Here is a 72,089-nt window from a genome sequence, read left to right as displayed (position 1 = left end):
CAGCTAACAAGCTCTGTGACCTGCACAGGAGCTTGCCACTTAATAACTAGCTATAGAACACTTAATGCAAAACTGCCGTTGTCGTGCCCCACGTTGGGCGCCAAAAAGGAACTGCGGTGGGTTGACCCTGGTTAGATGCCAGGTGCCCACCAAAGCCGCTTGATCACTCCCCCTCCTCAGCTGGACCAGGGGGAGAAAATATAACAAAAGGCTCATGGGTCAAGATAAGGACAGTTTAATACAGTGATAGCAAAGGTCACACATGCAAAAGCAAAGAAAAAACAAATGATGTTATTCTCTACTTCCCATCAGCAGGCGATGTCAATTTCAGAAAATCGGGCAGTGCTCTGAGGGTATGGTAAAAGAAAGCTCCTAGAGTGAAGTAGCTGCTGCTGTACAGCTTTCAGAACAAGAAGAATTTGCTACTTCTGTTTTTTTGGATTCTCAGAGCACAGTACACTGCTTTAGTCCTTGAATGTCAACAAGAGGAAAACCAAAATTATTATATAAAAGCCTGCAGAGTGGATACACACGATCATTAAAGTGTTTAGTTTTTCAAAGTGGGCCTTCTTAAAGATGCCAATTTAAGAAACCGAATTCTGCAGCCTGTTATTGCACAGAGCACTGAAATGGAACAGGGAGAAACTGCATGAACAGGGAGAGAGCTGAAGGTGACCTTAAGGAAAACTGGAAGGGACTGAATCGCTAGGCAGAGAACCTTGTTATCGGTGCATTGCTTTATGCTGTACCAGGCACGTTTTCAACAGCCTACTGAACAAGACCACCACAGGAAAATTATGGTAGAGAAACACACAATTACCTGGTAAATAACCACATTTTCTAAGTAATCATATGCCAGTGGCAATACTATGAACATAGCTGGCTCTTCCCAGTCTGTTGCAGGCAACTGACCTCTTTATTTCTTAAAGGGGAATAGGAGATACAAACACTTCAGCTTGATGCAGAGGCAAAGTCACTTTCTAAGACAAGGAAAAAAAGCAACAGAGACATTATGTAACAACATTATTTTCTGTGTTTGTTCTGCTTTTCTATGGTGTCATCTGACAGCACAAGTTGTCTGACAGCATTTGAGCAAAGCAGAAATCCAGAAAATGAAATGCAAATATTCTGAGGTGCATCAGACTAGTCAGTCTATGGATGTTACGCTGGGTGACAAAGCATCTCTCAGGTATCTGCAATAGTGCCCAGACTTCATCTCCTAATTTATTCCATCACTGACACTGGAATTTTCAAAGGAGCAAGCACGTCTTCTGTTGTACACTTTCAGTTTTTCTCTACTTAGGATTCTCACACGCAATAGGGATACTTTACAGGGCTGTAAAAGTATAAAGTTGTCTTGAGTCAAAAAAATATTATGTTACAGCATTTTAAATTTCCTTTTAATATCATAAAAAAGGAATAGTGTTACTTAGTATTTCCCCCATTAAAAACATTTCATCTATGAAAAATTCTCTCATTATCATTTAAAAAACTTTAAAACCATTTAAGGAGGAAGTGGGATGACAGTTATAAAAAAAAATCACAGAATTGAGCTCTTCAGGAGACAGGCTTTCTGGTTATTCCTTTAGTGACCAACTACATGGGACCTCAGTCATTGCCACATTACAAATTATAATGTCAAGTGCAGAAAGATAAAACAGTATTTATTCCCTTATTTATTCCCTGGTTTGAGTCCTATCTTACTATATATTGTTACAAATGCCTCTTTAACCAGGGATGTTTTAATGTTTACTTTTTCTCCTGTTATCTCTACATAAAAGTAGAGAGCTGAACCCACATCTAGTATGACCGGTATATGTGAACTTACTGACCATGATCTGTGGATGGATGGAATACATTCTCACCTTCATTTTAGCATAAATCTTGTGAGGTTATGAGAACTTACACGTAAGTTGCATGGGGAATGAGAAAACAGAAATCAGGATCCCTCTTATGACAACAATAACCATGATGAACTTGGTCTTATGACACTATTTGCATGTTCATTATGTGCTACTGATCTCTATTCATATGTACCTTTCTGTATTGTGAAAAGACTAACAGGAGATGTAAACTGAAAGTTTGCCTAATACATTGATGAATCCAGCTGGAAACCTTGATAGCTATTAAGCCATCCATAATGTGCTATCAAGGAAATCAGAGGGCTAATTTGTCTCTCCCTCATGCAACTGAGAAGAGGATTCTTGAAGATAAACTAGTTAAACTAGTAAACCAGACCCAAAAGAACTTCAAGTATGTATTTCTGTAAGGAGGATTGCTGTGGTACTGTTTCTATACAGTGTGATTTTCTTAATAGCAAACCTGATTCTGGAATATTCTTCAAATGCATAAAACCATGCAAACAAATGTGTATGATCTCCTCCTCTCAATCTCTCCTCCTCCTCATCTGTGAGTCTTGGGGAAAGAGGTGCAAAAGTGCTAAGTTTCCAGTCCAAGACTGATACGTGACAGACTCAGCCATTCACAGGCATCATGTTTCTTTTCTTCACGAGAACATACACAGGGCTACTGTTTTCAGATTAGCACAGCTATTTTGTTTCCATGACTTTGCAAAAGCTTGCTCATTTTCAACTGTGGGAACTGAAGCAGAGAGCTGTATTTGTCATTTGTTTGCAGATTTTTGCATAACAAGTGCTTTCTGCATTATTTCAGCTGTTACTTAAGATCAGTCATTGTTAAACCTGATGAACATTTAGGGATATTTCCCCTAGTCTAATGCAATGAAGATGGGCAAAAATTCGGGGTGGGGAGACAAAAAAAGTAGCAACTCCTTGATAGTCTCAAGAGACTGCTTTTCTGACTAAGCACTCAAATCGCAGTGCTTTTCTGACTAAGCACTCAAATCACAGTTAAGGAAACAAGTTACCATTAAAGCCAATAAACTACAAACTTGGAAAACAAAGTTTCTTCTGGTGAAAGACATTTGTTGTTATGCCAACAGCACCATCTTACTCATGCATTTAATTACTGTAACATTCAGCTGCATAGGAGCTACTGGAATAGTAAGTCTTAAGGCCCTAAGCAACCTAGAGACATCTAAACACCCAGCGTTATCCAGTTGCAATTGACAATGATGCAAGTTTTCGTTATGAGCAGCTGAGCTAGTGAAGTTTGCTTTCCTATACATTCATTTCTCACAACTGATGGAGAGCTTTAACTGAAGCTTTGGCAGAGATCTCACTCCCTGGTGGCTTCTCTGATGCCTAGTAATGTGCAAACTCAAGCTGTGGTGCTCCCCTCTGTAAGGGCACTTCACTGAGATTCTTTGCCCAAACACCATCTATTTTGAAGAAACTTGTTTGACCATAATTTTTACTGTTTCCTCAGACAAATCTGACTGAAATTAGCCAACAGGGAGACAAACAGATTGGTAGAGGTAATTTGAGAGACACAGGACAGACACTATCAAGGATAATGGGAATTCATTAGCCTTTTTTCCTTCAGAAGCCAGGCTAAAAAGAGCAGAAAGCAGGAAAATTCCTCTAGCATAATGGACAATATCCAACATGCACTATTTCATTTTCTCTTGATTTGCTCTCAGTAAAATACTGTCAGCTTGACTGCATCAGTCAGTTCTGCAACAAAATGAGCACCAACATCCAGATGTCAGTAGCTCTACACAAAGTCCCATGCTTTCCAAGATACCACTTGTAATGTTAATTAGTATTAACACACATTCTTTTCCAATTTTTTGTCAGATTAAAAGCCTGTCTGCCTCTGTTGAGACAGGAATATTCATGGCTTTATCATCACTTCCCTGTTTATCATCATCACTTCCCTGACATAACTGTTATTCAGGCCCATGAAAAGTACATTTATGTGGTTCACTATTTGTGTTGCTGAAACCAGTGCCTCTGTACACACCTAAGTAGAAAGATATTGCTTGAAGATAAATGCCTTTTTTTTAATCCAGCTGCTCAAGTGAGCCTTATGCTTTGATTGCACAGACACTTCCCTCTCTACCAGTGAACGAGGAAGACTTACAGAGGGGCACCTGCAACAAGAGTGTCCCAGGAGGAATGTCTCTGGCTAATGTATCAGCTGGCAAGTTTTGAAGGCAAGAAAATGAAACCATTTAAAGGTTTGATTTTTCTCCTTTCTGAGGTCACAACGTGCTTGCTATTTGTCAGCTGCAATGAAAAAAAAAACATCCTATGGAGGGAGCATACAGTTCATGGGCTACAAAGAAGTATTACTGTATCACTCCCCACTTACCTTGTTGTAAGCTGGGCCTAGTAACAGCACAGCCAGTTTTCAGAGTTCTTTAATATGCAGTTTAATGCTTAAACTCAATGTTAGTCATCAACCAATGGAGACCAGAGATCCCATCCTAGTCAAAGATCACATGAAATAAAGCAAAGTCTTAATCCTTACAGACACTTCTGCCTTAAATTCCTAACCCTTACTCAAAACTACCACCAGCCACTGATAAAGACATGCCACCAGTACTGAAGGAAAATGACCCCACTGACTCCAGCTGTTGCTCTTAATCCCTGAACCAAACAGAATTGAGCAAAAAGTAGCAAGAGTTTTCAGTCCTGTTCTGAAATTAACTTTCAAGCAGCCTTAGTTGGAAATAAAAGCACATAGACACCCCTTTCATCGAAGCTGAACTGTGTCGACACCAGCCCTCATCCTGGGTCTCCAAACCCATCTCAGACTGGGCTAATCGTTCCTTCATTTTTAACAACCAAACCCTAACCCAAACCCCATTCCCAGGCAGCCAATACTTACAGTGAAACTATGATGCAAGGCATAGGCTTAACACCCTGGCTTATTCCACATTAGAGGAACACAAAAGATTCAACTGCAACCTAGGAGATTCTACTTTTTTTTTTTTTTACTAAATCCTAACCCTTACAGTAGACTTAACTACCCAGGCAACAAATACCTCCCCAAAATTCTATGTAGACCAGACACCATCCTCTAAATTTAGGGCAGAGCATAATCCAGTAAAACTGAAGTTCTTAGAAATGCTTTTGCAGAAAAAAATCCCAGCCCTGACCAAACTCCAGACCTAAATCTAAATTTAAGGGAGGACCTATCATGACACCATCTACTCATCCTAGCACAAAACTCTGTACACAATCCAGCCAGAATCCTGTGTCATGTATCTTTATGCTGTGAAACTGCAACTACAACAATAAAAAGCCAGCTAATACCAGAGGTAAACTTAAGTATAAGTTATTGGTGCACACTGGTACAGACAAGTTAAAAGTCTTTGAGATACCGAGAATGCAGCACAGGCTGCAGATTTTCAGTCCTTTTCTGAAAGCCCATTCTAAGCTCCAGCTTTAAGCCTAAGCAAAGACATTATCCAGGATACATTTTCATGAATGAATGCACAAAAAAAAGAAACAGTCTGACATCTTCCCTGCAAATATGCTCTCTGCATGATACACTGTCATTCAAAGATATAACTCCCAGTCAGTTCAGGAGTTTTCAATCTGTACAGATGTATTTTTCTTGGCCAAGACAAATGCACAAGCTTTGTAAGTGAAAATGAATGTAGATAAATGAATGTAGATAATTCTCAAAAGTAAGATAGCTACAGTTAATTTAATGTAAAAGGAACTTGAAAATGGTGCCAAACTTCTCAATCACTGGAAATCCAGAGAATAAAAAATATATTATATTAGTTAGATAACATATGCCCTTAGTTTTAGCATAATCCTCTTTCCTCACCGTCCACTGCAGTACTGTCAAACAGAATAATTTAAGTAGCACCGTCTGTGTTATCAGTAGGGAAAAAGCCATTTGCAAGTTTTCACAGCCCCTTAATGGACCCACTGCGCTCTTGACCTTGACGCTTTAGTCTATGCCACCATCCTAAACTTGGCTCATGTCAATTTTGGAGTATGCTTCAAATTGCATTCAGTTGAATAAGATGTGAAGTGTGTTATCTTTCAATTTTAAGTAATTGTGCTTCAGTGCATCAAAATGTATCAGATCTTCCACAAGAATCTCTGCTTGGCACAAGCAAACACCTCCCAGAAAGCAAGGCTGCCTGAAGAAAGGACTAATTAAGAGACCAGAGAACAAACTCTCCACATAGCTCACTTTCAAAGGAACACTGCTTCCTTACAAATCTTTGCATAAGAAAACTACGCTGTACTGTATACCTTCACAAGACCGAACACCTACACACACATTAAAAAGGCTACAATGGAAAGATCTGTACCTGCACTAACTTGTTACGTTACCATAACAATTTTAACAGAGGTTCCTATTTTGTAATCAGGAGCCAGTCGGTGCCTACAGAGAACAGACAGTCTACAGACACTGGATCTCTTTGTAGTATCTACCTGTTAATACACATCAAGGGAGAGCTGAAAACTAGGTTAAATGCTTCTCCATGTAAGCAACTGCAATGGAACAGATGCACTGGGAGGTCCCAGCAGGACCATTTCTTACAATGCAAGCCACACTATTAAATAATTTGAAACTGCCTGCACTAGCACAATCTGAAGCTCTCATTCTAACTTGTTATAAATGACAAAGACAGCAGATAAATTTATCTTTAAGTACAACATGCATTATTATATTACATGGAGGCAGACTGTCATATCTGGCAAATACTACAGCACAAATTCTAAACAAAAGGTGTTAAGAGTACAAAGGGATTTGGTGCAAACACTACAGCTATTTCTGCCTTACACTGTCTTCCAAGCCTTACCAGGGAGATAGCTGGCAAAACAGAAAGCCAAGAGAACAGAAGAGACAAGTCTAATGTGCTTATAGGGCATTTTGTGAACTAATAGGAAAATGCCCTCCCTCCCCAAACATTAGTTGTTACATTTACCTGGTAAGATACCTATTAATATCCTGTCCCTGAATTAGGTTCTCTGTCCTTTGGCTTTTTTAAGACCATAATCAATACTTGCTTGCATTTTACAATAAAACATGCAGTTTACAAAATAAAATTCTTGTAGTTATCTCTGCAATGATTTCTGAACTTTTTTAAAGCATGTTTTATTTTCTGCATTTTCAAACTAGCTTCTTCTATACAGATTGCATTTGCAAATGAAAATTAAGACTAGCAATAAACTCCACAAGCCTATTTCTGAGTGACAGCAAACAAATGTAAGAATTGAGTTGCTAGAGTAAGTATTTTTACCCACTTACTTACTCGATTCTCAACTGGGAGGAAACAAAACAATTCCAAGTGCCACAAGCGTCTGAGCCTGACCTGGAAGATTGCTTTGTACTGTGCATGTCTGAATTTTATGTTAGCTGTCTTGAACAGTGTGAATTTTTGCCCTTAAGAATTAGCATGCATGGAAACAATCTAGGGATTGTGCTGGCCTTGCAGCTGGGAGACAGGCAGACAGATGGGACACAGTTATGTATTAAAATGAATGGAAGATAGTCATTCTTCATTACAAATTTAGATGCTTCTGTCAATTTAAATCACAATCAGAATGGGGAGTATGTTCACAGCAGCTTATCAGGGATACAGTTACATGAGTACTACTCACACTGACAGGAAATACCTTGTTATATTTGCAGCTACTTTTGAACAGTTACTGACCCAGATAATGGGTTCTAGCACAAGGACAGCATTGCTGAGCCATATGGTAGTACTGCTCAGAATATTATTTCATAAGTCACCATCCAGAAGGAAGCACCTGCTCAGGGAAACTGACACTAAAAGCTGTAATAGTGGTTAGAAGACAATGCCAGGCACTGTGTAGGTCACCAGAAGTGACACCATCTCATAGGCACATTTTTGCATCTTTATCCTGGCTTCTTGACTGTCCTCACTCTTCTTCCTAGAGCAAGTTGAGTATCTAAGCTGCAGCAGGCAAACGTTGGGACAGCAAGTACAACAGCTCTGACTTCAGAATGATTTTACCACAGCTCCTCTAAAAATTATTTTTAGACTTAAAGCCTTCTGAAGAGTGGTTAAATGGGCACTTACTACCTGCTGCATAGACTGTATAATATCCACTGTACAGAGACCTTTTGATTCATTCACTGGCTTGTTAGATATTGACATGACCACTGCAATGGAAAGGTTGTCATGGAGATGCAGAGGAAGATGGCAGTTAAACTCTGACAAGTTACCTGAAAAGACCCAAAAGAAATTTGCTTCTTTTTCATACACTAGAGTGCTGTCCTCTCTTTTCAGGTTACACTTTCAGCACTTTTAGTGAGTACATCTATCTACACACCCATGCTGATACAAGTGAAAGTGAAGATGTAGTTGTTTTACCAAGCCAAATTTCCCAATTGCTTAGCCCTACAAGTCAACTCAACTTCAACAAGCCTCATTAAGATCAGAACTCGCACAGAACCTCATAATGGCAGGAACTCAAGTGGAAGCAAGCGTATATGCAGGCATTCATCTATCCATCCCAACCAGATGGCCGTACTTAGATGCCTGCAGGACCATGGTTAAAGATAGCAACTATGCACATGGAAACTCAGCTAGCTCTGAAAGCAGCTAAACATTTTTACTACTTTGAGTATTTTCTATTGGTTTTCTCTATTACAAAGCCTGTGTAGTTCCAGCTGAGAAGATGCTCAGGATGTTGGATACAGAGACTTGAGAACAAGAGATCAAGACCCCAAGTCTGTGCCACACTGCCAGGAGGCTTTTATAACAATTTAGGATTGTACTCGGGCTACTCAATGGAAGTTCCTCTCCTGGGTGCTGTGATTGCTTTTGTAATGACCCTAAAGAGCCAGAATTCAACAGACATGGGCAAAGGCCATCTGAATCACCACCATGACACCATAGTTTTGAGGTCTGAGTAAGGCACAAAGAGCAGGTGGTGTGTATATATGGCCTTTAATGTTGCCCATGATATACATGGGCATGAAATTTCATATGAAAGTTAACTTACCATCTAAATGTCTGTAACTGGGGTTTTTTTTCCCTTTCATACAACAAACCCCAACAGAGCATCCACATTGGAGGCCAAGGACTCTTAGGAACATGATTTACAAATTCTACATAAGTGTGAGGTCAAACATATTGTGTAAATAAATTGTTTAGAAGCCAGAAAACAGAGGTAAATCCCAAACCCAGTGAAACCAACCAAAAAACCCTTACTCTTGCCTTCATTAGGATTCGGATTTAGCTCAATCTGATATTCCCTGCCACGGTTTAGACTGCCACTGGATCACTACAATGTGTGAAGTCAGCTGAGGCCTGAAGGCATCTCCTTGTCTACAGAAATTCAGCATTAAGTCACCTCTTTCACCCCCTATCCCTAATGAAATTCTAGCATTTAGCAGACTCACACATCCATTTGTTGAAATATATCTGCTAAATCCAAGCTTCTTATACATCTTTGCCAGCTTCTGCTTTCAAATTCTTTAACCACCACCACCAAAACCCCCAACTTTACTTCTCTTGGTTCCATTTTCCAGGATGGTTTTAAAGAAATTTATTTCCATAGCCTTTATTCCGCTAAATTTAACCAATAAGAACACAGCCATGAGAGATTTGAGGTATCTTGGGGTACACTAGTTTAATGCCTCAATTACTTCTCTGACTGACCAGTTACATGCACTAAAACTGTCAGAATCACTACAGAGACACAAGCAAAAGCTCTGCCAAAAATCTGATGAATTATTTACACATTTTTAGAAATGCCTCAGTTTGAAGATCTCAGAACTTGACTCTAAGCCCAAAAGGGACCTCCCTCCTGCTAGCTTTACTTCTCCACAAAAAAAAAAGCTTCATATTTGTGGAAGCAGCTCTATTTCAGTAAATTCAGGTTTGCTTTAGCTAAACAGTGGTATCACTTTCAAATGATAATTGCAAGCTCTCTCTGCACTAAGTGTATGTAAGAGATGACTACCTGTTTTGATGAAAACTGAAATTTCTCCCATCTTCCCCCAGGTGATCTGCCTTTGTTTACAACCATTGCACTGTTGTGCCCTGTTGTTGCTTAAATATTGCGCAAGAAGCCTGTAAACACATACACCTTACAAATGTATTCTTCTCACCTGTAATGTCCAGAGAGCCTATAAGCTTAACACAGGGGCTAGTCAGTATCTGGATGCAAGACTCAGAGGACAAATCCAGCGTATAGTGATAATTAAAGCTGGGAATCTGGTCAGCAAGGGTTTCTTGAATTCTTGCACAGAACAGCTTGGCTGGAAAGCTTCACCACAGTGCCTTGTGGGGTACCTATCAGTCATGGATCCCATCAAGATCTCAACGCAAGTGATTGCATGGGAATATATATGGCCAGGAAACCAAAGTCTCTAGTGCTATTTAATCCAACAAATATTCTGCCCATTTTGAAGGAAGCACAAGTTAGCCCTGAAACAGAAGGATAGTATTATTTACTAAATCAAAACACTAACATCCTGGGCTTTCCCACTCAGCCTCTGAACCAGACCAAAGCAAAATATGCTTTGTTTGCAAGAGCTGATGAAATCATAGCTCCAGATGAGATAGCTATGAGCTGCTGTAGCCAAAAAATAAACTTGTATTAAAAAAGTGCTTATTTTTGGATATTCAAACACGGAGACATAAATATTTTGTGTGAATTTACATTATGATCAAACTGAAGAATTACACAGGGGATCCTATCTGCACTCACATCAACAGCAAGTTTCCCACTGACTTAAATGACAGAATGCCAATCTTTGTTTAGTAACAGTATACAGAAAATCACACTGAGTTGGTGGGGCATGGTATTGTGGGTCGCTCTGTGTTACGTTTTTAAACTACCTGCTTTACCCTGATATCTGAACACCTTTGAACTGCACCTGAATTCCAGCGTGTTCTCCCTCTTGACACTTGTTTGAGTTATGAAAAGCCTTTTTACAGATGTTGGTCAAAGATAAAACTACTTGCCAGGAATCTTACAGGACCTGTAATGGTTTACAACAGCAGTGAACTCAAGGCAAATCTCTCAAATCTTTGGCAAGCAACCTAACCACCCTCTTATTTTGCATCACTGTATTCAAAGCCTTGCAGAGACAGGAGTCACACATTCATTTTGGTTTCTGGATTCTCGTATATTAGGTTTTTTAAATATATTTTGTTTGAAAAGTGTGATAAAACCCAATTAAATATGCATTTACTTCTAAATTCAGCAGCAAAGAGATGATATGCCATTTTTCCAAATTTGCTGATGAAGAGACGAACAAACATTTAGTTTCACAAAAGAAAATTTAGTGCAAATCAAACAACTCAAGCAGAAAAATAATTTATCAGCTTATCCTCCTAATGAGAAAAGAAAAAGAGATGGGAGCACACATTTTTGGCAGTGTTAGCAACATTAGCTAGAGAACATTAAATGAGTTGGCAGCAGTGAGCCTTTGATTCAACTTCTTTGCTATGAATGAGTTTTGCATTGCAAAGCAGGTTTGTAAAATTTAACAGTGTTTTTACACCATACATATTTTTTTCATATGCTAAGTATCTCAAAATTAGCTGGGCCTGCTGGACTTTAATGCTGTTGCACACTGGCAAAAAAAAAAAAGGAGATTTTCAAAGACAAATGGAAGTTAAACATCCAGCTCCTGACTTTCAGCATGATTTTCAATGGCAACCAAGTATTTAATTACTATTTATGTAGGAGAAAGAAAATGTAACATGTACAGTAAAACACAGCTAAAAGATACCCTTCTGCAAGTGTGGTAGCTCTTGCTGTGCACCTCAGGAGATGGCCAGCCTGTTCTGTCTGGACCACTGAAACACATTATTACTCCAAATCTCTTCAGCTGCTTGCCCCATCCCTTGCTTTTGCTGCAGCATGACACCACATATAACCATCGTCTAATGTTTTCCTGACAAAATGATCAATTTAAAAAACCCACTATAATAAAAACATAGTTCAGATTATTCTGAATTATTTGTGTTAGAAAGCAGCTTCATCTAGACACACATGCTAGCACACCTAAGAGGAAGATTGCCTCCAACAGGGAATGGTAACAAGCAGATGGACCATACTGGAAAATAATCTCTTCAAGCTGGCACAGGAAGAAGCACACCCAAATAGAGCTTTATTTCTGCACAGCTGCTTCCAGGCTAGGGGAACAGTCAGCTCCAGGAATATCTCTTCCAGAGCAGTCAGAGCTGTGTGCAGAATGGTCAAACACAGCCTCCAAGTCTGAAGACTAGAGGGATGAAGAACTTGAGACACTTGTGCAAGGGAAAAAAAAAATCCCTGTTCCCTTCAATTTACAGCTCATGACCCTTCATTACTGTGAAGGGCACAACCACCCTATGGCAAGACAATATTCAAATCTGAATTCACAACTGCCCTTCAGAACAGCATGCTTGATGCAACAAAATTTATGCTTTTTTTGTACTTGTTATCTGGGTCTACTTATATTTTTATTTCAGAACCATTTGATATTTGTGTGGTGATTTTAAAAAAAGCCTGCTTTTCATTTTACATTGTGGTGACAGTTCTTTACATTTTGACACAAGAAACCAAAAATCTTTCCAAAAGTTCTATTAATAAAAATCCTTACAATACAGCTGATCAGATAGCTTCACTAAGATTTAGGAAGAAAGCCAGGCTTCCAACTAAGATTTGGAAGCAAGCCTATAAATGGTTTAAATACTAATAAATTCAGCTGTTCCCCTTATCCCTGGAAGTCCATCCCATGAAGATGCCAAGTTGTCCTATCTCAAGACAAGGCATGAAGTCTTTCAAATATTTCTGATCACTTCTCACTCTCAAATACCTCAACCACAAACCAATTCATCTTCCTGCACAGAACATGTCCTTGAAATAGTGTCTGACCTAGAGAAACATAACAGGGAAGTGTGCTGAGAGCTGATGCCATGTATTGCTTGAGACAAAAGCCAACCCTACTCCAAGATGTACTGCCTTGAGAAAACAAAGATTATGATACATTTCCGTTGTACTCACTTATCACAGGCTCTGAAGCAATTCTTGGCGATATCAAAATATCCCTCTGTCTCAGAATAGGGGCAAAAATGCAAAAGGCTTTCACCTGCAAATTTTCAACTGAATTACAGAAAAGGAAAATCTTTACTGAAAGCAGTCCAGCACTAGCACCACAGAACCTGTCATTTATTTGGTTTTTGTACTCTTCCAATGATAAACTAACTTCATATCATGAACACAAAATAAACTCAAGAGTATGGCAATTAGTTTTGACAGTGAAAGTGTTCATAAACTGTTAAACATCAAATGATTCACCTCAGTTTCATAAGATTCCCCAAATCCCAAAGATAATCCAAACAAAATTCTAATAATAAAAAGGAAAATTAACTATGATTGGGCTCATTTAAGTCTATAATTTGACTGCTATGCATCTGTAATATTTTCCCCATTGGGTCATGATAGTTTAATGGTTTCACTTCTGCAAGACAGAAGAGATGCAAGTTATTTTGAGCACATCACTTGGAGATTTTGGAGATCATAACTGAATTTCTGCATCCTTTATGCCTATTCTGCTACTATTTTGTCAAAGGCAGCATATCCTCCCTAATAAAATGTTAAAAACTAGCATGAAAAATAAGGGAATAAGCAGCTTATATTGAAAAGGTTGAAGAGTGTCTAAAGCAGATCTAGAAAGTCAACTGTGTGATGAAAGGAGAGGAAGAGATAAGTTCTGGCCAAGCTCAAACCTCCCAGCTCAAGCCACTTGCTCAAAGTGTTCATGGTCGAGCCCCATGCTGCTCCCAAGCACCACAGCAAATCCCTTCAATACATCTTCTGTATAGTCCCCACCTGACACAGACAGTGGCAGGAGCAGCTACTGCATTTTCTATTTCCCTAAAAGGTGAGGCACATCAGCATTCCTCTTGGCCACTTGAAAGGATACCCATTGCTCAGCTCTCCATTTCATTCATAGCATATACAAGCAGGTGCGAGAGAGTGGTCCCAACCATTTTCTGTGGTGCAGCAGGGAGAAACCTCAGCAGAACATGTAGCCATTAGGAGTGTCAGTAAGGAGAACGCAGCCTCAATAAAGAGCTCAAGAACAATTAACTGCAGCGCCTTCACGTTTGCTTTCTTTCATCAGTGTTAGGTTTTACAGTTGGGCAAAAGTATCCTATGCCAGGGCACAAGACAATAGCCTGAGGGACAAAGGAAGCTGGCATGAGTTAAGTTATACTTAGGTGGCTCTAATTTAAAGGCTTTTTGAGCCCAAGACATATAATCCCTTTTGAATTTAACAAATTCTCATCTAGGTGAGTCCAGGAAACCAGTCTAAGCTTAGAAACAGAAGTACAGTGTCTACAGAAGGCCCTTCTGAAATTAGCAGAAAGCTATTCCTGTCAAAGGGAAGAGACACAGCTTTTTACACAATTCACTAAAATATATGCAAATATTTCTCTTCAGTATCAAGAACAGGGTGAATAAAGACAGACTGTGCATCTATTTTTTTTTTTTAAATAAGAATCAGTAACTTAACTCTCTACAGGAAGTGCTTTCTTCCCCCCCCTCAAAAAAGAGTCGTCTTCTATTCGCATTAACCTCAACAGTGCAGTCACCCGTTTTATGAATTATATAGTTCCCAGCAGCAAATAATGGGAAAGTGAAAGCTTTCTCAGAAAAAATAGGAGGAAAAAAGCTAGTTTTTTCAGTAACAATGATGAAATTTGTAATAAAGACCAGCTGCCACTGAACTCTTATTAACAGACAAATCAGTTGAATTCACCTTACATTACACACACATTGTTATTTATATCTGCTGTCTGTCAGTATATGGCTGATTTCTACAGAGATGACAACATGATTCACTAGGCACACTGATGTATGGGGCACAGCTGTGCAGTCAGGAATGGAAGTGCTGACTCTCTCATGACTTTTAAACAACTGAACCACTGAAGTACTTTGTAGTCTTGAAGGTCAGGCACACACTATGCAATAACATTAGCACAACAGTTTTCCCCAACATGACAGGAGCAGTTATAAGCATAGAGCAATGAGGAAGGAGAGCTAGAAAACACTGGGGTGTTTGGCACTCACTTCAGGATAGCCCTATACTGTGTCACTGAAAAAGCAGAGGATGATGCTGCACAATGATAGCCTAGCATAAGCACCTGACCCAGTGGTGTTCCTCAATCAAATGGGATCAAATGACTAAGATTTACTTAGGCAAGTTAGGACAGCAGAATCAGGCCCACAGAAGGATGCAAGTAAAATGATTACAAGGTTGTATCTCTCAATGGTATTATAGCTTCATGTATAACCAAAAGGAAATTTAGCATCTATACAGTAATAAAAAAAACTTCTACAAAATGTATGCATCACTGCTGCAAACCAGCAATTTAGAAAGAAGATACAGCAAAAACAATCCAAGAGAGTCAGTCTGAACAAATTGCTGTGGATGCACAAAAGCTGAGCCAGCTGTGCTATTTGTTAACTACAAGATGCAATAGCTGACTGATTATTGAGATTGTTGGTAGAAATATGATGAACTATTTTAAAATAATAATAAAGACAGCATTATTACTATGCAAATCAAAGAACAAGGCAACCTAAGTCACTTTTCCATATGTAAGATACTTCCCCATGCTACTCAAAAGCAAAAGAAACCCAGTAAAAAAAGGAAATCAAAGAAACTGCTTGTCTCAAATATAAACAGCATATGACAGAAGTGACTATTTAGAGGGCTGTCTGCACTTTAACTGCACTTTTTACTTTTAACTGCAACACTGTAACTGTCTGTTACCAATTATATCAACTTATATGGACTATTGCTAGAGCACAGTTTCAACATAAGTCAGTCAGGTTTTGAGGCAACCTCCCAGCAGAACAAGTAACCTAATTAGTTTAAAGATGAAGCCTGGTAGATTTATGAATGGCATTATGGGCCACAAGTTCCCATCACAAGGACCTGGATTTAATCACACAAGAATCCCCTTTTGGTCCTGCATTGCTAAGTAGGGACTAATTTCTTGTTTTGTGCCTGTAGGTACCATGGCTACTACTCGGCCCTTCCACAAAAGTAACAGAAAACAGTAATAATGCAGGTTTACACCAGGCTAACAAGAGTAGCAAGCCCTTTCTGGAGAGCTGGGCGATGATATTTCTGGACTGCACAAGTTATTTACCTTTTCAATATTCTTTTCTAAGCTTTTACTAGGTAGTCTACTGTCACCATTCCCAGACCACTTTTAAACCATAAAGGCCTGCAAATCACACTGTTTCTTGGTAGTAATACTACACCTACACATTAAGGTCCCATTTCTGAAAGTTTTGGAAATCCTTGGGAGACTTATTATGATCTATATGAACAGCAGTGCCATAGGACAATATGACAAAGTGTTAGATGGTTTCACCTCATAAGCAACTTACTGACTTATTAGAATCTAGTAGGTTTGCCACCTACAAAAGTTCTCAACATCAACCTGTAGCAAAATATCAACAATGAAACTTTACTAGAGCATGACAAAAAATACAAATTCTTTTCTTCTGCACCTATAACAAGGTTCCTACTAGGGATTTTCTCTTCCAGCTCATACATCCACTTCCAAATGTTTATCAGTCAAAAAAAAAAAGAAAGCACTAACATCTTTATACACTGATGTATTCAAGCTCTATGCAGGCTATTCAAGCCAATGTATAATACCATACTCCATTGATACCTCAGCTCCACTGAGACCTGCCTTTTGGCTTTGTTGCCTTTTGTTAGGATTCCCCGTCTGAATGATGCTTGCATATTGAATAGTTACATTAAACAACTTCATCTCTTTCTAGAGTCTTATGTCCTCATCTCTGGAGACCAGGGACATTTCAGACAGACAGCTCTGCAAATCGATTCAGCAGAAAGTAGATAGTTCACTTGATTTGTTAGTTATAAAACTTGCTGTTTAGTGCCAAATACCCACAATGCTTTTTTCCCCCTCCCCCTTAAGTAGTGTGGGTCAAGCTTTTTTTAATTACATCAACCTAATCAGCAATCAGAAACTTATGAATACAGAATGAACCCTCCATCATAAAAAGCTCAATAAAAAGTTAAAATCCAACTCTAAGAGCTTGAAATTACAGATTTACATGCACCTCTCTTTACACTTAGTTACCCTAAATAAGAAATAATTCCCATAATGTTTCACATAGTCAAAGAAAAGATGAGAAAGCTCAAACATACTTTCAGTTCTGTGGGACAGGAAAGATGTTATTTATGAATGTGAATTTATCTGGTACTTCTGTAAGTGTTATGACACATTCATGGTTTACTGTTCAGTGACACTACCTGTGCTGCATGTAGTTTTGATAGTAAGATGATATTACCATTGTCTTTCACCTTCAAAGTGCTTTCTTAGTCTTGGGCTTTTCATCCTGTTACATACCTTACATTCATGTTAGGAGGTATTTGATTGCCTGTAATCAAGGAAATAATCAGATTAAATTAATCTTTTAGGCATTCATGTAATTTTGCTTCCATTAACTCTGTCTTACTGACTTCCGACTAACCTGGAAAAGTTTAAGTGGGGGTGCATGGAGGGGTGAAAATACTGGTTAGAGAACAATGACTGGAATTGCTTTAGCTGGTATGCAATTCCCTTAACACCATACCACTGTTTCAGTACAGAAATTCTTATGACTAGAAAAACATTGAGGAAAACAGTGTTTCTGTATAAAAAGCTGCTTTTGATAAAAGAGGGAATAAAATTTCGTCATGAAAAGACATATTTGCGCCTGAACAAATTCACCATTTTGCCCAGAGGGAGAAATTCAGTCATTTACACCACGAATAGGATTGTTGGCTGGCAGAGAGAGCAAACTGTACACTGGATCAAATTTTCACATACTTGCAAAACTATCAGTTTTCATATTAAGTGAAAATTGGTAGTTTTCTATAGCTCTGTTTTCATTATTCTCAATCACCATCAGTCCAGGGACCAGAAATCCCAAGGTCAAGAACAAGCCCCCGCTTTCAGAGTCAAAAGTTCAGAATCACCTTTTACAAAAATAGGCATCTTTTCACTAGTCCCTCTAGGTCTCTTGGAGTTACACCACTTTTTCGCAATGAACCACTTTGTAACACTTCAAATTAACAGGCTAAATAATAGCTCTGTTAAATAAAATCAGATATTACAGGTGGAAATGCTTTTCTTCCCACAAAGACTCCTAAATCTTCAAAAACTAAACAAAGAGGAAGCTAAACCAAGAATTAGTTTGACTACACCATTTATCTAACTTAGTTTGTAGAAAATTAATTTGCATCTATTAGTAGTAACTCCAAATATTCTGAATTAATTGAGGCCTGCTTACAAGGCAACTGACATTCCTCTCAAAAGGTGTGCGTCTTTGGCTTACACAAAGAGGTCCCGATCCATGACTAACACTCCTCAATGTCAGGAAAACAATATTCATCATAATCCAAATTCCCTCCACAGAATTCAGTAAGAGACTCTAGCTGACTTAATGACTTTTTAAATTATCTCGTAATATGGTCACCTCATCAGTCCTTCTTGTAGAAACTAAACAGAAAAAAAATAGTAACATAGAGCTGAACCACCAACATTCACTCCAGCAAGTGTCCCCATAAGGCTCTCTTTTTTGTTTGTTTTAGTTTGATTTGTGCTCATCTGAAAGCATTAGCTATTAGATTGACAGTTGTGTTCTTGAACTTGACAGTTGTGTTCTTGAACTACAGCAATATCTTCGTGTTTTTTTTTTACCAGTGGCAGCTTGGGGCTTTTTGAATTGGGGATAGCAAGTAATTATTTCTTTATAGAGGCTGATAGAGATGCAGCTGCACCTCTGCATGCTGCAGCAATTTCCACCTACAGAATCAATCAATGATGCCAGGAAGACAGTAAATGAAGGTTTGCATAAGGTAAAAACACATGTATACACGTAGCATTCTTACCATATCCTCCCTGCCCTTACTTGTTTTCTTCTGTTGCGTACTAGCTTTAAGCAGTTCAGCACAATCTTAATATATGCTGACAGAGTGCTCTAGCAGAATAGAGCTGAACTAAGTGCTGGTGTTTTCCCACTGCAATGTAGTATTTCTTCTGTCTGGAGTCCCCTTTAGTTGGTGTTTTCACACACACTAGTTGAAGTTTATCATATCCTATACCTGCAAAAGTAGTTAAGACTACAGTATATGGAGCCAGACAAATGTAGCAGTATCACAATCTGAAACTCTGATTAACAGAATATTAATATTGACCAAAGCTAACAGAAGGGCAAACTGCTTGTATTAGGCACAGTAAAGGACTTAAGCATTGGTAAGGTAGCCTCTGCTTTGCTGGTTTCCTGGCCTGAGGAAGTACCATGAATTCAAAGTGAAGTTCCTGACCACCTGTGTAGTCACCATACAGGTATGGACAGTACAAGATCTCACAATCCAAACGTAGACTAAAACCATCAACATTCTGAATATCCACATATATCTGTATAGAGCAAAGGAAGAGCAAATAATGAGGCAAGGCCTTAACCTCCAAAGCTTAGGAAACCATTGATACAGAGCACTATCCATCCAGTCATCAGAACAGCCAAGAACTCACCTGGGAGATTGGATGCACTTCCTTTCAAAGAACCCCAGGCAAGGCAGACTGCTTTCTGCCATGGAAAGTGGCACAGCAAATCAGAGTCTCTCCTTCACTAGAGGAAACTGAAATGCATATAAACTCATCTATCTTGGGAGAGACAGTCTCAACTTCCAGTGCTAAAGTGGAGTTGCTGTGCAGAAAACAAAAAAGTCTTTGGAGAAGGGAAGTCAAAAAGTGTGCATAAGAAGGAAGAAACTTCATGGCAAAAGACAAATCACTCTTTGGGAGGAAAGCCACGGTTTTGTTTTGTTCTCTAGTTTTGCCAGTGACTTGAGAAAAGAGGCTAGAACCAGCCAGCACAATACCCGTCTCTCTCTCCTTTCTTTTCTCCAAGTTTCCTGAATTCTTTACAGCTGTGATGCTTGCTGGAAAGAGAAGCAGGAAAGGTTCCTCTGAACCAGGAACAGCCTGTCACACACTTTTGAAAGGCAACAAGCTTCTAGACAGAGAAGGAATCTGAATCTAGGTCTCTTCTGTCTTCTATAAGCACTCTTACACTTATTTTATTTTTGTAAAAAAAAAAACACCAACCCCACTCAAGTAGAATGACACCAGCCCTATCAGTAAGGAAAGCAGCAGTCATCCCTTGCATTTTATTTCATACCTATTCCCAGGCAAAGCTCCTTACAGAACATGAAAAAAGGAATGCTAAGTTTCAGGATCTCAGTTGAGCTTAGGACTGAGCTGCATGTTCCTGTCCCACTAAAGCACTTGTGGATATAAGCAGAGAATAATTTCCATATGTTTGGCAAAATAAAATGCTTGAGAATTTCTGCAGTTCATCTACCTTGAAGATGAAGCAGCAAGGGGTCTTTGACAAAACTAAGTGTCTAAGTCTCACTTTATACACCCAAGTGCTTTTTAGTCTACAGCATCACATCCAGATAGGTCCTCTTCAATTCTTAAATTTTAAGATTAAGTAGAAGGGGGGTTAACTGTAGATTTTACCTGTGCTGCATCATAAGGAGGTATCTCTGGTTTCGCACAACTGCACTGTTGTGGTACTTTCTACTCATGTTGAATGATGTGCTGATAGCAACAACTTGTAAAGTACATAAGATTTTTCACAACAGCGTTTGTCAGTAAGGTTTCAGCTTTGGTTACAGCACTGGGCATTTAGCCATCTGAAATCCATCAACTACAAAAGCTTATACTTTTGTATAACTGCCTTCTCTCTGGTCTGTAATGCCTGGAAATTTCTCAGCTTCAATGCTTATGCTACAAAGGAAGTTCTCCAGTTTCTAAGTTACTTAAAGTTGACATGCTCCTTTGAGAAACAAGCTTTTTCCAAAGGTATCAGTATAGCAAGGCAAGGATCCTCCATCTTCTGCACCTTATTCCATCAAGTACAAGGGAATCTGGGCATGCAAATTACACAAAGCTAAATTAACCAAACTCTTCATTTTGATATAAAAAGAAAGGATTCTTCTTAAATCAAGCATTAGAAGCTGCAATTTAATCTAACATTTTGATATAGTACAGGCAACTTCAGACATGGGGAGAAGAGTGTGACTCACGTTTCTCATTTGCAGTATTCCATGAAAGAGACAAGGTATCATGAGGACTTAATGCTGTATCTTCACATTATGCTGCGGTATCACCAAGTAATTTTTGGTAAAAAAATGCTCCAAGTTTGTTACATGCTGAAACCTGAATGCAATCATCCATCACAGCTCAAGAAAAACTGCAACATTAATCAGTCTGTTCAGTGGTGCCGTCATCCAAACTCTCCAGTAGACAGCTAATATTGACATACTACATGTGAAAAAGCTCTGGTCCACATGCTAGGGTCCACTGCATACAGCAATATTCTCATTTCAATGCAAGTTTGCTCTTTGACTTCCAAATAAACAACACACAACTTCATCCCTAAACCTACTTAGGCATAATAAGCCACTTTGAAAACACTACTGTTAGGCTATTCCCTGCTCTGGAGTGAGCTGGGAGACAAAGCTTCACTAACTAATACCTCAATTTTCTTTCCTTTTTTCTTGGCCTTAATTTCATGTAGGAGACTGAATTAGCCAGGTTCAGCATGAAAATCATTCAGCCTTCTCTTATATATAGCCCCCCCTCATTTTTTTCAGGGTGACTGCTGACATTCTGCTTTTATCCCACCTTTAGCAGAGACTACCAGGCTTCTTGCTCAATCCCAAGAATGCTGTTTAGTCTGACAGCTCAGGATGCTACTCTTAGAAACTTTTTTTGCAATGCTGACTTTAGTTTTCTTGTAGAAAAACTGATGTACTTAGGCAGATAATCTTGCTTTCTCCATCCATTTTACCAACAGAAGTCTGCAACTCAGAAAAAGTGCATATCCATCCACACACAAGGAAATAAGCATCTAGTAAATAGATGCAAAGTCAAATCAGGAGGAGAGCTAGGCAGTTTCTTTGTTCCTTGTTAACAGTTTAAACCCACACCCTTCTCCAACTTACTTTTGTATCTGGCTTGAGCAGAGGGGCAACACTGAGTGCACAGACAGGCCTAGGAATTGCTGCAGCTTTATTCCATCTCCCTTCAAAGTTGTATTTGGACACAAGGCTGAAGAGAAACCAGATATTAGGAAAGTTCCTCTACTCATTCCCTAGAACATGCAAACTAGAAAGACTGCAATAATTGTGTAAGTTACATATAGTATGTAACACTGAGTAGAGATTTCAGTTCAAAGCCTCATTCATCCCAAGGACTCAAATAAGCAGTTCAAAACCACAGCAACTCCCTGTTTTCTCCAGATATTGTCTCTTTGCCTGTATCCTTTAGGAAGGGATTTACAGCACTGAATCCTAATGTTGTTTCATCTTTAGGAAGGAACAGAAAGCCTGGCAGATACTGCCACCACATGTTGCCAACTCTCCATTTGAATAATGAGAGGTGTCTTATCATAGCTAGGGAGGAATAAAGCTCTAAGTTTCTCAAAGATTTATCTTTCTTGAGATATTTGGGAAGGGGGGGTGGTTATGTCTTTCAGTCTTTTCCAGCAAGCCAAAACCCTCCTACTTCTACTTATCTTTCAGCGTCTCTTCATGTCTGTCACCTCTAAAAATCCCATCCCTCCCAAATTAATTCTGCACACCTTTTCAGGGAGGGTGGAAGGGTGAGATAAGTGACAGCCCAAGTAAAAAACTCAGATCCTGAGAATTATCAGAATGCCGTCCCACAAATATCCTATTGTGCCTGAGGACCACTCCAGTGTCCCTGCCCTGCCATAAAGAAACAATTTTTTACCCCGGGAAAGAAGGTGATGGGAAGGATGTATAGTTCTAGCTGAACTGAGCAATGGGAACTGAAAGCTCAAACTGCTTCACCCCTGTGTGGTTAAGGCATTTCTGTATGCATGGGTTTAACAGCTCTAAGCTGCTGTTGCTCAAGAGATAATACTCCATTTAAATCCAAGCTATAAAGTTTTGGCAACAGTCCCCTTGGTTTATAACAGTAAGGGACTAGGGCAGATATTATTCTCTCTAATGGGGAAAGGTCAATATTTTTATTACTGGTTTTATGATTTTTTTTTAGTATTGCAAAAAAAGGTGCTTTAATTCTTTGTCTATTGCCTGAATGATTTAGGGAATAATACTGGACCACCCTACAAGTATAGCTGGATGGCCGTCATTTTTCAGTATTTTCCCTCAACTGGTCTCTTCGGAAAATGTGTCAATGATAATAGATCATTCTTGTTTCAATTAATTCAAACCATATTCCCAAGACTTTAAACATATCCAGGCCAAATCCAGCTGGAGCTCCCCAAAGCAACTTGCAAGTCATTCAATCACTGCAAAGGCCAGGAAACATCTGTAGTGGCAGAGCAAGATAATATAAACTCTGTAAACTTCTACTGATAGCCACATTTCAGAAGACACATAAGGAAAACAAATACCTCAAGGAATGACAGAATGAAAGCACCTGAGAACTATAATGAAAATTTGCCAGCTTAGAAACAAATTCTGCTTGCCTGCCTTTAGCAGCCAGAGGGGAAAAAAAAAGGTTATTTGCACATCAGTAAGAATTTTCTGTAGTAAACAGTATTTGTGGGCAGTGAAAGGAGTAATAACAGGATGTATGTCTTCAGCTATTTCCAGAGGATAAGGAAGGAAACTGCAATTTCTTCCCCTTCTTCTGAAGACCTTGCTCCTGGATATGGCTGAAAACAGGGAATACCTAGGGAAATCCATTCTGACATCCCACCGAATTCCTTGCAGAATGTCCCACTTCTGGGAAGAGATTCACACTTACTAGGGGTTTCTTAGTAAGAACAGAGTTGTTCTTTTTCTGGCATTCACTTCCTTTTTCTATCCAAAGGATAAAGTATAGAAACCAGGGAGAATTTTCTCTCAAGAGGTGTGCTCTCCCTTCAGTATCTGTATCCACAAGGCTCTCACTGATACTCATTTTAGCCAGTCTACCCTGAGTGAATACTGAACAGCCCTATGAGACCTGGTCTTCTGTCTTTAGAGGAGGGCAATCTGAGTCTACAGACATGCTTCTATTGGACGTTCTGGAGATGAGGCACTAGAGACAGCCCAAAGCCAGATGTGGCCTTGAAAAGTATTCATACTATTACATTCTCACTGGAAGAATCTGGCACAGCTAAATTGGGATAAAAATTCTGCAAAGCTGTACTTGGAAAGCATTATTCCCTTATGTAGGAACTGCTGGCACAGGGGACCACTTTTTCAATTACTTTAAAAATAGTTACACATGTAACCTTAGATCATGAAAACAATACTGAAAATAAACCAAATCACACTGCCTTCTCATTCCTTCCAGTCTATTTTCACGTTTCTTTTTGTTATGGCAAAGACACTACTTAATCTTGATCTAACTCAGATGTGTCTAACTTCCAGATTCTTATGCTTTCCAGAGAAATTCTTAATCTGTAATGTGGAAAGGACAGCATCTCACCAACAAGTTCCCGTGAAACCTTTACAAGGCCTCCACTCAACCCCACCCCCCCCTTCAATATTCCCAAATCCTTGCTTAATGCAGAAACTTGCCCTCACTACATATACAGACTGCATACAGGCCAAGTTAGATGTCACCTCGGAAGTGCTGGATTTTCCTTCTGTACCTGTTGCTGCAATACTCCCTCATTTTACTTTTAGACAAAGCCTAACCTGAATGAGCACAGAATGATTTCATGGGTGTCTTGCTGGACCTCATGGATGTGGGATGGCTGTTTCTAAAGAGGATGTGGCATGTTCATTATTACAATCCATTTTAAATCTACAAAATCCTTTCCCTAGGAAACTAGAGGAAAACAACTGTATGCAACAGGAACACATTAAGTTGAACTGGCCCAGAAGGATCCCTGTAACATTTATCCTAAGTCAAAACAGTAATCAATATTAAGAGAAACAGAAGGTGATTTGTATTTAACTGATTAGTTTGGAACATACCATAGGAACTCATTAAACTGCAGTAGGGACCAGGAACCAATACAACTAGATGTAGCAGGAACAAAGTAACAAACAAGGATAAAATTATTCATATTAGCGTAAGAATTGGCAAACTTCAGTCCCAGTTTAGGTCAAATGAAGCAGACTTACACCAGGAATCTCCTCAATTCCTTGCACGCTCCGTGAGGGAGCAATGTATTCTTTCCTAACATCTTAGCACACAACAGTGTCATTCCTCAGACACTGACAAATATATAACACTTGTAGAAAAGCAACATGTGGCAGAAGACCAGGAAAAATTCAGATCAGCAACAAAATATATGATATTGTTCAGTTAAAGTGATAAACTGCTTAAAGATAGATGTATGAAGAGGGATGTTGGAAAGACGAGTTCTTGGGATTTGGCTGATTTTAAGGAAGGAGAGAGGGGAAAAAACCAAACAAAAAAGAAAATAAGATGAGCCCTAGTTCATCTTTTCTATAAATCCTGCTGAAACAAGCCACACACACCCCACAAGCACACGGTGATTAACTCCATCATAAACAGAGGGCCTAATCCCTATTAAACACACAGAAGAGATCATTTAGGTCTCTGCTATCCCAGGTCACCAGATCATGGCATCCCTTTCACGTGCTGTTCAGGCATTCTGAAGTGCCTTCTTCCTTCCTGTTCTCACTACTATCCAAGATTTCTGCATTGATCATTAAAAGCTTTCTTACATTCAGGCTAGATGTAGTAACAGTCGGCAAATACTTCATTTTGTAGCATCAAGTCTTGTATCTTAATACTTTCACCCATAGTACTTCTGTGTTTTTTCTTAAGTAAAACTGCTACATCCCTTTTCAGATTCTATCAGGTTAAGCTACAGTTTTATGCTGTGACAAGAGACACACTTCTTTCCCTGATCATTTTTTAGAACCTTCTCTTTTTCATAGCTGTGATGAACCAGAGCTGTGCACATACCCCAAGTTAGGTCAGCTCAAGATTTGCACATAGAGTGCTGTTTATGCTTCCCTTTAGCATCCTGGAACTGTTAATTTTTATTTTTTTTTAAATAGGTGAGTAACAGTGATCATTGTTGGACAGACTATACCTGGAGTCTTGTTCTTCTCTCCATTCCAACTGAGGAAGTGACACTCCTGACTTATAGCAAAAAATCTCATTAGTATTTTGTAACTGATTGACTATGCATTTTGCACTGTTATTTAATCTTACCTTGCTGGTCAAAGCAATCTTTTTTTTTAAAAATCATATTCAAAACTTAGTGTAATGCAAATTGTTTCAAATTGGTCATTCACAAATCACACTAATGTAGCCCAAGTCTTTCTGCCAAAACAATTGACAGACATACTAAATACAATACCAAGACCAGTTCTTGCAAAAGTCTTCTTCAGAGGCGATTGAGTACTTGTAGTATTAGCCACCAATCCAACAGTTCCCATTACAAAACACTTTCTCTTTAGCTAAGACCTTACACATGTTGGAATAATCTAGAGATTTCCTTTATGGCTCCACATCACATAGTTCCACCAAAAACCATATGGATTAGATCTCCTGCATTTACTTCATCTAAAAATACAGATGATCACAAATAATTATCAGCTTATTTTAACATCAACTCTTGCTTACTGTCCAGTTATCTATGTCTATAACATACTTTGCAGAAGAGGGATGTACTTAGAGCTCTTCTTGCTACATACACATGAGCCTGTAGTTTCCTCATTGAATTGCTTTCCATTTTAAATACTAGTTCTACATTATCTAGTCTCTAATTATATAGCGACAGTCCTAAATTAACAGAATCCTTAAAATATCTTCTGTCACACTTGAACATTGCATACCTGTTTTTAGAATTTTGGACAGATGATCAAGTCTCAGAACAGACTGCTTTGAGTTTTGTTTACGCTCCAGACGCAATGTCAACATTTACATCCTCAGTCCCATCCCAAGTGTCTGCTGCAGGAACAGGACTAGGAAAAGCTACCAACTTCTAAACAGCCACAGTTAAGGGAGGAAACACTCTCTTGGGTAGAAATCTACCCAGAATTAGCAGTAAGTTTCACCATCTGGAGCTTGTCTTTGAAAGCTTCTCCTTAACTTCACACAATTATATCATTAACAAGTATCTCTGCATGAGTGCAACCAGTCTTAAGAGCATCCCTTGAAATATTCTATCTACAAAACCAGAAGCTCCTCCTCTCCAATATGTCTTCCACAGTTCAATACACAATTTTGTTTGCATCAATTTGCTCACGAGAACTAGATTCCTATCCTGGCATTTCCTGCCTTTGACAGAAGCTGCGCAAGATAATGATGTTCTGAGTCAGCACAAAGCACACTAGCTGGCAATGGTGCATAGATGAGGAGTATTTGTCTTTGGAAGTACCTTTTTATTTTAGTGTTAAGTGCATTATCAAATTCAAGGGCTTTCTTTTGTGAAAGAGATCACTGTTAAGCCTCACATGCTTTTAGGTTGCATCTAAGTCAGACTACATTAATGCCATAACTCAATTAGGACCTTAAATATATCTTCATTTTATATACATGCTTTTTGTTCAGGGCAAGCTTAATACAATCCCTCCAGCAGAAGGGGTTGTAAAGCAGCACGAATGTCAAAGCATCCCCAAACGTTTAACTTGAGCTCTGCCCTGCCAATGTGCCTCTTTAGGAGAGTTAAAGTGAAAGATTAATTACAGACAATTACAATTATGCCAGTTAGAAGCATAATTTCACATGCATCAGGGATAAGCATGCTGGTTGCCTGTACTGATTCCAGAAGACTGATCACCTCTAAGCCTGGCTGACCTGGAAGCTAGAAAGTCTCAGAAGCAGAGCAAGGTAGATCAATTCACATTAACACCTACAGAAAGAAAAAAATTATCACAGACGTGCTGTTTTAACACAAGTTTTGAATAGTTCTGAATAGCTGAAAGAGTCAAATCGGAGACACCAAGCCTGGCTCCATATTAAAGGCTGCAAAGGATTCGGTTCCAGAACACATGGGGGGGGAGGAACACAGCACGCAATCACCAACCAAAACCTACATATACATTTGCAGAATGATTTCTGAGGAAGTTCTGAGGACAGACTTCAGATTAAATGCCTACTTGTAAAGAGAAGCGATATCTAATAATGTTACAGATTCAAGGACTTGGTTGTAACTGCACATGCAATTAAGTCTGAACATCAAGGAATTACTGCCCTTAACTTTTGTCAGCAGTGGTTTGTGCTAGCTGGCACTTTAAATGGACATGAGTTTTCTGATCACTAGTTACTGAATCTCAGTTGACAGACAGTTAAAACTTAGCTCTCCAGAGGTAACAGCATTCAAATCCAACTGCAAGAACACATCCAACTTGAGTCATCAACTAACTCCTCCAAAAAGACCATATTATAGCTACAATACAGATACATTATTTTCTGCTACTATAAAATGGCACCAGATAAAATGATTCACTGGAATTTCCTAATGAATTGCTCATTTTTAATCACAGCGGTCCAGGTGCTGCTATTTATCAATAATAGAAAAATTAAAAGGTTAAAAATAGTGTACAGTTTAGCACAAAAGGCAACATTTGAATAGAAGCACATAATTTTAATTCGCTTTGAAGTTTAAAGCAATCCAAACAAAAAAGTTAACGATATAAATACAGAATAAATGCACATAGTTTACAGCCAACTACATGTATGCAAGAATAATAGCAAACCTCACATGAGCACTGAAGTATTCTCAGACTGTCCTTTGTGAGTGTTTAGCTATGACTCCAAGGGCATAATTATGTTCACATATGCACTGTAGGCAGACTCTCTTAAATAGAAGAGCTGAAAACTTACATAACTGAGTCTTAACAGAAAGTTGAAAAAAGTAGTACATTTACCTAGGCACACTTCAGTGTCCAGCCTGTTTTCCAAATTTAAACAGTTTAAACAGGAAGCAACATTTATAAAGGCTCTCCAATCATTTGTCTCTGGAAGCATTATTTTAAAATGCTACAGTCTGAGGAATGTTACAAATGTCACTTTAAGAACAAAAACAGAATAGCAGAAACTGTCACTAACAAACATCTCAATCAGAAAGGAAATATATGGAGTGTATTATGTAAACAGCGAACTAGGCAGGTGCAATGTCAATATACAAGTGGACAGGTTGATGTTTCAGTAACAATTAACATAACCAAAAAACTCCATAAATCCCTAGCGTAAATCTACTTAAAACAACATAGGCTAGCAGATCAGAAATTCAGACAGAAACAGCAGATCTATCAGTCAGTTTAAAGGCTGGGCTCAGCCCTCTGCAACATACCACAACTCACCTGTTTTCACACAGCTTTACAGGGACCGAATGGATAATAGAGGGGCTGAGAAACTTGACTGCATTCACTGAAATTAATTTTTTTATGGCCTTCCAAACTCGGGCCACCTTGCCATATCCCCCCAATACACCACAGACACTCAAGTGACAACCAGTTCACTGTAACACACCGAGCCAGGCAGGGCCTGGCAGAGGAGCTCCTTCTACCTCTAATGAACGCATGCTCCAGTGCCATCTTTTGACTGGTTCAGGAAACTGAAGTCTCACAGTATTTCCCAAATCTGTTAACTGGTTGCCGAGTCAAAATTAACAGCTTGCAATAACATTTAAGTTTCATCTAGGCAAGGAAAATATGAGGAAACTAATTAAAGTCCAAGACCTTTTCCTCTAGCGCAGAAAAGTGTGACATAAATAAACTACATTCAAATCAAGATGCCCATCTAAGTTACAAGAAAGTTTAAATGCACTCCTTTCAGTTCTGTAGTTAAAGACATTAATGAATGTAGCATCTTCTTACTCCTTTTGAGTTTTTATAATAAATATCAAGAAAACTATATAAATAATTCAAAGATCTTTGGGAAATACTTCAGAGGTAACTCTGTATGTACTGGTAGTTTAACAAAAATCCCAAGAAAATTCAGGTTTATGTTTTGTTATGTAAAGCAAGCCAAAAAGATCACCCCTGAAGGTTAAAACATTGCTTAAAACACCCCTTAAAAAGGTAGAATAATAAGCTGATTGTCTATTTTTAGCTGTTGTCTCCCATATTCAATTATCCTTGTTAACATTTTTCTACTTAACTCCAGGGGGGCTGTTCTCACCCAGACAAGGCACACCACACGGTACCCAGTGAATTAATGGGAGATGAACATGTAACCAAGGGAGAACATATCCAACAAACACAAGAGGAAGGTAACTCTCATGAAGCCTACACTAATCCAAGTGTTAACTGTATGCATGAACTCCAAAGCTGAATATTGTCTTTGCCAATTTAAATTTTGGCTATGCCTGAAAAATCTGAATAGCCTGAAGAGTAATCCACTTTCTACACAACAAAAGTTACAGCCAGTAGCTATTCCTGCACTTACTTATCTCAACAATGGTATCACAGCAAGACTTAGGTCAGAGTCATGACTACTCCAGACCTTTCCTAGAGAGATCACTAGAAAAAGACCACTTTAGAACACACATTTAAGCACCCCCCTCACTTCTAAACTATCAAGTTCACCTTTGGTCACATCACAGACCACGCTATCTGTCCTTAAAAGGTAAGATAACGTTTTCCAAGGAGAAGGAAGTCAATGCAGCTAAGCCTCCACTGCAAGGTCACTGTACATGCTATAGGGTGGCTTTTAGAAAGATGAGCAATTAGTACAGAGAATTAAATGAAATATTCAAATACTTTGACACTGTGTGGAGAACATGACAAGGGTCAAAATAAAGAAAAGCTAATGAAAAAAACCAGACTGATTGTTCTGCAGAGATATTATGGATCTACAGCATAAAATGTTTTATCCTGCACAGCTTATATGGAGATCAAACCACATGCTTTGTTTAAAACCAAAGTGCATGGTTTGAACACAGTTTGACTACAGATAACCAGTAAGAAGAAAAGTTATAGGCCATAAGAAGGCCACAAAGTGCATAAGGAGTCATTCATAAAATAAAGCCATTGCACACAATGCACAGTTTAAGTATACTGAAGTACCACACTGGAAGAGTTGATAGCACAGTTCTGTCCACATCAGTGCAGCAGCATTTATATGCAGAAAGCCACTGCCCCCAATTTATAATGATCACCTTCCTCATAAGGATCATGGACACAGACTGAGAAGTACTCAAGGTGCAGATAAAAGTTACATGTTTGGAAAGCTGTACTAGTTCTTGGAACATTAAGCTTCTGATTTTGACACTCCAGCTATATGATGATTTTGGAAAACCCTGAAAATTATGACAGAATAAACTAGCTAAGCCTCTCTGCTGAATACAAAGCATTGTTTTGCAATTGGCTTATAGAGCAAAACAATGCCTGAATATTCAGACAATTTGGAGGACAAGGTTATACTGTCAGCTGCAGTTCAGTACACAGGCTCAAGTTGTAAGAAGTGACACAGCAATTATCCAGGGGAATGCTAACAAGAAAATCTCAATTACAATTTTCTCCATCATTCTGCACACAAAGGCTGTTTGCACTGAAAAGATCTACCACAATGTCAACTGTTTTCTGCTTTCTGGTCGCCTTAGCCACGGTGATATGTGTTCTCCCCCTGTACTCCCATATAGATACTAATAATCCAAGTCAGGATTTGCCAGTCATTTTAGGGTAATACAGCTCGTTCTTAGGTAGCATGAAACCATTTGATTGAATCCTGTATTCACAAATGGTAGGCTGGACTAGTTGAGATTTCTCATCACATTAAAAATCCTTAAAAGGGCTACGAAAGAGCATTCAGCAAGTTCTTTCTTAGCTGTGCGAGTGACCTGACAGGCTGGCAAGGAAAACTGATAATATAGGAGAACATTTCATAGGTCTCTCTTACTTAAGGAAGGAAAGTTCCAGAAAAGAAAAAGGATGATGCAGCAGAACTAGAAATCCACATACACCAATATTAACAGATTGATAACCTTAAGAGTTCAACAATCAGATCGTCTCTCACTAACCTACAACACTGCTCAAACTTAAAGAAAAAAAAAACCAAAACCAAGTACCACCTTTTGTAGTGAAGAAATTATGCTGTTCTGGGTCCCTGCACCATATTTTGTCTTGAGGTAGCAACATGGAAAACTTTACACACTGACTGCTACCTCAGCCTCTTTATGTATCTTCAGAGTAACTGAATTGAAGTTTCAGGTATGGAAAGGTATGAAAGTACTGTCTTCTCCACTCTTCCAACAGGTTACTGTGCAGTAAAACAGAACAAAAAGGATGTAGTTGAGACCAATTACCAAGGGAAATGAATAAGGCTGCCCAAGAATATATTTTATGGCCCCTCCCTCACCCATCAGGTCTCTGAAGATGACTGAATGGCCTTGTCTAGATTAACAGATAAAAAAAAGTAACAATTTTGAATTCAAAGATGTATAAAGGCATTCCCTAAGGGGAAGTTCCCATTTGTCACATTGCCAAGAGACCACACAATAAGGCAGCAAAATTATTCATAGTTGCCCACGATCAACGTTCTGTTTTGTCCATAGCTGCATGTTCCTGATACAACTTTCCTTTGAATTGACATTCAGTGGTCCACTCCAGTCTTTCCATCCTCCACCTCCTTCTAGGAAGCCTTGTCACACTGCTATCCATCAAGCAAGTAGACTACCACTTCATAGGTTGACATCATGATAGCCGTGTTTGGAATCTGTCTGATCAGGTGTGTAGTTAAACCTCGGTAGAGGGATCCATACCCTTCTTCTCGCACAAGCAAAGACAGTGTCTGGAAGAAAGATCTGTATTTTGTTCCCTCTTCTCTTAGTCTTGTTCGTACAACCTCTGTACAGAGAAAACCACATGCAGTTATGTTCACCACTTCTCAATATCTTTCCCAGAAACCAATTAGTGATTTTACACTAAAATGAAATCTTTCCCCCTCCTCAAGTTCTCAATATTAAAAGAACTCTAAAAAAGGAGGAGGAAGATGCAAACCATGTATGTGCAAGAGGAAAACAATTTAATTTTTTGGCAGTATTGGATATCTAAGTAAGAAAAGTTTATTTGTTTAGTTAAAATCCAGAAGAGAACTCTTGTTTGGGCTTACATTTTTAGCTTGGAAATTGCCACTAATGAAGTAGTCGATCCATTAACAAACTTAATGTATACACAACTACTTTGTAGGAAAATTAAGTGCAACTGAAAACCAAACTAGACAGCCTGTTTTCCTAGAAGAGGGACAAGAACTTGCTGGCAAGTTATGTGAAATGGCTGAGTATATAGAGAGATTCCAAGTCAAAAAGGACCTTCTCCTTAAGTACTTTAGGCTATGCCCTGGCAAATCCTTTGGAAAAATAAGCATTGCCTAAGAAGAGGCCATGCTAGATATCTACTCAAAAATACTTCCATTTCTGAATACTCTACTCATGTTGACTCGTTGAATCTGATGTGAAAAGTTTTAGACAAAGAAATAGTTCTTGAGCAAGTGAGCCAAAGTCTGCTACAAATATCACTGAAAAGACTCCCCTTTAATCAATTTGATTCAGGTTCTCAGCTGTACATGCCCCACTTACCATGGGGATATGCTATTGATGTTGCACAAGTTTTGGAAGTGGCAGCAGCCATCATCATGCCAACAAAGTCTGAAGCTTCTTTTGCTGATTCATCCTCATTGTCCATGGCAGAAGCAGTCTTATACTCCAGTATTTTTCTCTTAATACTCTCATAAATAACAAAATGAATAACAGTCTCAGATATGCCTGCATAGGATGCCGACATTCCTCTGTAAAAGCCTTTAATACCATCTGATCGATAAACTTTTCGGACACATTCAAAAGCACTCATTCGCTTTTCTCCACGATTCCTAAAAAGGAGAGAACAAGACAGACATCAAGCTAGTGCAACTTGAGACTGGAAAATAATTAAACAGTTCTGTTTGAGTGACAAGAGGACTTGGGGAACATCTCACACTGATGCTGAGGGGCTCCAATTCAGATACATTTAAGAATACACAGAACTTGACGTAAAAGTCTTAAAGGCCTTCAGCACTAAACACAGGTAAGGCATTATACTGAATCCAAGCCAAACTTCATATGGTGACTAAAGTATCACATTGCAAGTTGAACAGCTCTAAGCCTCCCCAAGTCTTACAGAAAAAAGGACTAAATTGCTTGAAAACAGACTCCCAAATGAACTGTCAGTGTCAGTGACTCATGAACAAAATGGTCATTTTCTTCTTCGTCACGACAGTGGATTTCCCCTCAATTTTGCCTCAAACAGCTCCATAGCATGATAATTACAGCAGGCCTTACAGCATCACAGCTATCAGCAAACAACTAGCATACAAAAGGGAGCACAGGGAGCATACCAACCAATACAACACAGGTAGCTATTATTTGATTCAATTAAGCTACTGTGGATGTCAAGGAAAATGCTCATTAGACATGACTATCAAGCAGTATTTGGTATATAAAATCTTACTCCTATTTTTAGCTTGCTTACTGAATTGTGCATACTGAAATACTTCGCATACCATATACAGCTATGCAAAACCATTACAACACTGCATAAAATATGCTTCATTGCAGCAGCGAGTGGAGGCACTTGAAGCACATGGATTCTGCCAGCAGAGGTCTCCCGAGTGAGCAAGTCACAGAATAAAACAGCAAATAACCTTGTAAGAAGTAATGGTAACTCATATGCATACTGTCAAAGCAAGACAGTGGCAGCAGCTATTACATAAACAGTATGAGGCATCACTCTGGCAGAATTTAAGTCCTGATAGTTTGAACTGCAATGTCAGACAGCAACGAAACAAGGTAGCAAGCACAATTAAGAAAGAGTGGGCACACAGATGCAAATCAGATCTTGAGCAAGCTAGGTGGCAGATGCTGCAGAAAACTGGGGGGCTGGCACTGATTTGCTGACAGGCAACAGAAAAGAAACAAAGAACAACTGGTGAGAAGAGCAGCTGGACCTACACCTACAGCTCCAGGGGCATCTCAGTCTTCATATGTCCCCAATACACTTGGACAGGTGCCCTGGCAGACTGCTGTAAGAGTTTGTTCTTCTGATGCCCAAGATGCACGACACTGTCTTGAAGGCCAAAGCAATTTCACTTTGGAGACAAAACACATGCCTTCACCAGCTCTTACTGGGATCAGAGATATTTTTGAGAACTTCAACAGAAACAAGATCAGGCCATGATAATCCCACAGGCCAAGTGTTTTTTTATGCCTCTAATAAAAACTGAATTAGAAGAGCCGAGAATGCAGTTATGTGCTAGACTAGCCTATGTAATTGCAGTATCCTACACAAAGTTGGAAGATCCTTCTTCAGGTATCCCACATAATGTGCTTGATATAATGTACAGAAATAAAGTACACAGGAAAATTGTAATTTTCCCTAATATCCTTAAAGCCCTATAGTTTAAGCAATTTAACTGATTAATCAGTAAAAAACGAGCAGAGGCACAAGATGCCAACATGTTGCACATAGCACCAAGAACCCCCTGGAATTAGTCATGGAATTATCAACCCAATCATATGATGGCATCACAAAAGATTTCATAGTAAAACTAGTTCTTGGATATATTTACTATGGTCACTTTGCAGCTGGCAATATGCCTGCTAAGAGGAAAAATGCTAATATGCACTTAAAACAAAGTCCAACAGATCTCCAAAATAGAAATATGTGGCTCATTAATGTATATAGGATGGCTGAAGAAAGAATTTTCTATTGCATGCTAAGTTTTCAGTAAGAAAGCCTACAAAGCAAACAAGACAGTTGCATTGAGGCACTTGCACCATATCAGTCTCTCCCTACAGTTTTAAATAGATGGGAATATAAAAGTCCTTCTTCCTCCCTATTTGCATAAAATTCTACTTCATTACAAGTTTTGTAACAATAAACAGTTTCTGTAATCGATTCTGTAGTCCAAACGACTTGTATTGACTATTCCCCATTAGGTCAATTCCTGTGTTCTGATTCATGAAGGCAGTCTTCCTCTTTTTATAGGCTAGCACTCATTTTATGTAAAAAAAATAAATTCTTATTTCAGGAATGTTTAGTTCAACAGCCAAAACCAAAGAGAATGTATTACTGAAGGAAAATACAAGCATATGGTTGGTAGAACATTATTTTAATGAGACTGTTAACCTTATAATTAATTCCAAATTTGCTGGCCAGTCTACTTTAGTGCCTCAAGCATGCCTCAGAACACAGAGATTAAAAGAGAAAAATGATAGTGTAACTTATAGACAGATCAGCATCAACTTTCTAATTTGATATGTTGGATATTTAAAGAATCATTCCATTCTGGGATGCTGAACAGATTCACAACATTTAAGTGAAATCTTAGCACAGCAGTGATATTTCCCATTGTCACTATACCTTGCATCAAGCTGTAATCGTGTCTTTACTAGCCAAATGGGATTAGTTGTTGTGATCGCAGTAAAACCTAAAATATTTAAAAAGAAAAGTTAGATGTGATAGTATCACAGGAGCAACTGCATCTAAGTTTGAAATGCACACAGTAAGGTATAGTGGATGCAAAAACTCGGACTATACTGATTTTTAGAAAGTACCCATTGTAGCCCTTTACTGATATTTTATGAATCCATACAGCCAATAAACATTTAGTTTATTTTTAAATTTTACATTAATATTGAATAAATTTAATTCTTAGCAAGAGACATCCCATTTAAAATAAGCCAAATTGTGTACATTTCTCTGCCTATCTAATCATACCAACCCTATTTTGACACTACAGAACAGCAAAGCTAGCTAGACTAATACTAGCCAATTTGGCAAACATGTCAATAACAATGCACTGCAGATACAGCTATAGCAATTTGAGATGGTATAAAACATTGTGTCAATTTAATTTGCTACCTGAAATACAATCCGAGTTTAGAAGCATGCAGACTGAATAAATACTACTTTTGGTGCAGTTAAAAGGTATGTATTACTGTAAGTTAAGAGACCTTTTAATACTGAACTATAAAGAACAGTTAAATCTGAGTGCTAATGTTTTATTTAGTATTCAAAGCAGAGATTGTTGGTTGGCCTAGGAATACTTTTACAAGCATGAGTGTTTAAATTGTTAAAGTAAATAGTATGACTTCTAACTACCCAGACAGACAGCAACTATTCAGGCTTGCATAAGGGCTAAGGGTTAAAGCTTTGATTTTCAGTCCACTAAAGAAAAAGAAAAGGAAGAAAAAGAGAAAAGGAAACAAATTAAAAAAAAGAAGTAAGAATCACTCTTACTTCTGCACAACTGTGGAGAGGAAAAGAGCAGAGTGAAAGGCAGCTCTGAAAAAAAATAAAATAAAAAAACTATCTACAGTTGTAAAACCATACATGCACCATTAATGAGGTGTCATGTCTGCAGGGGAGAAGAGAAAAAGGGAAGAGCTGGAACATGGCCAGGCAAGAGATGATAAATTTAGACACTTGCTTTCTAAGTGACACTTGTATATTACTACAAAGACATGCTACCCTCCTGCAAGGGAATGGACTAGGGTTGTGGGAAAGCAACAAATAGTTACCTTGTTCAGTGCATATTTGGTGCACAATACTTGTATACAACGAACAGGCTATCGACTAGCTTGTTTATCAAGATCATTAACAGCTTATGTATATATATTTAGCAGAACTGCTTGCATACATGTTACTTCTGTTCAATCACAATCTAGGTTTACATTGCACACAAATGACTGCAATTCTCGGAGAAATGCCAGGGGATCTTAACTGTTTTAAGGTTTCTTCTATCCCCACCCTCAAATCTTAAATAGGTCAGTATGAGTTTCAGTTACAGTTTTAAAGACAAACTACAAGGTTTAGCAGCTACTAAGATTTAGCTATATTTCTACACCAAAGTAAAAAACATGTTAGAGATTTCAGTTTAATCTTTTAATTAAATAGATTTTTAAACTGACTCAAACCTCTTAACTAACTTCCTGGGGTAGGTACTAAAGGTTTGGGGTTGGCTTTTTTCCCAATACATTACTCATGTTCTTCTCTAGGTACATATATAGCCCTTCATACAATGGAGGGAAATCCTAATAAGCCAAAAGTGTTTTGTATCTGCATTTCTTGTAGGTAAATAATTAAGTAAAAACTCAAAGCATCAGGGAACTACTCTGCCATAACAAGGCATGGGATGTTTTTAAAACATACTGCATCTGCAAAAAAGGTTCTGTAGGTCAACTAGCCAGAGCCCTTCTGATCTGTCACTTAATGCCATAGAAACTCCACTGATTCCAAGAGCACTTGACCCTGGGTTGAACTAAACTGAATGGAAACATTGTTCTTGCATTTTTTATTTCTTTATACTAGCACTAAGAAAGCTTTAATTTTCTTTTACTTCAAATCAGAATCTTTCCACATCTATAGTGCAGTGAAGGGCACTAGGAATGCACAGGACTGCAACAAAAGCTTTGAAATAAGGTGGGGAAAATGACTATCTTCCCCTACCAATAAATTTTCCAGGAAAGACTTCTCTCTAAAGAACAAAATTAGTTCTTAATTACAACTGAACAAGACCAAAAAAAAAAATCTTGTGTTCCTATTTAAGTTGCATGCTTTGGAATTTTGTTACTGCTAGACTGTACGTTAGAGCATTATCCACTCGGCCCTTTCTCCTTCCCATTCAACCCCCAAACCCCAGTCTCTATAGATCCTATATCTAGAAAAGGAAACACCTAGGTGAGATCAGAGGCAGTGTCTGAGTGGCAGTAGTGACTGTATTCACCCACAGCAGCAGCCTGATACTTCTAGGCAGGCTGGGAAGAGTATATCGGAAATTGCCAGTGAAGGGTGGTTGGCACAGGACACAGCCTACTCTGTCCAAACTTGTACTCCCTGAGTCACTCTAAAACATTTAAGCGTAGCACCCATAACAGTAGGGTCAGATGCTTAGCAGCATAGCCAATTTTTTCCCTAGGGTTGTCATAAGCCTAAATTGCATGACAGTTCACAGAATCACAGAATGGTCTGGGTTGGAAGGCACCTTAAAGATCATCTAGTTCCAAGCCCCCTGCCATGGGCAGGGATATCTTCCACTAGACCAGGTTGCTCAAAGCCCCATCCAACCTGGCCTTGAACGCTTCCAGGGATGGGGCATCCACAACTTCTCTGGGCAACCTGTTCCATTGTCTCACCAACCTCACAGTAGAGGAATTTCTTCCTAATATCTAATGTAAATCTACCCTCTTTCAGTTTAAAACTGAACCAAAGCTTTCAAATCAAAGAGCCTTCCATAATTCAGGTTTCAAGATGAAACAACTACAGCTCAATTCTTATAGGTAAGGTAGTAAATACAGTTGGTGGAAGAAGAAAAATAAAGAGTTAAGTGATGCTGACACCCAAGAAAGCACTCCAAAATATGAAATATATCATTTGGAATCTTTGGTAAGACAAGCTTTTCTTTTTAAATGCAGAAAATCTGTAGCAAAAGTACTTGTTAAAAAAATAAAGGTAGGGGGCTTTCAACAACTACTATGAAGCTCTATCAATTGTTTCCTTTTTCTTTTTTTCTTTTTCGAAGTCTCAGTGAACTTTGATAAGCATTGTAAAGCATTATAATGTGTTGTATCCTCAAGAAAGATTCCAGATTCATTAGAAGTGTAGATCAATTTGGCAATACCAGAAACTTCTTTACTTTTCTAGGTTTTATTTTCTATGAAATCGTATCCTGGTTTCAGATGGAAAGAATTATCTCAATCTACCTTCTCAGCTATACCAGCTACTGACAGGTAAGATCCCAGGTATTCCTATTATGCATCATATTTCAAAGGTTAGGGGGTTGTGTTGTTTTTTTTTTTAATCTATAAGCCAATGTAATTGATAACAGACACATGTGAATATGGAATGCTGAATTAAAAATCCAAAGTAGTAAAATAAAAACAAACCAAAAGAGAAAACAGAAAGAGACAGAAAGGAGATTATATACATATTAAAAAAGAAAAAGAAAAGAGGTCTTTGAAATAATGTGACAACACAGAGTATCAGCTGCAGCATTTTAAAGGCAGCTCTGGGATACTGAAAAAAACCCAAGAGGCCTTGTTTAACCCAGTAGGGACTTTCAACTAGCCAGAGCTAAGTAAAGTAGCAGCTATCAGTGAAAGGTATTTTCCACCTTTCCCTGAACTGTACAGAAAAAATAACTCTTAACAGAGTTAAGAAGTGATGTCTTTGCACAATGTACATCATCTGAGTTCAAGATAATGAAAGTGAATTCCCCTTATTTTGTTTATTTAATAGATATTACAAACCCAATGTGTGGTTCTTACACTAGAGGCTGCAAGAGACGCTCAGTTCAGTACTCACGAGGTTTAAGTTAGTCCATATTTCTGCAGGAAGTGACCTGCGGATGGGGAGCATGAGATGACACGATCTCACTCTTTTCACGGGAGAAATGTACAGTAAATGCCTAAAATAGACACAGGCTTTTCTGTATCATAACAACAAGCAGTGACCTCATCAGACACATGTGTACAAATCGAATCCCATTGGAAGGATTTGTGAATTAGTTATTGTGAGATCTAACTGTTTTCAGGTAAAAGTTTAGGAAAAAAGAAAGAAAAAATAATCAGAACAGGCCACAGATACTAAAATAGTTGTGTAAAATGCACTGAGTACTGAAATTTCTGCTCATTTGCAGCAGTTCAATTTTATCTCTCCAAATACTTACCTATATATCAAATGTACAAGTAAACCCTCCTCCCTCCCCACTCCCTCCCAAATATCATTCAAAAAAGCTAGCCTTGTCTTAGGACTGAAAAAGCAAGATAGATGCCTTATGAAATCAAACTTTCTAATATCAGTAATCAATAAACTAAATACGCATTTTATTTGGTATTAAGTAACTGTGTACATACTACTAAAAAGTTACAAAAGTATGGTATCTCTGGAAGTAACACAGTGGTCCGAATTTTTTTTTTTAATAAATAAAATCTATATTTGGGTTGGTTTGCCAGTAGAGTTCTAGAAAGAACAGCAGTAGCATACAAGGCAAAGTTGTTTTGCAGATTTCAACCATGTTGTCTGAATGAGGCTATGAATCTTTAAAAAGGCAAATCAGAAAGCCATATAGGAATCAAGTATCTCATTCAGTTTTTATTCTCTGTGACAAGAGGTTGAGTAAGCACAATGAGAAGACAGAGTTTATAGTGAATCTGAGAATTTAGCCTAACTTTGAAATTTACAGAGATAAACTATCTTCACACAAGCAAACGCTCTAATGCTTCATATATATTCACTGTCCAAGTTTGCAAAAAGAGAACCATGTGATATGACAAGTAATAAGCAAAAAAAAAAGATTGCCAAGTACTTCTTCATGTCAATACACAGATATTTTAGGTATGAAGGTGACGTGAATTATATGCTGGAAGCTAGCACACAGCAAGAGAAAAACATTCATTTCTAATTGCATAAGGCATCAGTTACTAGTACGTAGCACAATTCACCCTCCTTGGGATAAAACAGACTTACTAAAAGAATCTTAAAACCCAAAAATGTATGTTTTATCTTGAGAAGGAAGAATCAGGCCTAAACCAAAAAATGCTTAAAATACCATACCTCAGCTTCTCACACCCAAAAATGCCATGTGCATAAAACAATCCTTATTTAACAATTACATCAGTCTAGCCTGAAATACTTATGTATTAACATGAGACAAGTAAACAGTATTTAAAGTTGACTAAAGTTAATTACTTACAGTACTTTCATAAAACAGTTACAGATTTGTTAGAAATTGTATTTTTGCATCATTAGTGTATTTTGCAACCTACAGGAAAAGTTTTATAAGTGCAAACACCACCTCATGCTCATTATGTATTAGAAGCCTTCATGTAACAGAAAGGTCATATAAAAAAACAAACACCCCCCCTCATTTAAGACTGAGTTACTCAATTCCTTACTGAAACCAATGGCGGCTGCAAAAGAAAAAACCAATACTTATTATTTTCCACTAATTTTTAGAAGTGTTTATCCACCTTGTCAATTTTGAAATTTTAAGTTCTAAAGCAAATATTACAGTGATCTTCTGTGTTAACCTGTTTAAAGTCAACCAATTAAGAGCTCACATTCAATCTTGCCCCTGTTATTTTGCCATTTCCTTAAGTTGATTTGCATCATACAGCAATACAAACCTTGCAGGTAAAACTGTTAATAGCTGGTTTAAGTGCATTTTCTGAAATCTATTAGAATTACAAAAACAAGGTTAGCACGTTCCCAAGAAAGCACTGTTAATTTTAACTACAGTCCTTTTCATATAAATCAGAATACCACCAGTACTGAGTATCAAGAAATTGTTTGTAAAGAACCTTCTTTTAAAGGCCTTCCAAAGAATGTCTGTAGTATACAATGCCAAGACATTTCAAGAAAGAAAAAAGGCTTGACCTGTAGTGTTGAACCTGCACTAGGCATTCAGTTTCATTGGCTATATGGTTTAGAAATAAAACTGCAGAACTAGGTTAAGTATGAGAAAGATGACAACCACAGAAGTTGTTCAATATTAAAACTTGTATACAAATGTAAAACAGGTGAACAGCAATTAAGGCTCAAATCCATTCACCCCAGTCTCCTGCAGTCCTAAGTAAAATGCGTAAATACCAACCTTCTGAAGGGAAGCAAGCTAAGCAGATACAGAACTCCTTGACAAACTATGGTCTGTGTCTGCAAGCACTTGGGAAAAAATCACTACAGCACATCTCCATAAATGTTCTTTTCATTACAGAATGAAGGCAGTAACTTCCAAAGATAAGGAACACTCTGAACCTTGGTTTGTCTGCAGCACTGCATGAGTTACGCAACTTGTCTTCAACTGAGGATAAACTTGTTTCTATTACCTATACTTCACATGCACACACCACCACATATTTAAAGACATTTTATCCCCTTGACAAAGAGCTGAAGACAATTCATTTTTCCTGGATTAACTAACTGATTAGGATGAACTTTTCATGAAATCCCCTTCCATCCCATTCCCCATGCTGTTCACCTACAAACAAAACATGCATTTCCAGGTGAATAAAAAATACTGCATCATCTGAACTTTATTTTGCTCATTTAAGATAAAACAGCTCTCCTTACATCTCTAAGGAGATTAAAAACTGCCATCGCATTTTTCATGTGCTAGAGATGAGCATTAGTGTGTCATTTAAGTATAAAGCTAATATCACTTAAATTTTCTATGCTATGTAACAATTCCGTTGTATCAGATTATTAGCAAGTATTAAATAGAAAACCAATCCTATTCACTATTCTGACATCACCTTCAGTAGTCCATTCCAGATTGCTAGTATTCACATTATATACACTGGTCGTAAAATTTGACAGGAATTAGAAACTTCAACAGGCTACCATAAAATTGTCAGAATTCATCTGTGAAGTGTCTGACCTATACAGAAAAACAAACTTCTGAAAATTAGTTTTTGTGTAGGAAGGACACAGGCAACAATAGGTAAAGTGTTGCCAGCCCAAGTTTTGATCTCCCCAGCACAAGTCCATGATCATAACTGAGCTCAGTTGCCTTTAACTCTCCTTGTTAATGATCCCAAAGCACAGAACATACAAATCAAGCCATAAATATTGGTAGCTGCTAAAATATACCAAGGTTACACTGCAGATTCAAAATAGGAATTTATTTCCAGAGATGAAAATATATGAAAACTATGGAAATCCGCTCTTCTACATCACTTTAGTGGTAGAGCAAACTTCACACAGACTGGTATTTGAACAAAGGAAGAGAGAGTGTTACGTGTAATTTATACAAATATCTGTAGGTATATTTCAAAAAGACAAAAATAAGTCAGATATACAAAGCTGTAACAGAAAGTAATGGTAAAAAAAATACATCAAAAAACATTAAACCAGAGTTCAGTGCAAACAATGTTTACAGCTTGCAGAGCAAAGAGTTACTGTTTTGAAAGTATTCATTTTACATTTCACAAATTTACAACTGAAAAAGCAAGCATGCAAGTTTTCCTAGAAAAGACTATTCACACACACACAAAGATCTTTATTAACAGTAAGTGCAAAGTTTTATGCACATATTCTCCAGATTGCTTGTTTAATGAGAAGCCAGAGGTAACCACTACAAAAAACATAATCATTCAATCACTGAATATTTTCTGTTTTGGTTTTGTTTTTCCACATTTATTGCCACCTCTCATTTGTAGATACGACTCTAGAATTAAGCTAAAAAGTTACAGATCCTTACCTGCCACACCAGCTGAAATCATGTGTACCTGGGTAGAATCTGGATTGAAAATACTGTTCAACTTTTCCTTGCAGTTTGAGTAAGCAGCAAAATATATCGCTCTAAAATTAGAACAAAATCCAAGTTATGCTACATTTTCCGCGTCGATACCCTTATGAGCAGTGCCACTAACTTCACTAACTTACGATGATCTTGGTTCAAGTCTTACTTCCTCAGTAAAAAAACTACTCAAGGAGTAACTCTTGCAAAGTAGTGGGACTATTCTAGGAATGGAAAAGAACAACAACAACAAAAAAAATCATACTTTACAACTTTTTCTTCCACAACAGCTCCAATTAACAACTAGTGAGGAGAAGGACAGATAATTAGAAATATGGCAGTGATTTTTGTGACTCCAGGAAGTTTAGCCACAGAAGCAAAATACTGCTAAACTGAGAACTGAAGTTACAGTATTCTGTATTTCTTTAACAACAGATGAAATTTGTTCTAATTGACCTAAACTCATTTCAACAGCATTACAATTTCAAGAGAACTAGCAAGTATGTATCTTTTTTTTTAAAAAAAACAAACAGCACACTTAAATATTTATAATATTATTCTAGCATTTAAGATGCAAGTATTAATAACTTGTAGTTATAAGTATTTATATTTTAAATGCTAGAACAGCTGCAAAGCTGGGATCCACATTTTGTTTCTTTAGTTCTGTATTTAGAATAGACACAGATTTATTTCTTTGAATGAACTACAAAAAAATTTGAAAACTTGTACTACAGTCAAGACTGGGATGGTATCAAAACAAAGCTAGACATAAAAGTCAGCATGCCAATGCAATACATTATGGAAAATGCTTGTTTTCGCTCATTAAAGCTAAGAAACTTACTTTAAGCATATTTAAAACTCCCATTTAAGGTTGTAACTCATTTTTTATTTAAACTCAGACACCCCTCTACAAGAGAAAAAATGAACATGCAATTTTTCATGAACAGAACATTAACCTCATTAACTGTGCAAACATGTTTTTCTTTATTATAAAAAAGATGAAGTGCTTGTTTCATGGGTGTAACTTCTAAAACAGAATCTGAACTCAGTTAAGTATACTGGATGTGTTATGAAACACGCTTCTCTACAGCTTGTTTAAACAAAGAGCTGCTGTTAAATCCACTTAGCTAATGCTTAATTGAAATGAAGTACTGGATGAAGACCGAGTCTGCTCATGGGGAATGAGGATGTGCTTATTTATAAGACTTCACACATTTTATCAAGTTGACATTTGGGGGTAGGGAACAAGCAAAGTATTTCACCTGGGGGAAGAAGGGAAGGGAATTAGAAAACGTAACATAAAATTGACTTGCAATTGAGGATACTTTCCACTGAGGATAGTCATGTATAAAACGGAATCCATTGCTGTATAAAAATTGATATTACTTTTTGAACAGCAATGTTGAACATTCAGGCCAGACTGAACCATCAAACAAAAGCACAGGCTCTTCAGCTTAGGAAGTGCTGATACTCCACACATGTCAAGACAAAGAAAGCTACTGGACTTACCTCAGCTTCTCCAAATAGCAATGCTAAGTTAGTGATCAGAAAATACCTCAGCTATTCCTAATTCTTTAAAAAAATGTGCTAAAATAAAAGTAGTCCAATTCCTGAATTATGTTTTTCTCTTATTCATGCAGAGGGTCTACAGAACACCTCATCTTTCAGATCTACATAGAAGATAGATCAATGCTGAATGGAAAGTCCAATTTAATAAAATTTTCCAGAAGCATCTAAAGACCTTAAACCAGAAAAGTTAAGATACTCTCCAGCTGGGTGTGCAGGAGACAGGAACATCTCCTCTTCAGACCAAAATGAAAGAAAAAAAAGGAAAGCAGGGCACTAAGTCAAGGCAAGAATAAAACCTTTGTGGAATATATTCCCTCTGCATAAAGACTCTTCTCAAACAGAATAGAGTAAAAATGGGCCAGAAAACAACTATAGCCTCATCCAGAATTAAGTAGTTATATTAGTCTTACACAGCTTTGTTTCCATACTCTTCCTTACGTATTCTCCTATTTTTGGACTGAACTTAGGCTAACACTTGTATGTAAGGATCAATTCAAACTCTGGCATAATCTGCACCTCACTCTGACTGCCAGCACCAGCCAAATAGCTAGAGCACTTGTGCTGAGGCAGAGCAACTGACAGCAGCAACACCACTGCCAATTAGATCAAATTTACATCCTTGTCCACTGCACTCCCTGACACTGCCCCAGTACCCTTTGGAGTCCAGCCCGCTACTAGATCTGCTTTCTCTGGGACAACTGGTAAGTGTGTCATCCTACCAAGTCTTACCCTTTTTGAAGTTTCAGAACAGGCTTCCTACTGCCCTTTTTGAAGTTTCAGAACAGGCTTCCTACTGCAAGGGGACAGTAGTCTGTGTTTCATCAGAATTCAGGAAAAAAGACCCAGTGCTTTGAGGCTACAACCATACAACTGCTTCCTGAAGATGATGGATTAACTGACAGCTAAATCTACCTTTGTATTTTCAAAGGTACAAACTTCCTGTTTACATACGCAACTCACTTAAGCATCTTCCTTCTTAACTGGACATAGCTCTGCATAAGGGATAGTACACAATAGTAAATACTATTATAATAGTATATAGGGTAGTAAATGCTGAGACAGTTGGTGCAACGATGTGGGACTGGAGCTGTGGCATTCACAAGTGGCTCAATTTCTCAGACAACTATATTACCCCAGGAACCAAAGGTTATTTGCTATTAAGTATTTACAGCTGCAGAGACAAAATTCACTTCAAATAAACCTTAAATCCCTTAATGTAGAGCAACCTAAGTTTCATCAAAATTATTTCATTTACCATACATGTTTGCACTTACCTGGAAGGAGCAACACCTACTAAATTAGGACCCAGCCCTCTAAATAGAGAACGAGGACCTTCCTTTTGCAAGATCATCCTAGAAAACAAAAAAGTGACAATACTATAACATTCACATTAAAATGAAGGAATGCACTGACCACCATAACTACATCATTTTAAGCTTTACTCTGTGTAAAACTTGCACAATAACTCACAATGCAATCCTAACCACAAAAGATTAGACACTTCCTAGAATCAGCATAAAATAAAATTCTATTATTGCTTGACATGCCATAGGAATCTAGGAACTAAATGCGTAAGTAAAGCCTTATGATGTCAGTACAGACTTTCCTCAAAGATAGGAACACATACATACATGGAGTTATCTGTCACTATGAAGTTAAAGAAAGTGTCCTTTTATCAGGGAGAAAATACTAAGCATGCAAATGTTCACATTCCTGTAGGTTGTAGATTGTTCAGGCGACAAAAATATTTGATTCTATTCTACATTTCTTTCATCATCCTTTAGCTCCCAATGTTTGGGAACTTTTTGGGGTGGGAGGGACAGGGGGTGAAGGACAAGAGAGGAAGATAGGAGAGAGACTTATGAAAGTTCAGTTACAGCAAGTCTTATGCCTTCTGAGAGCAGCTCAGGAAGATGTTAGCTCTACTGCTTATCATGCCCAGCCAGGGACATCTTTCACAACTTATTATCTACTCTTCTTAAAATGACAGACACCTCAACATGGCTTTGCATGTGCTACCCTGCTTTGATTCTACAAGACTCCTAACAGTACACTACATGAAGTTACAGTGAGAAGTTAGAGGAAAGCAGCCTTTCAGATTCAAGGTCCTGCCTTCCCCATCCCCATAAATGATTTAAATCCACTAAGCATTCAACTAAGAACCCATTCTCAGCTTTATTATTTCTGTGCAATAGAGTGATTATTTTGCCTACAGTAAAAGGAAATAGAAACCTCCAATGTGAGAAAGTTGCCCTTCCTTGAGGCTGGCAGGGATACCAGTTCTGAAGTGTTGCCTGTGTGCTCCTACCCAAGCACTACTGCTGGGCTGTGGAGCCAGTGGCTTCTCTTCAACTCATTCTACAAAAGACAATCCTTACCTCCCCATGCAAGGTAACTCACTAAGTTTGAGATTAACTGAAAAAGGAGTGTAACCTGTGCAAAGAGTCCCAGCGACAGCACAGCCCTAACATCTTGTGGTAACAGGTCCACTATAAACACAACTCTGGAAAGACTCCTTGGGTGGCAGGGGGGTGTCACCTTCCATCTCTGTGGGATTTACAGAGAAACATAGGGATACGAGCAGTGAATTGAGACCTCAAAAAGAGGCATTACTAGCACTTAAGTGTTTGTAATATCTATCCCATGTAACTGTGGTTTTTAGAAAGAGTGGAAAACCATTATGCAGCAAGGTACACTGGCACAGTAAGGGGATATCCACTAATAAATATTCAGTTTTAGTAAGATCAATCTGTCCAACAATCTAGATGCTAATCAGATATGGTATTTTAAAAAGTATGGTAGGACATGGGAGGAGAAACAAGGACTATGCATCCCATCACTGCAAATTGCTCTAGCAATTGCTTTAGAATCAGATTTAAAGTTAATTCTTAACTACTTCACTAGATGTTGCAAAACAGAACTCTGTGCTTATTGATTTAGAAACACCAGCCAATACATACAAATAGTTCTGTATATTTCTTCTTCAGAGACACACACAGGTTAACAACAAGTCAATTACTCAAAGCAAACTACCCTTGTATAAATGGTTATTTTGTTTGGAATTTACTATCCAAACACATGAAAGCCATCTATAGCACTGAAGGAGATTCCAAACCTATTCTGATTTCCAGCAGCTGATTCACCACAGTTCTGCTACTACATCAAACTGAAAGTTTGCATTTTTTTTTCCAGTAAGCAAAAATAAAATTGTGGTTTTGCACAATTACCATCACTATTTGGGAATGCTGGCATATAACATGTCCAGCAACATCTTAGCTTTGCGTCCATAACAATTAGATATGATTTCACTATGTGGGTAGCATTGCTCCACAGCAATAATTGGAGTATTGAACACATACTCAAAAGCACTTCGGAAACACAAATTACTTAGACATGTCTCACCCTAAAAGCATTTCTAACACTTTCAGAAGAAATTATTTAAAAAGTCTTACCATATCCCAGAGCTCAGCATGGGCACAGCATCAGATTACAGCAAAGCTGAACACAATTAACATGATCTGCATCCACTTTGAACACTAGTTAAAAATCACTACCACCACAACATCACGTGTTGCACATATAACACATGCATGTATACAAAGCAGCAGGAACCTCAGTGTCTTAAGAGAAACTTAGGAGTGAAGTGTATCAGGTCTATTTGTTTCTTCTGGATCTACAGTGTCCCAAGACTTGACAGAGCAACAAAGAGTTACAGAAAAGTTGCAGCAGACAGGATTATAATGGTGGTAGTTACTGACGCTCTTGTGCATTCACAGACACCAGCTGGAGGAATTCCAGAGCCTACACTGAAAATAAGACACAAACTTTTTGCATTAAAGAGCAGATCCCAGTGCCTGCACTGTTTATTGAAAGCACTAAATGGTAAATCCATGGTTGGAAAAGCAGCACAAATGCTCCACATGGCCTTAGCTGACCTGCTTGTGTCACATGGGGAAGCCTGCATTGGGAGGCCAGTCAGATTTCCATCATCAAGACCTCAGGTTTAAACTCAACAAGATTAGAGGCATTTGCAATATGATATACACCACAGATATTTAAGAATAAGGGAATTCGCTTTTGTTGCCAGAGAATGCAGTCACCTGTACCCCAGTTCTGAGTTTGTTTCCTGACAGAGATGCCTTCGAAATCACCTCTGTTGATGCTTAAGATGCAGAAGTGATTCCACAACCATCAGTTAACTGAAATTCTGACATCATTTGCCTGATTCACCCTGCTTTTAGACTGAGTATTGTAAGCCTTGGAACACTGTACTGAGTTTGATATGAGAAGAGACAACCAAACCCTGACACCTATGAGTCAGAAAATATCAAGTGACAGTAAAAGCATGAGAGTGACAAGAGGGATGCAGTTTGATTTCCCCATTAAACAGCCCTAGTCCCTTAACCAAGAATGATTATGTCCTACACCTACATATTTTATTGTCACAATCCATTGCCATGTCATTAGGGATTTTTTTATATTTACTGCTATTTAAAGACCTTGAAACCCAGAAAAGTTACTTGGCATATCAGTTGTTTGATACTAACCTGGAAGAAAACACCTCTAAGCAAAGAACAAAAGCAGAAGATACACATTCTTGTATCACAGATAAACAAACAACAGGTCTAAGAAGCAGATTTAAAAAAACAAAAACAAACAAGCCCTACCAATGAAGTTCATTATGGACTACCTCTACCTCAGTCTGAATTTGCTTCCCGAGAAGACCAAGTTATTTTAGGTTTTAGGGATGGGTTTAAAGCATAGCAGGCTTCTAGCAGTGGCGTGAAACAAACATCTGTTCATCCTGGTATTCATTCAGATACATTTCTAAACAGAAGATAAATTCATAACCTAACATTCAGGGAAGAAGCTGAAGGGCTCAACTTCCATTAAGAGAAGCCAATAAGACAAGTGTTTTGGATGGAAGTCTCCTTCCTTGTCACAATCTGAGCCCTTCCTTCCCACATACCTATTCCAATCACGTTCACCCATCAAACTCTTACATGTAAGAAGGCTCCAAATCAGAACTTCCACAGTAAGAACTATATTCCATTCAAGGAGCTATTTGGGTACAACCTCCATTTAAGCAAATCCTATCCTCTAACCAGATTAAGCCTAAATCCTACACTGCAACTGCCAGAAGGGGCTCTCTACAAACTACTTCTCACTGATTAACTGGGGATAGAAGAGAGCTGGTCTGAGTCTTATCAAATTCTTTCTAATGCAAAGAGAAGTAGCAGGTTCTTTCTGGAGGAAAACCCCGCTCATTCCCAAATACTGAAGGTGCCTCCCTACAACTGGCTAGCTTGAGTCTCCCAGAGTGAAGTGAACCCTGCCTGTGGTCTTTACTAGCAGTCTAACTGTGGCCATACAACTTTCCTGCTGGCTACTGAACATCACAAGCACTGGTGGCAAGGAGAGGAAAGGCAGTCCCCATTTAGTGAGGTGCTACACAATCAAAACATCCCAGATCATGGCAAAATCTGACCTTACCTATCTCTTACTAGCTCTAAAAAACTGTTACTAGTCACACATCCAACAGAAGATACCAAAAGGTAGGAAGGGTATGGAGTGGTGAAAGTTGAGAGGGACTAAGAGAAACTGAGTTAACTTTCATAGGGCTTTTTGCCTCCATATTCAGCAACATCTACAATTCGGACACTAAACAGTTTAAAGAGTCTTATACTAACACCTTTTTAGGATGAAAATAGAGTCTGGCACTTAAGTGTTACAGTGCTCCAAGTGAGTTTTGTGGATGTAGTTTGGAGCTGTGAATTGTGCAGAGTATACATGTTCTGGCTAATTCAAGGTACAAACTCAAGTATGAAGGACATATGGAAAAGTGGAACGTGAAACAATTACAGTTAAAAGGCAAAATATGGGAAGTCATTTCATGGTAGCATCATGACAGACATAAGAGCCTGAATCCTTCATACAGATTCATCCAACACACCTCTCTTCCTCCCTCCCCCAAATGAATGAAAAACCCAGTAACATGTACACTCACTTCAAACAATGGAGAGGTCCAGGAGAAATTCTAGTTACTCTGTTGATGCTAGCACCATTCACAGCATTGAGATGGACTTCAGAGATGTAGAGAGTGACAGAGGAGGACTGCAATCGTGTTTTCACAACTTCCAGTGGACATGTCAGAATTGCACCAACAGTACCTCCACATCTGCAAAAAGAAATAGGATCATCACATTCTTAACTGCAAAGAAACTGAAGGATACATTCACATATAATTAACATTATACTCAACACAGTCAAATTGCAAAAGGTGAAGAAACAACTGGAACATGCGTGACAATGCTGCAGTTATTTGCCCTTTAAGGCAAGGAAACTGTTAAATCAGTTTAACCCCACAACTTGGGAGAGAAAACTTAAACAGACAAAAATATAGTTTCCCAAAGTAGCAAAGGTGTACAGTCTTCAGTACATGCTGTTCAAATCAGTTCTGGAAATTAGCTCAGTATCTGAAATGTTTAACTTCTTATGGTAAATTTTAACTTTTTGAATGTTTAGTGCGCTCCTGACCACAAACAAGGTGCCAAAATTCCTTAAAGGTAGAAAAGATTTATGCACTATGCACACAGGACTACATGTAAAACCTGCGGTGTGGCAATTTAATAAAATTAAAATACTTATGAAGACATCTTCAGAACTCCATTTGTATTTTGGGTATTGTACCACGAAAGCAACAATTTCAAGTGTTTCCTGAGTTCTGCTCATTACAGCAAGACAGAGTAGATTCTGAGTACAGAATACTGTAGAGTAGAACCTGGGAAGACAAAAGAGCTTTAAGTGGCTAACCAGGTGAAGACTAGCAGATTTTGCTTCAGTCTGCCACTCGTTTCTGTAAACAAGCCAAGGCAAGCTGTGCATAACTTGTGCTGACACTGGAGTTACTCCCATTCTGCTAGAGCAGAACAGAGCCAAGAACATACTGCCTTTTAGCATCTCTGCTTAGAGGATTCTTCTGGTGCTTCATAATCCACTTATTAATATCTACACTCTTATCTGTTTAACTATGATCATATACAGCCTCTGAGGGAAAAATATCAAATCCACAAATTCTGATTCCAAAGACAACCCCAAATTCCTTGACATTACCATTACAAAAAGCGCTTCCCTTGAACCTTTTCTGAGATCAGTATTCTTAACTTTGCCAAATACCCTTCTTAAAACTATGACCAAGACACTATATGCCCCTTTAAAAAAATAAAAGGGAAAACAAACCCTAAAAAAACCAAACCTAGATTTAAATTAGGGTGTTAATTAATGCTACTAACAAATCAGTCTGAAACCCACTAACACACAAATACAATTGGTACTAAATTCAAAGGGCCCAGCATTCACTTCTCTGATGCAATAACTAGTGTTTGATTCTGACAAGATAGTCACCAGCTGTTTTGTTGTAACATGAGAGGCTCAAACACCCCTGAAACCTTTAAAAATCTGTAAGACTTGTTTAGTAGTATTTTTTAAATAATGTCTTCCAAAATGCAAAGGAGAGTTCAGTACAAATTAGAAATAATATCTAAGACTCAAGATCTCCTATAAACTTTCATGGGAAGGCAGTTTTTAGTCTGTTCATTCTTCTACTGCAGAGAACACCAGAAATAATGGTAGTTGTTAGCACAGCACTGCATCATAAAAAACTAACCTGTTTGTCTGAAGTGACAATACCAAACACCTGCAAAGTAGGATAATGTTTGATGATGTTCACTTAATGTTCCATTTAAACCTAGTGACCTAGAGATTTCCTATTACTAAGCCTAATGGCATCTTGTTCCACCCCTAACACCAACATTAGACTGTAGTCTACTCTCTTCCAAGTTTTAACTGAGGAAAAAATCAAGTTTCTTTGTCAGTCTGGAAAAAAGTGTTCTCACAGAAGATGGAAGACAGTCTTCCAGTGTACACTGCACACATGCAGTAACAGACTGATAACGCTTTTAGAGTAGCATGTTTACTCTTCTAATGGTAAGCTATAGATAGACTTTTTAAAATAAGAGTTGCATGAAGAGACTAGATGCGGTAATATTTATTTTAGCCAGCACTGGAAGCAGTAGGAGCCTGTAACATGTTAACATTCATGACATGAATGCATGAGAACCACAGGTAGGCGAACGCTGAAAACCAACTTGATATGGAGCTTTAGAGCTTGAGCATCTTCAAGATAAACAGCAAGTTACTGTGCTTCCTGCAGTTCAGTAGCAGATACTGCTGTATGGTAATGTGACTGTGCACGCAATATAGCAATTCAGCTTTAGAGTTTATTTCCTTTCTTGCAAGCCCTCTGTTTCTGATCCCCTCAAGCCTACTCCCTTTAAGATCTTTCTGCATTTGATTTTGGACAGGTCACATGAGGACTTGTTTTCAAGCAACAGTAATAGCAAGAGAAAGCACGTGGTATGGTTTATATTAATGAGATAAATACTATGGAAGAGGGAAGAAAGGAGGAGGAAAAAACTTGGGCTGCATTCTTCAACAGGGCTTGGAATTTGAAACCTTTAACACTACTGGCTCCACAGCTATGTCACACTGGAAAAATTTTCAAAGTTGAAGATTAATGCTGACCTGGAGCTTGTATCCTGCATGCTCCCTGCACCACACCCAAATCACCACAAGGGATGCCTGACTGCAACAGCACTGCTATCAGACATTCACTGTGGATGGGTTAGAAATACTTCATTCAGCAATGGATTACTAGACTACTAGGGAAGAGGGCAAACACACAGCTACTCAATGCTCATTCTTTTTATGTCTGCCTACATCAAGCATTGTTCAGTGATAACCAGCTGATGTAACAGCAGCCAGCACTATTTTTACATGCATAAGGAAGTAGCAGATCACGTGCCTCCCTTTAAGAACTGTGCATCCTTTACCTGCACCACATTCTGTCATTCAAGTCATTTCAAATAATCAGCTCTCTTGGCAGTTTCTTACTGTTGTGTTGTTGGGTACTTCTTGGAGGTTTTTTTGTTGGGTTTTCTTCTTCTTTAAAGAGTTTAAGATGTCTCAACTGAACCTGAGAATATTTTGAATGTTTGCCACTAACTATTGATAGTTTGGATTAAACTTCTGTTTAATTCTCCTCTGTCCCCTATCTTCAAGATCTCAAATTGCTACTTATAAATGAGGAAAGCAGAAGAGTTTTATAGTGCTATGTGGTTCTGTATTGCTTACAAACAAGTCTTTGCAAAATACCCAATTTCTACTTCTGTCAAAATGTAATACCTCACTCTCCTAGCCCTCAAAAAGCTCCATATAATAAAGAAAGCATCTGGAATTAAAGAGTAGAAGAAAAAGTCCCCAAATGTTGAGGAAACAGACCTTGCTCAGTAGTCACAAGATCCACTGAGTTTGAACTGAACCACTAAATGAACTCAATAACTATGCACCCTGTACAAATAAGCAACTTCTGCAGCATGCCAGCTCTTCTGTCACCAGCATCAATGACAGTGTATTTTACTTAGAAATATTTCCAGCCTTGTTTATTTAACACACTAGAAATACTGTGAAACAGCTACTTCTTTGTGCTCCAAGTCCTGGCAGGCCATTAACAGCCAGTCACCAGCTCCAGCTTAGCAAAAGTGTTCTAGACTGCTGCCACCCTTCCTGCTACCCTCCTCATCAGCTCAAATTAAGGGGAGTTTTTTTTAGTTTGTGGTTTAAGACAAATTAGGCAGTAGCACAGTTTCAAAAAATATTTTTTAAGAGTTAGAAAATCACTGGATTTCTTCTCCTCAGTAACATAGGTGGGATTTTGTAAACTACTTAAGAAGTTTCTACTACCTAACACCACACTGGGCTTCAGCATCTCCAGTCATATACTAGGCTCCAACAAATGTGATGTGTGAGAACAAGTAGATAAGCAAATACACTCCTGCTGACAGAGTATAAACTGGAAGAAGGGCAAAACCCGAAACACTCCTCCGTGTGAACATTTACAGCAGTTTCTAATGAATGCTGTTCAGAAGACCACTTGCTCATCTTACCTATCCTAAATCTGACATTTGCCTCTAATCAATGTTTACTACAAGCATTTTTCAGCTTTGCCAAGTATAAGAAAAACTTGCAAAGCTGACTTTCATCAGAAACACCTGATCATACAAGGGTATGAGAATCCACCTGTAGGTCCCAAGTAATCTGAAGGGCAGAAGAGCAAAGATCAGTAGGTAAATCCACAAAAATAAATACACAGGTAAAAAAGGAAGATTAAAATCCCACTACTATTAACACAGTCAAGTCAGAGAATTAAATCTGTAGCTTAAACCGTACAAGGCACAAGAGACATTGCACTCGGTGAAACAGATATAGGGACAAGTAGTTATCGTCTAACTTGCAGGATTGTGACAAACTTAAAACAGCAAAACTAAGAACAGTTGTCTACTTGACATCTCTTGTACAGAAGAATGTAGGAAGATGGCAATGCTCTCCTAAACTGCAGCTTATTCCAGAGAGCACCCATAAAAAAACCCAACATTTAATTTGATCCTTAATGTGCATTTAGAAATCCATCACCTTACCAGATTAATAGAAACAAACCTGGAACTATTTGGCCTTTAAACTCTGCTAGCAACACAGACACACTACTGACAACTATTTTCCCCAGATAAACCCGTACTATTTGTGAGACACTGCAAGGAAAGAAATATGCACATGCTTCAAAAACCTAATCCTGTTTGGCATTCAAATCCCAGGGTCTATTTCCAGAGATGGTTGCAAAAGAAAGCCTTCTTATCTTATTGCAAGTTGAGGGTATCTGCTAAGGAATCACTGCCTTTGTCCAGAGTAGTTGACTATCTTCTACTGTTACCTTACATCCCTGCGAGTAAAAGCAAAGACAGCTCCAGCATGGGTTAGAGTCTCAACTTCAGCCACTGGACTGCCTATAAATGCTCCAAAGCACATTAATATTCCCAAAACCGGCATCAGCTGACCTAGAATTGAAACTGTCAGTGGAAGAATTTTTTTATTCCTTCAGATAATTATGTAATTTATAAAAATAAAAGATGAGGCCGCATAGCACTAGCCTCAGATTTACCTTTCACAGTATTTGTAACCACAGCCTCAAAGACTCAAAGATAACCTCGACCCTGTTATCTTGGGTCTACATTCATTCATTCATGTATTTTACCAGCTGTTTCTTTCTTGTATGAAAATGAAAGTTCCATCCAAATACTGGCTGCCAAGAGAAACAGCAAGAAAATTGAGCTCAAAATTCTGTCAAAAGAAACAAAATCCAACCCAAACAGAACTCCTTCTAATCTCTTCACCACTTACTGGAAATTTAGGTGCCAAATGTATCAAAAATTTCATAAAGCTGTCTTCTAACACGAGTGTCTTCCGTATCAACAGATGAAGTTGCAAGTTTGGATATGAAGTTTACCACATCCCTCTTTTGAGAGCATTTAAAGGCTGTAGCAAGTACAACTTTCAGAAACAGCAAGAATGTGTCTCATTAATCCTGAATTTTCAGGGTTCTCCTGTTATTACACTGCTAAACTTGTACATTATACACCTTTCCATCTTTAGCATTAATAAGACAACTACAAGTACTGGCCACCAGAAACCCCTAGCCCCCTTATTCACCAATTATGGGTTTGTTGCCAAAACTTAGAAAGCGTAAATTAAGCTAACATCCTTGAACTAAAAATACTAATCGCTATTAATACTAATTGCTATTTCTAATTAACAGCATAAAAATAAAATTCCCCTGATGTGCTGACATACAAAAGTCTACAAGTGAAAACAGGAAAAACACCACAAGGGGAACAAGCATCACTGGGTCCCACTGTCCAAAACAATCATCAACATGTACCACATAACTTCTATTAAGAACCAGGGTAAATAAATATTTACAACAACATTTATATTAAGTAAAAACAGCTGAAAACATCAGTCATCTAGAAGGAAATATGAGAAACACACCAGCTTCACAGTTTCTCAAGTACTGACAGTGGGTTTCATGCAATTTGGTAACCTCATGGAACAAAACCCAAGCAAAACCGAAGCTACTCAGTGCTTTAAACAAACACTGTCTTATTCTGCATAGAAGAGTATCTGAACACAAAAAATAACCTGAAGTTTGGAAAGGAAAGTACTAACCTTCTTCTATGCCTTACAACAGGAAGAACTCATTCTGAAAGACATCCAGGGTTATGGCAGGAATGCATTTTAGGGTAGAGGGGAGTCCAAGAGCTTAGCAGCTCAGTTATGGCTCAAGTGGCTATTTTCTGAAAAGGAGTAAAAAAAGTCCCTGTCACCCAACTACCTGCTACATTATTCATTAATATCTTCTTAAATCAAAAAAATCCAGGGGTCTTTCACTTTTACTTCATACATTTCAACAGTATCTGATCTTTCTGAAGAATTCAAACATTTATCTTGCATATATTTTCTGAATCTGAACTATTTCAGCCACTGCAGGGATTTGCCAAGAACCTCTGACAGACAGAGTGATTTACATTACAGATCAGTTTGAGACAGTTCTATAATCAGGACAAACAAACAAGAGACTCTCCCCTGGACTCCCTCACATATTAGAGAACAGCCAACTTTCTGCAAGAAACACCAAGAGTAAAGAAAGAATTAAGAAGTAAACCTGAGACCGTCCAACCACGAACTCAGAAAAGCACTAACCCACACCGGTCCCTCCTCCACTGAGGGACCAAAGCCCAGGCAAGTTCCCATGCCCTAATGGAAGTTTGTACGGTACAGAATTACTGTCATAAGCTTTCTAGAAATGAAAAATAAATCATGAAGACCTGGAAATTATTTTTGTAGCCAACACCTGAATTTTCATTCAATGTACCAATTATGACTGCAAGCAGGTACATCCACAACATATTAATCTTCCCTATAAAGCAAAACATTAAGGTCTTTCTATTACTTTTTTGTTGTTTTAAGTAGTCCAATAACTAGAAAAGCATGTAATAACTAGAAAAGTGTGTAATTTACATACTTGAGCTAAAACGTTCATCTAAAGTCTACATTTCAATCACAAGACTTTGTAATTTAAGGATGCAGAATGTTCAATTGATTTCTTCTTGGTTTGGAATAAAAGCACCTGAGTTTATACTACCAACATGCTGTCTACAGTGACAACAGCTGCTATTTGAGCAGGAGATGGAAAAACAGAAAATACACAAAAAAATCTACAGTTTGATTCCTAAAACAGAGGAGTTTTGAGCAATGCAACCAAGCAGCTCAGAAGAAAAAAAAACCAAACAAAACCAAAAAAACCCCAGGCGTTTCACCTGAAACACAATTTTGTATCATGATCCAACACTACAGGTGTCCAGCTAGATCCTGCTCCCACAAGGTCAAGATACTACTAGCAAATGGAGCTGTGGTAACTATGGTTTGTGGAAAGAGAACCTGACAAATAGGGGTATCATGACAAAATATGAGCTAAGTAAGTGATTTCAAATGTGTCACAGCATGAAACTAAACTCCAGGTACACTATCAATCCATTCAGGTATGTTCTCTGCACTTACTCTTCAGTACAGAGTGCACAGTGGCAGTTTTGAATACAGCCTAGAAAACTATGCTTAGGACAGCAAAGTTACTGCATAGAACCAATTGCTTACAAATTCTATCAGTTAAAACTACTTTAAGGAATGTGTTCTTAAAAGTTAGTAACTTTTTATTCAAAAGGAATTCTTCCTTTTTCTACCTCATTTCCTGTAAGTGTGATGCTCTTCTCATGCTATGCATTTTCTGCTTCTAAATGCAACTGCTGTTATTTTTACATATAGAACTTCAGAGAATATCCTATTTAAAAAAGTCAAGGAGGTCAAAGTAGTATGTGCAGGGAGGGGTTTCATGTAAATGAAGTAGTACTTTGCTGTTGTATTGGCTAATGCATGAACTAATCCAGCAAAATCATTCAATAAGCTTTCTTTTCTAGAAAAAAATGCACCACTTGTAGTTTCTCACACCATCATTGAATTCATTAAAGCTATTCCAAAATGAGTACTAAATTGTTTCTTTTTAGACTTAGTATTTCTTTGGCAAAATATTGTTTGTATTTACAATTAACATGCAGTTATTAAACACAGATGGGATTCTTAAAAACGGAACTACTTGACTAAGAATTATTTTAGAAAAAACAAAACAAGTAGTAACTGCTGAGTAATTCCCTCACCATCACTGCCCCAGTGGCCAGCACTTCTAAGAGTCTACCAAACCTGTTGGAAAGGGATAAGGATGCAGAGATAGGAAAAAAGGAATGAGGGGAAAAAAATACTATAAATATAAAACTAACTTCCAACATAAACCTGTAATGGCCCAGAAGCATTGCAGACAGTTGTTGAATTGGTCATGAAACAACCTAGGCAGCTACAGAAAAACCCCAGGATAGCCCCACCTACATTACTAAAACAGCAATGTCATCAGTTACAATTTCATTACAGAAAGCAGAAATTGAAGACTGAACTTAGACATTACAAAAAAAGGCCAGCAGATTGAGATAGTCCTGTTATTTCCATATAGTCTCTAGTGAAAACTACAGGAAAAAGCTTCCTTCCTTTTTCTTAAAGTTTCACTGAAGATTAAAGATCACTCAGGAGATCTGTAGTTCACCATGCTCACAAAGAAGTCAGGAGATGACACTGAATAACTTTTCTACTGCTAAATGTGACAAATATACACCGATAGCTTTGCTGAACTAAGTTACAGGAAATGTGTGGCTGGCACATGAGGGAACGTCATTCAGCCTTTTCCTCACAGTATAACCCTTGACCCAACTGGCCAGCAGCTAACTGTAGACCAGACTCCTCTGCAAAAAATAGGAATGAACAAGTTGAGCTGAGCAATCTTCATCCCATCTTAAGTTTCAAGTTTATAAACCTTCTCTACCATTACCCATGATTCTGCACAGTAATCTCCCCTGTGCAGAGCTACTGAGTTAAAGCACTACAATAAGGCAGCACTCCTACTGTTTTTCTGAACATTTACAAGGATGTGAAGTCTGAAGGAAGAGTACACACTACTACATCTTGGGCCTCCAGCTGCACAATCACTCTCCTCTTAAATATTTGAGTGCCAAAAATTAGGGGGGTGAAGAAGCACCCACATAAACTCTAAGTCAGGTGCATAACACTGCAAACTCACCCAGACCTGCTCAAAGGAAACACTATTATTTTTCCACCTCAAACACCTCAGTCCAGAGGCAGTGAGTTAATTTTGTCACGAAGGAACACAAATGGAAATCTAAGCTTCAAGCTCTCTCATGGGATGCAAACCATGTTCTCAGTCTGCCACTTCTCCCACTTCGGCACAGCCACGCTCACCACCCAAACACACTTAAGCCAAACAGGATCTCCAACTTTCTCTTTTAAACTAGGTGCTCCTCCCACTCTATCCCTGGAGGGGCCACAAGCTGTGTAACCGCATACATCCGGAGCATTACAAAGCTTAAAAAGATGAAGGGAGACTAACACCTGCAAAGGTACAAGAGTTACCTCAAACCTAACCAAGGCTACATGGGCCACATCTTCATGTCTAGCTATATTCGTCCCTCTGATTTCTTCTTCGTGGGCGGAAAGCTGCATGACCACGTCAAGCCCCACACCTAAAAGCAGTACACAGGAGAGCGTTGAAATGCATTCAAGCAACACACACGGCGGCATGTTTGGGCAGCCTCTCCAATGCGGTGGGGGAGTCCACGCAGAGGGGGCTCAGCGTGTTTCTCCGTGGAAACGCCAGACAATGGACAAACTCCTGGAATGGCGATCAGAGTGAAGGGGTTATTTTTAGGGGAAACCTTCAAGCCCGCTTCCCCCAAGGGCCCACCTACCACCCGCACGTTCCCCGTGACAAAACGCAACACCCGGGGCCGGGCCTGACAGGCACCGCACGCCGGCGGCGCGCCCAGGCTCCCAGCGAGGGCCAGGGCCGCCTGACCGGGCGGCCGGAGCGCCGCACAAGCCTGGGCCCAAACGCGCGCAACCGGCCCGGGGCAGGCCCGGGAAGGGCCTCAGGGTGCCGGGCGGTAAGCGGCGCGCCTGGAGCACCTCGGCGCGGCCTACCGCCCCCCGCCTCAGCGGCCCCCTCCCCACGGCGGGGACCCCCTCTCCCCCCCCCCAGGCACAGAGGAGGGGCGGCAGCGCTTCGCAGCGCCTGCGCAGCCCTCCCGCCCCCTCCGCAGGGCCCCCGCGACGCCACCGGGCAGCCGCTCCAGGCCGCGGCCGAGCCCCCGGCCGCCGCAACAGCGCGCCCGCCCACCTCCTACGCCAGGCCGGGGCCGGCGGGCTCAGCAGCGGGGGAGGAGCCCCGCAGCCGCCGGGAGGGGGTCCGGGAAAACCCCGCAGGAGCCATTTCCGGGGGACGGGGCGCAGGGCGGCGCCCACCACACGTCCCGCTCTGCTGGGGCGGCAGAGCCTAGGAGAAGAAGGGGGGGGGGGTGGGGGGGCGGCCGGCCCCACCTGACAGCCCGCGCGGAAGGGCCAGGATCGGTACCGCGCCCGCTCCCCCGCCGGACGGCGGCTTCACCTACCCGCCAGCGAAGAGATGCACCAGGGTGTCTCTCTGGCTCATTCTCGTCGCCTGCGCCCGGGCGGGAAGGAGGGCTGCCGGGCGCTTCCGCCCCGCGCTCGACCGAGCCGCTCCTTGCGGGGCTCAGCATAAATACGCACCGCGGCCGCGCGGCTTCCTGCGGGGGGAGGGGGGGGGGGCAGGCCGGCGGCTTCGCTCCGCCTCCCGCTCGGAGCCGCTGCGGCAACCGCCGCGCGTGGGGGCCTTCCTCATGAATATGCAACGCCCCCCCCCCCAGTAAGCAGAGTTCGCCATTGGCTGGAGGGGTGAGACGTCACCGCCGCGCTCCGCCTCATAAGCTGAGCGAGGAGGCTATTAGTGGCTGACTCGAGGCGGCAGCTGTAAGCGCGTGGGGTGGTTGTGAGGGGCCGGGCCCGGCCCGGCCCTGCCCTGCCCTGCCCTCCCCTCCGGCGTCCCTGCTGTAAACGCCTCTCTTGGGGGTCTCCGCTCCCTTTTCCCTCCTTTCCGGCGGTGTGCGCGGGGAGCGCGCTGGGGCCCGCAGCCGCGGGTCCCCGCCTGAGGCGCGGGCTGGCCCTGAGGGAAGGTCACGTGCGGCAGCTGCGGAAAACGGGAAGAGGGACGTGAAAAACGATCCCTGGGCCTTCAGCGCCCGAAAGCAGTGGTGTCAGCAAGGCGTGCAGTGGCCTTAGTTTTTGCATTATAGGTCATATCCTCAGCATGAAATGCATATTGGCTTTCGCAAAGTGAGACCAGTGAAATTTGCCTAACTACTGCATAAGCTACATCCATAAAGGATGTTTGCCTCACTGCCACGAAATTAGGCCTTAATGTGGGAAATATGTAGTTCATATATTCCAGGCATCAATTATATTTTATAGTTTGTAGGCAATAAATGGGCACAAGCAGAATATATAGTTTCTTCTGATGAGATAAGACATCTAGTAACTCAAGTAGTTAACGGATGTGTAGATAGATTTGTGAAAACACAGAAAAACAGACATGGACTCAAGGATGAGTGAAACTGAGAACACAAGTAAGAAGATAAGGGGTGATTTGTTAGCATGAGAACAGCATTTGGGGGGTCAAAGATTACTTGACATGAAAGATACAAGAAGAACAAAGGAAAAACAGAAGTTTAACGTGAAAATACTGAAAAGTGCGACTGGAGGAAAACGACAGGGTGAAAAGTGCAACCAGAGGAATACTATTGACTTCATCCCTTGCAGATCCCCGAAGGTCCCTCCAAACCACAAGAGACGCACGCAAGTGGGGGTGCTCTGGTGAAGTTATGTTAATAGATACCTGAAATATTAAAATAACCCCTTGGAAACACTATGAGCACAGTGTATAAAAAGGCGAGTTCGGGTATAACCAGCACGCCTCTGGCTTTGACCATGTGCCCAGCGCTGTTTGCCTTTGTTCTGTAATAAACTTATAAAATTCGTGAAATTCAGCGTAAGTGCATTTCTCGCACAAAGCCACTGAAGCCATGCATCTACCCAAAGAGTCACCCAAATGTTAACTCCTTGGGAGTGTTTCTGATGTGAGAATCATGACTCACTGGATGACTTTTGTCTTGTGTTTCTTCAAAAATAGATGGGTAAGGGAAAATAAATACTGTGACGCAAGAAAATTCTTAACATCACATGTATAAACCTTATCCAAGTCAACATTTTGAAAATCCAAGCACCTGAAAGCAAATAAGTGACTAGTTAAATTGTCATGAATGTCCACGTAATAAATACAAAATTCTTCCAAAATATAAGGAGCTATTTCATAATAGCACAACAGTTTTTATTCTCTGTATTAATAAAACAAGCGTGCATTTTGAAGCAGTCATTTCTTAAAACAAGAAAGCCTCCTCTGAGAAGATGAGCTGATGTGGAAGACACAAGTAAGCTAGAAATGTAATATGAAATTTTGCAAGAGTGGTGGGAGTTGAGGAGGAGGTTGGGCGGGAGAAGGCTTGGAGAAATGCGAGATGTGGAGGTGCTGGGGGAAAAAATGGTTACATTGAACTGAGACAAGTAAAAGTAGGACAATGATTTTGCAGGGTGTTCTGCATTGCTACTCCACACAGCATGTAGTTGAAACTAGTGAACAAATGAGTGAGAATTGTTCCAAAATAGAAAGCCAGGCAAGACTTTCAGAAGTCTGTAGTATACGTACATGAGACATGTTAAACTTAACATTCAAAAAGTGAGAAAGGATTATGTGCAGCTTGGCACAAGGTGTCACACGGGAAAGAGTAAATATAGTCAGGTTAATTAAAACAGATAAATTATTCTGAGTGCACTGGAAAACTCTACCAGTGATTTTATTAAATGCTGCATGAAAGATAAAGGGTCATATGCCAAATACTTCGTTTGAGGTCATGAGTCCAAATTTTTTCCAGTTCCCTCAGGAGCTTAAGAGGGAACAGAAGATGGGTTTTCTGCAGGCCATGTGATGCCATCCAGTAAGCACATGTCGCGGTAAACTCAAAAGAATATTAAATACCAGACAAAGACTCTGCTTTATTCTGTCTCTGTGTAGGGGACCTCCTAATCAGGGAGCTACTAACTTGATCTGACACTTATGGCTTGCACTGTGACAAATGAAAAAATGTGATGATTTTTATGAATGCTTATTGAATAGTAAGAATAAGTAGAGCTATTGAAATATCGTATTTATATTATTAGAAGCTTTGTAATTTAAAAAAAAATTATCTTTTTATAGAAACTTTGGATATTCCATTGAAACATTTAAAAGGCCTGAACTGAAATATTTTCAATTTTTATTAGGAGTCTGAAGCACTCTGATTCAAAATGATTTGCAGCATTTCTTGAGAACTGTCTTTAAGAATACTTTTTCTTCTATTCTCCATGCTAGGCTGGACTGCATATCCCGTAATGTTTGATGGATATGGATTCTTACAGAGCATTTCCCCTTTCATCCATCAGGGAGAGGTAGGTGTGGAAAGGAAATGCCATGTGGGATCACACTTGACAGCCCAGAACATAAATAAGAGCATCCAAATTGCATGAGGTCCCATTTTCAAAAGATCTTATTCATCTGGGTCTTTGTAAGATTCTATTTTTTCCATAATTTTATTGCAAGACCTGCATAAGTCTTCTACTGAATCCTCTGGCATTTTTACCTCGTTTCTTCAGAAATAATAAAATAAAACCCCAAACATTCTGTTGGGTTTTGGACTTACTTTTCCTACCTGCTTGGTGTAACTAAGGCATGTAATAGGACTCAACAAAGTTGCAATAAGGAGAAAAATGCATGACAAAAAATTAAGCCCTTGTTTCTATGTTTTCTAGCTCTGAATTTTTCTCAGGATACCATCCACATAGCATGTGCTGCACTTTTCCTCTTGTAGTCTTTGAACAGAAAACACCCTCTCTTAAATTTCATCAATGGCTTTCTGTGTAAAAAAGAGCAATACAGAAACTTCTCTACCTTTCATGATGTAGCTATTTTTTCCTGTTCTTTTATGGTAGCTTAAGGTAGGTTAATATATTTTTTCCATGCAGCAGAAGTTCTGCTGCTATTTTTCAATTAGGTTTCTAAAAATTGCATTTGTCTTTCTATTCGGGACTACTGTGTTGCATTCTTCCTCTTATTATTATGGTTGTAATAACCCTCTGCTTTTCTAATATTTATATGACAACATTACACAAGTTTAAAATATACAGGAAATGAGATCATAACTCCACTTTTGAAACATAGATTTAGTGTAGTCATGGCTCTGTTTACCCTTTAGCGTACTTTAAACAAGCACTTGCTATCTTTTGCCATTGCCAAGGTTAGCCCTCGTAAACCAATAGAAAACAATTCCCCTGTGAAATAGTATTTGTACTAAGCAACTTATTTTAAAATATTTAACATTCTTAGACACTCTGTTTATCTAAGTGATACATTATTCCCTTTCCTAACCAAGCTCACAGAAATATATTTTCTGCCTTCAAGAAATGTGAAAACAAGGTTTATTCAGTTGGGAGTTTTGATTCTGAACCATTTTAATGCACTTCTTTCTCCTTCTACAACATTTTCCTGCTGTGAGATAAAATTATTTATTTATATCATGCTGTAATGGATGTATGTATTACATGGTCATGTGGAGAAAGGGAAATTTGTATCCCTGGGGGACTTGAAAAGTAGGAAGGATCCTTCAGTCTGACAAATTCCTCAAGTTGGTGTGAATGAAAAAAAACAAACAAAACCAAAACAAAATAAAAAAACAAACCCCAAACCCCTTTCACGTTGATGAATGGAGAACTGAGGTTGGGGAACAGAAGACAGTGACACACAGCTCACCTAAGGCCCTGGCTCAGGCAATAACATATGAATAAAGCATGCTGTCTGTGGCCTGTGGTGCTCCTGAGAGCTGGAGGCAGAAGTGAGCCATGCTTTCAGGGCCTCGCAAGGCACAACTAATGTTATCAACTTGCTAGCCCTGAGATGCTGAGTAGTGAGATGGAAGAAACCAAGTTCCCTTGACCAAGGCAATCTATGGAAGTTGCTCGAAACACAGTAAGAGGCACAGCTGTGGTATGCTGCTTTTCCTCTTCCTAGGAACTACTGTTTCCTAATCTCTTTTATGCCTTCTTCAAATGACCATTCCATCCACCATGCTCTGTTTCTCTCCAATCATGATGAAAAGCTAGAGGAGATTTCTTAAGGTATTCTATCTAAATGCATGTATTCAGGAATTATAAGATGTGTAGAATTAAAAATTACAAATACTCAGAATTCAGGCCTGTGAAGTTACGTTTTTATTCACTTCCTTTAGTCTTCCTAATACTTCAAGAGCATATAGAAGAATGAATGAATGTAGACTATTCACAGAATTGTGGCCACTAACTTCATTTTCTCCTTTTAAAGTATTTTTTATTTCTAAGTGTAGGGTTCGGCGTTCAGAAGATCTCACAATGTCACGGAAAGTTAGAGGGTTAGTCGCAGCCTTGTGATGTACCTGTAATCCCGCCTCCCGTTGTTAGAATAAAAGCAATTAACTGCGCAATAAAAGGCGGAAGTTGGCGCTCACACTGTGTGTGTTATCTGTCTCTTTTCCTGGTCCGGACCGACCAGTGATCTAAGCGTGGCACCTTGATATGTAGCGAACGCTACATCTAAGAACTCAACCCATACGATTTGAGACATTTTCAGAGCACTTTTCATTTAGTAGAATACACCATATTTTCTTTAAATTTCACAAAGTAATATTTTGTGTACTCGCACTTGGTGTGGGCTATCCTGAGGATGTGAGAGGTTCTCCTTTGTTTCTTTCAGAAGGAATAAGATTGAGCATATCACCTACTGCACAGGGAATGAGGTGGGAGTAGAGAAGCAATATGCCTGCTGAAAGGCAGAGTTTTCCGGGGCTTAAACCCATAGGCACCCTGTTGCAGGGCCAGAGTTAGTACAGAGTTACAAAGTGTCTATGCCTAAAGTGTTACCACAGATGGTTGTGTTTGGGGTTTCCAGGGGATTAAGTACTGGGAAGCTATCCTTTAGGGAATCCTTGCATTTGAACTTTTGTAATGTTCCCCTCTCATGGATGTCATTACAGAAGGAGGCTAAGCCTTCAATTTCCACTGCTTTCAGCAGTAATATTGTTAGGAATGTTATTTCTGATGTATTTGTTCTTCATCTGAATACCATAGATTTTCATTTCAGTCAGTCATGTATAGCATTTCTGGGCCCAGAGTTATTCTCCTTCCTTTCATTATAGCATACATAGCACAGAGCAGGCATGTCCAAAAGGTATTTCCCAGCACCATTCTTAGCTACTTGCCTTCTCCAACTACTCTTTAGATCAGCTAGGCAAAGCAAAATGCCTGCATCTTGGAGGGTGAGAGTAAGTATCAGTGGGAGCTAAGATGGACTTGAAGGTTCATATATGTTCAAGTCTATTTTCACTGCCTTGTTGGTGAAAATAACAGAGAACTTGTCTTCCTGCACAGTCTTTGTGCAAGTTAGTGGGCCCTTGAGCTGATGAGGTCCCTTCATGTTTATCACCTGCATGTTTAACAACTACCTTTCTTCTTCAGTATCAATTAATTTACAGTGAATAGTGGTCAGTTGTGAAGTGAAGAATTGCAAAGAACAAGGTAAGGATTACAAGCTAGATTAATTATAAGAAGATGAAAGACAAGAATTGTGTTCAAGAGTTTTCCATTGAGGTTTTTTTGAGCAGTAGGCATGTTTTCATCAACTTCTACGGAAGATTTATCAGTTTTGTATCAGAACTTAAATACTGAGTAGTATTTGTGGAGGAAGGGTCTAAACTAAGCTAGGTGTAAACTTGGAGCCTTAGAGTGCAAGAGTCCTAGATTAAAGAAAAGACGGAGATGCAGGTGACAGTTTAGCAAGTAAGGTGTCAGAGACCACAGATGGTTATATGTGGTAAAAATACTAAACAGCAGAAGTTACTTAAGAACCTAATGAAGAAATTGGTAGGATAAACGAAGTGGGAATGGCTAAAGGTAGCTGGTAATGCAGGGTGAGCTGCAGGTCAGATGAGGTACACACAAGTACGTTAAGTGAGATAAAGCCTGAGGACTTGGTGGGAAGGAAGTGTGAGTGGGCTGTTACTCCAAGGGGGAAAATAGTGAGCTGCTCTCGTTAGGAAGTTAGGAATGAGACTTTAAATTACAACTTTTGTGCTTTGGAAAAGGAGTAGTGGGTGACTAGGGCTTCCTGTTTTCATACAGTTTTCTCTGTTCCATTAAGTGCATTTTTAAAAGTAATTTGATTCAAGATTTGTGAATGGATGAAGTACAGCTCATTAAACAGCCAGCATCAATTTCCCTATGTGTCTGGCTGAGAAATGAGACTTGACCTAGTGTTTATTAATGACACTGAGAAATTGAACTGCTTCATTACTGCTAATGAAGACCTAGCAGAAGGGTTAGATTTAGATGTAAAGTAAGCCTCTGGGAAGAAACTGGATGGGTTTCTTTAGTAGATGGTATATGAGATCAAAAGGGTTTGTTGTTTGGGTTTTTTTCATTTAAATACTGTTTTCCTGATGGTTTATCTAGTTTGTTTCTATAAATTGTTCAAAATGGGGGAAGATGATGGTTATGCTTTCACATACAATGTTCTTTTTCTCTCTGCTAATATATTCAGGGAGCTTTTCAGTGAAGGGAACTTTAGTCATATAAAACCCAAAATCTTAAGGTTGTACTGTAAATAACTCATTTTCTGACTTGTGCGACTCAGACTTGAGTGATAAATACCATCAACATAAATGATGAGATTAGGTTTTTTGTTGCCAGAAATTGGACATATTTTAAGTTTGGATCTGGAATCATAGCAGGACTTTACAAGGAATGTTTTTTAGCTCATGAAGTGTACTGATTCTGAAAGTGAATAAAAAGAGTGTGTTTGTACTGCTCTTTTGAAATGGTAGGAATGAATTTGTGTAATGGTGTAAAGTTGGAGGACCTCTGCTCCATCCTAGCTAAAGCTGACCACTTAACTCTGAGAAATTAAAGAAGTGCTCTGATTTTATTAATACTCTTCTATCAATCTGTATATGAATATATTTTTAAGTCCATTTCACAAGTTAGTACTTGCAGAATGAGACAAGTTGGATGTTTAACTGAAACCATCAAATAGATCACTGATGGGTTTAGAAATAACATTTTGAACAAAAAGGCCAGCAGGGATACTGTGGTAAACAGCTTCCTCTATACTTTGTGTAGGCCTTCTTTTTCTTGAGAATGGAGCAGCCTTTGTTCCTTGAGGACAGATATATTTGTATGTCTATTGCTCGGTGGCTTGTTTATCTGAAGTTTGTAGCTTACAGTATCTCTTTAGAACTATCCAGAAGATAAAGCAGAAGAGGACAGGGAAAAGGATAATAAGTAGGGAAAAAAGAAGAGAGGAGCAGCTGATCATCTTCTTCTTCAAAAAAAAAAAAGGGGGTAGGGATATCAATGGCATGAAAATGAGGACTGGGAGAGTGGTATATGTAAGACTGAGAAAGAATAGAAGGCAGGATGATTTGCAAACAAAGAGTGAAGGCAGGATAAGTCATATCAATACCTGAAGGTGCTTGTTAGGGAAAGTATAAGCCCTATGTGTTGAAAATTGGATTTTAGAATTGGGAATATGCAGATACTTACTGGAGAGACAAGGAAGCAGTTAATTCTATTGTACTTGGCCCTTGTGAGAGCTGTGGAGAACACTTTGCATGACTTAGGCTGTCAGTTTTCAAAACAGGTGTATTCAAACTGAATCAGGTGTACAGAAGAGCAGTTCAGGTTATCTGGAAAATGGATGGCTTATCATATCAGAAAACACTTAAGAGATTTGTTTTGTTTAGGCTGGGCAAATAAAGGCTAAGACAAGATATGATTGCTGCCTATAAATACATCAAGGGAATAAACTACAGGGACCAGAAAAGTAAAATACTACATAAGCTAAAGGTCAATATTAGCAGAGTTACCAGAGGTCATGAATAAATCCAGGTTGAAAAGAAATGAGTGGTTTTCTGCAGCACTTGGAGTCTACAGTGGAAGATTTAAAGTGCTGTATGCACCCTATGCTCAGATGAGTCTCAAACTGTGACAAGACAGGTAGGTTACCATGTGAAGGCATCCTTCTTTTGAAAGATGCAAATCCATCATGCAGTTCTGCTTCAGCCCATCTCTAAAGCATGGGCTTCTGTCCTTACCTTACTTTGAGAGTGGTGCATAAACCATGTCCGATGGATCAGAAATTAGCTTCCTGATGTCAAAAGTTTAAAAGATTTGAGAAATTCACTCACTCCTGAATAGAATGAAGCAGAACCTCTGCAGTTTTTCATGAAAAGACAGAAGGAAGACCAACTCATTTAGAAAAGGTGAATGTGTGACTGCATAGGCTTTGCACAGCTGGAGTAACCAAAACCAAGGAACTTAGTAGTACTGTGGTTACTAACTGCATCTTACTGTTGTATTTGTTGGAAAAGGCTGGGTATAACTGGATAGGAGGGATCACAGCAGCACATGTTGGACTCTGTGCTGTGTTGGCCTTTAAGGTTTAATGTAAGCAGCGTGATTTGGACAACCGAGCAAATCCAACCATCTTAGACATGCATGAAGGCTATAGAAGTCTTTCCAGGCCACTAGCAGTTGCCTAGCGAGTCAGCCACCTTGCTACCCTCACTTGATAAATGTGGCTTAATAATTAACTTCCATCTGGAGATGTTATTTCTCTAGCTTGTCTAAACCTGGACAAGGAATTTGCTGACTCAGGTGTACATTAGGGAGCTAAGCTTCATTATTGGTAATGAACCAATGTAAGGAAGTATTGCAAGGAGGCTTTCCTTTTTTTTCAAGAGATAGTACATTTAAAGTTTTGGTTCATAGTTGTACAGTATAGTCTTTTTTTTCCTGCGTTGTACCCTGGATATTAAGTATATGACACAAAGCTCAGAGCCCCAGTTTCGAAGTGTAGCAACTATAACTAAAATGAAAACTGTTAGATTAGCTGCTGCTACAAATGGAGGATGTTGAGCATTGTTGATAGGTTGTTTATCCTAATGAGGCAAATATTGTTTCAAATTTTATTTTCAACATATGAGGTCTTCGTTATTTTCTGCAGGCTATGGAAATGGCTTGTCATGTTCCAGATTCTTCTGACAGTCTCTTCATTTACTTCCAGGAAGTGGGGGGCATCAAAGGTTGTTGTTTTGGTTTGGTTTTTTTAAAGTATGATAGATTATCACTTTGTAGTTGATTTTCTGCCCCCAAAACAACCTGTGGGAGTGATTCTTTGCCTAGAAAAGGCACTTGTAAGAAACTGAGATAATCTACTTACAGTGTAAGCAATGCCAGTTTAAAAGATGTTTAACAGTGCAAAAAATGAAATTTATAAGTTGATCTGTTTTATTCAAGACTTTATGGAATACTGATTTACTTG

General features: G+C 39.0%; 1 protein-coding gene across 1 annotated transcript; it reads right to left on the bottom strand.

Moving 5' to 3' along the window:
- Positions 1–28,463: 28,463 nt before the first annotated feature.
- Positions 28,464–62,349, bottom strand: SLC25A36 (solute carrier family 25 member 36). Its single transcript, XM_075031887.1, has 7 exons — positions 62,188–62,349; positions 51,684–51,854; positions 46,951–47,028; positions 44,069–44,169; positions 36,232–36,298; positions 33,414–33,703; positions 28,464–32,682 (listed from the first exon to the last, which is right to left on the bottom strand). Exons 1-7 carry the CDS (start codon positions 62,226–62,228, stop codon positions 32,489–32,491), a joined length of 942 nt encoding a protein of 313 aa, XP_074887988.1. The 5' UTR covers positions 62,229–62,349; the 3' UTR covers positions 28,464–32,488.
- Positions 62,350–72,089: the final 9,740 nt, after the last annotated feature.

The sequence above is a fragment of the Buteo buteo genome, chromosome 7 (assembly GCF_964188355.1).
Source record: "Buteo buteo chromosome 7, bButBut1.hap1.1, whole genome shotgun sequence".
Taxonomy (NCBI): Eukaryota; Metazoa; Chordata; class Aves; order Accipitriformes; family Accipitridae; genus Buteo; species Buteo buteo.
The sequence above is the reverse complement of the archived record's forward strand: the minus strand, read 5'-3'. Positions and strand labels throughout refer to the sequence as shown.

Coding starts and splice junctions, on each gene's coding strand:
- SLC25A36 (XM_075031887.1), bottom strand. CDS start 62,228: ATGAGCCAGAGAGACACCCTGGTGCATCTCTTCGCTGGCGG. Junction 51,855..62,187: donor GTGCATCTCTTCGCTGGCGG/GTAGGTGAAGCC, acceptor TTCTTTTTGCAG/ATGTGGAGGTACTGTTGGTG. Junction 44,170..46,950: donor GTAGGTGTTGCTCCTTCCAG/GTAAGTGCAAAC, acceptor TTCTAATTTTAG/AGCGATATATTTTGCTGCTT.